Source organism: Benincasa hispida, chromosome 3 (assembly GCF_027475165.1).
Source record: "Benincasa hispida cultivar pf3 chromosome 3, pf3_genome.v1.1, whole genome shotgun sequence".
In the NCBI taxonomy this organism is placed as follows: Eukaryota; Viridiplantae; Streptophyta; class Magnoliopsida; order Cucurbitales; family Cucurbitaceae; genus Benincasa; species Benincasa hispida.
In genome coordinates this window covers 70,932,726-71,004,814 of record NC_143480.1, presented here as the reverse complement: position 1 = coordinate 71,004,814, position 72,089 = coordinate 70,932,726, and the positions used below count along the sequence as shown (strand labels likewise).

Here is a 72,089-nt window from a genome sequence, read left to right as displayed (position 1 = left end):
TTGTTACAAATATAATCATTATTTTACTTTCTGGATTTTTTTGATTTGTTAGCGATGTGGGGCCCTTTTGTAGCTAACTATTTTCATTTTTACTTTATGCTTTTTGAAAATGAGTATGTTTAGTCCCAACATATTTATTTTTGGGAACACCAATTTTTCTTTCTTTCAAAAAGCAAAAATTTAGTCCCAATAACTAACTTATTTTTTGTGTTAAAAAAATTAAGACTATAGACATCGACTTTTATGTTTGAGGAGTGTTTTCAAAATTTATTTTTAAAATTCAAGTCAAATTTTAAAGACTACGATATTTAGGGTTAGTTGTCTATAGACACTACTTTTACCATCAAATTTCTTCCTTCGTTATTTACTTTTCATTAATGGTTTAAAAAAATCAACTCAAATTTTGAGAACTAAAAAAAGTAACTCTCAAAAGGTTGTTTTTGTTTTTGGAATTCAGCTGAGAATTCAACCATTGTAATTAAGAAAGATACAAATCATTGTAAGAAACGTGGATGATATTGACTTAATTTTTAAAAACAAAAACAAAAACCTAAATGATAACCAAACAAGGGCTAAGTCATTTGATTTTTTTTGTTTTTGATTTTTGGTTTTTAAATATGATATTTATTAGGTTTTTAAATATGATGTTTGTTTTCTTACAATTTCTTACCCGTGATTTTTATATTTTCTATGTAAACATTTGAATTTTTAATCAATTTTCAAGAAACAAAAAAAAAAATTTGAAAACTATTTTTTTAGTTTGTTAAGTAACCATTTTATTTTTTGTTTTTGGTTTTTACAAATTAAGCCGGTTTCCTATCAATTTCTTATAATAATTTGCATTTTTCTTAAGTTTAAGAATTAAATTCTTAGCCAAATTTCAGAAAATAAAAACAATTTCTAAAAATTACTATTTTTTTGTTTTCAAATTTTGGTTTAATTTAAGTAAAAATTAGATAAACGGTAAGAAATTTAGAAGTGGAATGAGTGCTAATATATTTAATTTTTAAAAAAACTAAAAACTAAAAATCAAATGATTATCGAACAGAACTTTAGTTTTCAAATTTTTGCTTTAATTCTGAAATCATTCCTAAATTATAGAAAACAAAACATAAAAAAACCAGTAAATAGAAATGGTATTTATTAGCTTAATTTTCAAAAACAATATAATTATTAAATGGGACCATTTTTTTTTTAATTTAGCTACAATTTACATGTATACATAGGAAAGAAAAAACTATGATTAAGACAATGTGAGAAAATAAACACAATTTTTAAAAATAAAAAATCAAGAACTAAATGTTATCATACGAGATCTTAGATACTTTGTTTTGATTTTTTTTTTTTCAAAAAATAAATTTATGAATAACTAATTCTCTAATTAAACTAATTCTTCAACTATTAAAATGAAAATAGTTATTAAAATTGACTTACTTTTAAAAATTCCAACAATGCTTTCTAAAACTACTTCCACTTTTTTAGTTACAATAGTTTAATATTCTTAATAATGAAATTAATTTGTGTTAGGGATAGATTTGGATCAAAGGGCATAATCGATCTTATGGCAAAACTACAAGAAAAGCACACCTTAGAGCCCAATTGAGCATGGGAAGAGGGAAGAGTGAGCGAAGGCCTATACTAACTTGTTCTCCCTTGGTCAAGGATGAGGTCAAGACCAACCCTCCACATTTGATGAATGGGGCATGTTGTAACCTAATTTTGGCCTCAAGAAGAAGAAAGTTTGGGTCAAAAACCCAAATGACCTCCTTGGCCTCGATCTTGGCCAAGGATGAGGCTGAGGCTGACTCTTCCATTTGAGGAACAGGGCATATTGAATGCATGACCTAGCTCATTTGGCTTGAGAATTAACCTAATATGATTGGAAAACCCTGATATGGATGCCTTAGGTTAGAATTTCACTATAAATACACAATTTTGGCTTTATAAGAAGTAAGTTCATTCTCATCCTTAAAACTCTTGCTACAACTAAAAGCCAGTTATTGATTTAGACATTAGAGGCATTGTGGCAAGTAATACACTGGTACCAAAATTCTTTTTTTTTTTTTTTTTTACAAGTCACGTCTTTCTTAAATTACAAATTCACCATTGTTGTCACTTGAAGGTTAGGTTCATTTTCCTTTTCTAGATTTTGGCATCAACAGTTGGCACCGACTATGAGGAAAACAAATTTAATAGAACTGTAAACAAGAGTCCAGAATGAGTAAGAGGATTGTTTTGAACCATCAATTGGAAGAGGATGAGAACCATCAAGATCATCATCCCAAAAGGATCGTGAATTGAGGCCAAGGTTCAACAATATTGATAGAACGTGAATATACGATAAAAGATTCATAGGAAGGCTGAATGAGGTTGACCCTAAACATACAAAGGTTAAATATTTTAACCATCCACATGCTAACGTCCAAGTATACTGTGCACTCTCTAGAAAAGGGTCGAGGCCAATGCTAAGCGGATGCCAAGACTTACCCTTGTTGATGAAAGGTGAATATATGGTCAAAGGTTCATAAGGGCTAGCCGAGGCCAACCCTAGGCACGGAAGAGTTAGGGATCTCTACCAACCTCATTAAAACTTAGGTGGTTTCAAACCTTGATTGGTTGAGGTCGAGGAGCACAACCAAAGCTAAAGGATTGTCTAAAGACTAAAGAGATGAAGATAGAGACCTACAAAGCTTAATAAATAATAATAAAAAAAAATAACCATCCAAAGTCGAGGTTGACATATCATGTACTAGGTTGACCCATCATAGGGTAATTTGTTTTTTATGCTTAGTTTTTTTTTTTTTTTTTTTTTTTTTTTTTTTTTTTTTTTTTTTTTTTTTTTTTTTTTTTTTTGCAAGATGGTTACTTTACAGCTACTTCCCTTTGAGTAAAGATAGTTTTTAGCTATCGTCATATTCAAACAAACATTTCATCTATAAAAAATGTTCCTTGAATAGGAAGCTACACAGGGGATATGCTTCCCTATAAACGAAAACAGATCTACAAAAGATATGTGATAGCAGCGAAAATGTGCTATCTCACTCCACTTAATTCGAGGTCATTACTGTGTTGAATATGTTTATTTAGTGTTTTTATAGGTTTCGAGCACCTATGAGGTAGAATTGACCATTATGGGTCGTTCGGGATTAAGTTGGAGCAATTAGGACCTAAATTAAGCATCCAAAATTCAAAGGAGGCAAAATGACCAAAATTTAGTCCCAATAATTAACTGATTTTTTGTTTTAAAAAAATTAAGACTATAGACACCGACTTTTATGTTTGAGGAGTGTTTTCAAATTTTTTTAAAAAATTCAGGTCAATTTTTAAAGACTATGATATTTAGGGTCTGTGGTTTATGGACACTATTTTTACCATCAAATTTCTTCTTCCGTTATCTACTTTACACTAATGGTTTAAAAAATCAATTTAAATTTTGAGAACTAAAAAAAGTAACTTTCAAAATGTTGTTTTTGTTTTTGGAATTCGGCTGAGAATTCAACCATTGTAATTAAGAAAGATGCAAAACATTGTAAGAAATGTGGATGATAAATACTTAATTTTAAAAAACAAAAACCAAATCTAAATGGCAACCAAACAAGGCCTATGCCATTTGATTTTTTCGTTTTTGATTTTTGGGTTTTAAATTTGGTATTTTTTAGGTTTTTAAATATGATATTTGTTTTATCACAATTTCTTACTCGTGATTTTTATATTTTCTATGTAAACATTTGAATTTTTAACCAATTTTCAAAAAACAAAAATAAATTTTTTTAAACTATTTTTTTAGTCAGTTCGTTAACCATTTCATTTTTTATTTTTGGTTTTTATAAATTAAGCATGTTAACTATCAATTTCTTACAATAATTTGCATTTTTCTTTAGTCTAAGAATTAAATTCTTAGCCAAATTTTAGAAAATAAAAACAATTTCTAAAAATTACTATTTTTTTTTTTTGTTTTCAAATTTTGGTTTAATTTAAGTAAAAATTAGATAAAAAGTAAGAAATTTAGAAGTGGAATGAGTGCTAATATATTTAATTTTTTAAAAAAAAACTAAGAACTAAAAACTAAATAATTATCAAACGAAACTTTAGTTTTCAAATTTTTGCTTTAATTTTGAAACCACTCTTAAATTGTAGAAAACAAAACATAAAAAAAAAAAAAAAAAAAAAAAAAAAAAAAAAAAAAAAAAACCAATAAACAGAAATGATGTTTATAAGCTTAATTTTCAAGAACAAAATAATTATTAAACGGAACCGTTGTTTTTTAATTTAGCTAAAATTTACATGTATACATAGGAAAGAAAAAACCATGATTAAGACAATGTGAGAAAATAAACACAATTTTTAAAAACAAAAAAATCAAGAACCAAATGTTATCATACGAGACCTTAGATACTTTGTTTTGATTTTTTTTTTTCAAAAAATAAATTTATGAATAACTAATTCTCTAACTAAACTAATTCTTCAACTATTAAAATGAAAATAGTTATTAAAATTGGCTTACTTTTAAAATTTCCAACAATGCTTTCTAAAACTACTTCCACTTTTTTAGTTACAATAGTTTAATATTCTTAATAATGAAATTAATTTGTGTTATGGATAGATTTGGATCAAAGGGCGTAATCAACCTTATGGCAAAACTAAAGCCAGAAAAGCATACCTAGTGCCTAATTGAGCATGGGAAGAGGGAAGACTAGGCCAAGGCCTATACTAACTTGCTCGCCCTTGGCCAATGATGAGGCCAAGACCGACCCTCCACATTTGATGAATGGAGCATGCTGTGACCTAATTTTAGCCTCAAGAAGAAGAAAATTTGGGTAAAAAACCCAAATGACCTCCTTGGCCTTGATCTTGGCCAAGGATGAGGCTGAGGATGACTCTTCCATTTGAGGAACAAGGCATGTTAAATGCATGACCTAGCCCATTTGGCTCGAGAATTAACCTACTATGATTGAAAAACCCTGATATGGATGTCTTAGGTTAGAATTTCACTATAAATACACCATTTTGACTTTATAAGAAGTAAGTTTATTCTCATCCTTAAAACTCATGCTACAACTAAAAACCTCTTATTGACGTAGACATTAGAGGCATTGTGGCAAGTAATACACTAGTACCAAATTTCTTCATTTTTTGCAGGTCACGTGTGTCTTAAATTACAAATTTACTGTTGTTGTCACTTGAAGGTCAGCTTCATTTCCCTTTTTTAGATTTTGGCATAAAAAATTGGCACCGTCTATGAGGAAAACAAATTTAATAGAACGGTAAATAAGAGTCTGGAATGAGTAAAAGGATTGCTTTGAACCATCAACTGGAAGAGGATGAGAACGATCAAGATCATCATCCCAGAAGGATCGTGAATCGAGGCCAAGGTTCAACAATATTGATAGAACATAAATATACGATAAAAGATTCATAGGAGGGTTGAACAAGGTCAACCCTAAACATATAAAGGTTAAATATTTTAACCATCTACATGCTAACGTCCAAGTATACTATGCACACTCTAAAAAAGGGTCGAGGCCAATGCTAAGCGGATGCCAAGACTCACCCTTATTGATGGAAGGTGAATATATGATCAAAGGTTCACAAGGGCTAGTCAAGGCCAACCCTAGGCACGGAAGAGTTAGAAATCTCTACCAACCTCACATTAACACTTAGGTGGTTTTCAAACCATGATTGGTTGAGGCCGAGGAGCACAACCAAAGCTAAAGGATCATCTAAAGACTAAAGACATGAGGAGACAGACCTGCAAAGCTTAATAAATAAATAAATAAATAAACCATCCAAAGCCGAGGTTGACCTATCATGGACTAGGTCGATCCCATCATAGAGTAATTTGTTTTTTTATGATTAGTTTTTTCTTTTTGCATGATGGTTACTTTACATGCTACTTCCCTTTAAGTAAAGATAGTTTTTAGCTATCGTCATATTCAAACAAACAGATTCTCTGTAAAAAAATGTTCCTTGAATAGGAAGCTATACATGGGATATTCTTCCCTATTAAACAAAAAACAGATCTACAAAAGATATGTGGTAGCACAAAAAATGTGCTATCTCACTCCACTTAATTCGAGGTCATTATTGTGTCGAATGTGTTTATTTAGTATTTTTATAGGTTTCAGGCACCTATGAGGTAGAATTGACCATTATGGGCCATTTAGGATTAATTTGGAGCAATTAGGAGGTAATTAAGCATCTGAAATTCAAAGGAGGAAAAATGACCAAAATCCTCTTGAGGAGAGCGTTGCAAAGCTCTGCATACGCTCAAAGCCAAAAAACGACGTTTTGGAGAAAATGAAGACAACATCGGAGCACTTCCTTGTGGTGTCGTGACGCTACATACTTTGACGGAAAGGGTAGAGGCGCAGGGGCAACTGAGCGTAAACTACACATTGTGACGCTAGAGGCCTACACCTCGACAAGGGCGTCGCAGCACTGCGTAGCTGATATAAATGACATTCTTTGATTTTAGATCAAGATATCATCTTTCCATTTAACACAATCAAATTTCTTCCACTTTCCTCTCTCGTATTTTTCTTCATTTCTCTCATGTAATTAATGGAACGATGCCGAAATTTGTCCTTTCCATCTGCATTGGAAGGTAAGTTCTAATTATTTTCCAGTTTAGGGGATTTTGAACAATGTAATTTTGGTAGTTTTGTTTGAATGTAATTCTTATATCTTGGCTATGGGTTTCTCTGTTTACTTTGCTTAATGGATTGCATTTTTCTTTGATTTTCGGATAAACTACTTGAGAATTTGTGATTGAATGTTTAGAATTATCTAGCAACATGTGACATGAAAATTGTTAGTGAGTCCATGAGAAGCAATAGGTTAGTGAGGGTTGCATTTTTGTTGTCTATAACGAAGTGTATTGCTCTATCAACCTAGAGAAAATCGTATTGTGATTAGTTAGATTGTGGAATTTAAATATTCATCCTAGCATAAGTCCCAGAGGTTGATGTGGTTGGTTAATCATGTTTATTATTGATCCATTTGAGCATGTTTAGCTAATTAGGTAATTAAAACCATTGGTTAGATTTCCAATCAATTAGGCTAGGCATAGTCAAGAACCTAAAATTACATTTAGGCAATTCGATGATCAAAATTGTTTCGACCTGGACTTGCCACTTATGCTACTGGTTAGTATAAGTAGTTAGTTCACGATATTATAAATGTTATTTGATTAGTTGAGGTTTTCTAGCGGCGGTAAATTTCTCTCTTCAAATTTGCATCATTGCCAGGGAAGTCATTTAGTTCTTCTTAGTTAATTTTTAGAATTTTTGTTTTGTTTTGATTTGTTTTCTTTTCTTTTTGTGTCAGTTTAAGCATGATAAGAATTCTGAATCGATCTTGGATGTCTAAAGACTGAGTAGCATGTTTTGGTGACGAGGTAAGTGGGCTTAGCCCCTAAGTTACCGAGTTAGCCTCCTTGGTTAGTCACATGATGGAACAGAGTTCACAACAAGCAGAGGTGTGCAGAGTTTCCTGCTCGAGGGACATCCTACGTAAGCATGCCCAAGGTTGCAGTGGATATTAGCATCACAAGGATTCTTCGAGGAAGGGTATTATGGTCATTTAGTCTCATCATCCTAGATAGGAGGAGTTCATTGATTATTGATGCCCAAGATGGCAGCTAAGCTTGGACAACCAAGATTTTACAACACTACACCTGTCATTCATGCTCAATCTTCAGGGTCAGGTAAGTCTCTAGAGGCTTTGGTTATGGGGCTTGCTGATAGTACCTTTGAGTTTCAACAAGACAATCTTTGTAGGCAGCAAGAGTTCGAATGCTTCCAACAGAAAAGCCTTAACCCTGAGGAAAAAGCTAGAACTGACTTGCAAAGTCTGAGTGACCTTGTTGCTCAACTTGCAAATTCAGTTAGGAGGCCGGACGAGCCGTTGCTAGACCATGCCCTAGGCTTATAGAGGCTCATAGGCATAAGGTAGTCCATGTCGATACCGTGGAGTAGGAGCCACTTCCTGGAGATTCGTGCCTAGGTATGACTTTGGAGTTCTTGATTTATAAACTTGATAATAGCTCTCTTTAATTAAGTATGACATTCAAGCTCAATTGCAAAACATGGTCAATCATGTCGCCTAGCTGATTTGTATCGTGCAGAGATTGGAAAGTGTGCCAAAGCAGCCCATCATCTATACCTCTAAGGTAGACTTTATGGCGAAGTGTTACTTCTCTAGTGATGAGGAGGATATCATGTCATGTTTCCAATTTGTGATGCTAAAGAGGGCCCCGCGCCTAAACACAACGATATCTAGGTGATAGAGTTGGAGGTTGAAAGAACCTCGCCCTGTTCTAACGCCTGGTATTTCATATCTTTTTAAATTTTTCTCCTTTAGTTCTCACGAGTCTATTGACTCTTTTCTTTCTTTAGACACTGTAGAGTCATTTGAGTCATTTGATTCTTTCTTTTTCCCATTTTTGCCTACTTTAGAAAACTACAAATTTGACTTCTTTGGTTCTCTTCAAAAGATGAGAAGCCTTATAGCCTTACAGGGTATATCGAATCATCCAAGAAGGGACTAGAGAAATACAAGAATTTCTTTGTGTCTTGACAAGGGATAGGTCACGTCAAGCAACAACGTTAAAAATTTATTCTTCCTAGAGGTAGCCAGGTTTCAAATTTTATTGCTTTCCTTTATTACTTTCGTAGCTTAGCTTCTTCTTTTTCTTTTGTAGGTTCTTTTCATTCCATAAAAGAAGAAGAAGCTTCATACACGCGTGAGCCCACTTACTTTATCCTAAAGACTACATGCTCGAAAACGTCATTCGGGGAGGTTTTTTATTCCCTTGACTCTTTTATTTTATTGGGCTTAGATTGAAGGTACATTGGGGACAATGCATCATTTTAAGTTAGGGGTGGGGTACGTTGTGATAGCTTGGGGGTCCTTAAGCGTTGTGCTCGGACTATGTTTGTGTGCTTGGTATGCTTACTTGCTCCTTTTCTTGATTTGTTATGATAGAGAGTTGATGATGCACTGTCTTAGTGATTAGACTTGTATGAAATGATGTTTAAAGATCGTAATCATGAATTTTAGCCCATTTTAAAAAAAAATTCGTATTTCTCATACATCTTTAGATCCTTTGTCTAACAAAATTAGGTCTTGCATGCTTAGAGTGGTATTATGTGGATTATATTTTTATTGTCACCCTGAAAAGCCTAGGTGATAGGTGTTAAGAAACTGAAAGCTTAACCTAGTAATGCATGCCTACGTTTTTTTGCCATACTCTTGTTTTGTATCGTGAAAGCCAAGTGTTAGAGTAAATAAAAGAAAGTCTATAAAAAGGCAAAACATGTTGTAGAGTAAAAGTAAGTTTGTCTGATATTTTTTAAAGGGATTAATCCTCTTTCTTGAAGTTATGATTAACCTGGTGCAACTATGAGACCTGTAGTTTCCATCTACGCTAAAGTACCCTTGAGGAATGAGTAAGCTTTGGCGCCTTGTTAGGAGACGTTATTCATCGTTGGATGTCTTTCACATAATCTGTGTGGGCAAGTCAAAATGAAGATGACATGTCTAGATAAGGTTTCTTCTTTTGTATAAAGTAAGAAAATTGAGAAAAAGATAGAAGTAGAATAAAAGTTTTCTTGTCTTAAGTATGTCATTGCATTGTTGAGTCTAGGAAGTTTAATTCTTGAGCCTTCGAGCCAGAGTAGAGAAAAAACAAATTGAGAGCCTTATAAATCCATTTTGGGTTGTGCGGATTTAATTAGTGGGGCTTTGGACTCATTCATGCATGAATAGATTTAGAATCACTCTTAAAATGTGCTTCATTGATTTATTGTAATTGGATTTCATTTTTTATTGCAAATCTTATCTTAGGAGACTGTTGAGACTAGAATAATGACCTTTATGATTGAGCAAGCATATTTTTATGTAAATATGTGATTCTACCTTGCTCGAGGATGATCGAGAATTAAATTGGGGTGTTTATAGAACAAAAAATGTGTTATCTCGCTCCACTTAATTTCAAGTCGTTACTGTGTTTAATGTGTTTATTTAGTGTTTTTATAAGTTTTGGGCACCTAAGAAGTAGATGTTAAGGTTGATGCCCTAAATCTCATAGGATCCTGTAGTTTTTAAACACTTGTATGAACAAACGCTTGTGATGTAATAATATGAGATATTTTCTTCATTGTTGTCTATGATACATGAGATATTTTAGTTGCATTTACCACAAATCAATAAACTAAAATCCCTTGTTATTGTTGTAACTTAAGCATATATGTGGAGACATACAAGTGGATAATGCCTTAAATGATAATCTAAATGGTTTGCAGTATATGGATAAAGGAGGGAAACCTTATCCTAGTGACACTACGAATACAACCCGCTTTGTAGATGTTACAAGTGTTGTAAAGTGCTACAGATGGTCTGATCCTGATCATTCACGTAGAGACATGCGAGTGTAGGTATCCTATACAAAGGAGTTCGTATAAGACTGAACCACAAAATGTTTAGTCTCGTTATATAACGCTGTTCATGACAGAGACTTTCATTTCACTAGGATGACCATAGGTAACATGATCTTAATCCTGAGTGAGTTGGTAACTCCTACCTATATGGGCAGTCCTTTGATTTGCATGGGTGCGAGTGGCCAGATTGCCGACTCAAACCTACCACTTTGGGGATTCGTTTGATTGAGGGGCTGAGAACTCAGCTACATAAGATGGAATTCACTCCTTCTCCGAAGCAGAGGTAAGTAGATAGATTGCTCCCTTAAGGGTTGATTCCAAGGCTTGAATAATATGGTGCCATACACTTTCTCATGGCTCGAGAGGTGTTCACTCATAGTAGGACTATGATGTATTGTTCATTAGAGGAATCAGTGGTACTTAAGGAGTTAGATGTAATTACAGGGGAAAATGGTAAATTGGCGACGAGCGATCTGTGGAGGGTTATCGTACTGTTGATTGGTTATATTCAATAGACACAGAAATATATCTGTAGTGAGAAGAGTGCAACTATCGGTTTTTAGTGGAGTGCCCAACAATTAACAGATGGTGGATTTCGTGAATAAAGAGTTCAATTAGTTATTCACATACCGTTGGAGCTTCAAGCTACAGGTTCATAAGCTCCCCTTGGTAGATCAATGGATTCAAGTTGAGAATCAATTTTTAGGTTAGTTTGAAGTGTTTAAATTAACAAGAGAGAATTTGATTATATATGATATAATTAAATTGGTTCAATTATATGTGATATAATTGATATGATGTATGAGATATATTGGAGGAATTGATATAAATATGATTTATATTAAATAAAGAAGAAAAGAACTATGGTTTAAATATTACATATGATGTGGTATTAAAACTATAGGTTATAAATATAATATGATAAGTTAGTTATTATATTTATTTATAATTAAAACAATTATGTGATAATTGTAGTTGGTTATTTTCTCCATTAACCATGAAGGTGGGAGGTTATTTTTCAGTTTTGAATAACTGAAGGATAAAATGAAAAGTGTTTTCATTTTGTAAAACACCAATTCATAAGTTGCATTACTAATTGTTTTGCTCATGAGAGATTACACGATAGCCTTCAAGCGAGAGACTAAACGATTGTGTAAAGTGACTTTTACTAAACGATTGTGTAAACGATCTAGCGATAGAGCGACACTTACTAAACAATCCACCTTTTTAAAATGAAGTAGGGTTAAGAAGATTCACCAATATTTCCTTCAGTAATGCATATGTAGGCGTTCATGTTTCAACTTTTTAAAATGAAACCACCTCTATCTCTATCTCTAGAATGCATGTTGAGTTGATTTCATGCAAAAGATCTCAACTTTATCTCTAAAACTAATTGTTTCCTTGTTTAAGGAAGTCTAAGTTACTTACTCTCTCGAGTAGTTGACTACATTATATCTAACCCTAGTTCTCATTGAATTAGACGTTGAAGTAAACATAGATTAGATAAGATCTACTTCTACATATGCATGCTTTTATATATGTTGGTTTTATCTCCTCAACCCATTGGAAATTTAGTTTCTCATGATGAAGGAAGTAAGGAACATGGGTGAGAGGAAATGAATGATATCCATATTCATTCTAAGAATGACAAAATTCTTAAACATATAATTCTTAATGTAGCTATGAAATAAAAAGGTAAAAGTAAATGTGACAGGAAGAAGTGTCAAGTCATTGGTTGCAATCTCTTACTTCCTTTAGATCTAATGCTATCTGTTTGAAGTGGTTGCTATAGGGATGGAGGATGAGCTCTCTTCACTTTCTAGATAAGAGACTAAGTTCTCACTTAGAATCTTCATAGTAAAGTCAAGAGGCTGAAGATGAACGAATTTTGACAAAGCTTTCACCAATCTCTTGTAAAAGTCTCATCCTTTTTTTTCTTGAGTTGTTGTGGCCCATTTATAGGTGTCAGAAAGAGTGTTCTAAGCACCTCAACAATGATGATCTAACACTTTTTCATTGAATTCCATGCCCTACTGTGTCGTCTAAACACGTCACAAATTTATTGGATCAGGCATGCTTGAGTTGAAATCGGCTACCAACTTGCCCTATGATTTGACAATTTTCCAGCCATGCTTGTTGTTTTATAATTCTCATCTCGTGCTTTAATTTCATCACATGATGCTTCTACGCGTTTAAGTTATATTGCCTTTCTTCCATTTCTGCAATCAAGGCTGCAGCTTCATTTCTTAGAATATTTGCTTCTTTCACCAAAATCTTGCTTTCGAAGATGTAAAATTTAAAAATTTCAGGGTATTGGCTTTTGTAAGAATGTGATCGCGTAGCTTAGATTATTCTCATAAATTCACCTCAAGTTAATGCAATTTATCCTCGTTCTCTTTAATTTTTCTAACTAAAAGCCTAATACTTCCTTTAAAGAAAAATAGGCAAGGTCATGCACATAAAATTTTAAAACATCTTAATTAGAAACATATCTGACAAGGATGAATGATCCCTAAATGATCATAAGGGACACATAACCTAGACTTACATCATAAGTTAGTCTATAGAACCTAAGACTTAGGCTCTGATACCAACTATAACGACCCAACCTTTTGAGATCTCTAACAAGGGTCGTTACCTTTCTATTTCAAATTTAAAACATTTTGACTATTAAAGCATAAAAATTATTGAAACAAGGATGACTATTTCAAATCAATTTATTTAGTCAATAAATAAAACATTTAATCGGGGTCCCCTAAAACATTTACAAAGCAGACATTCAAAATAATAAAATATTCTATCTGACATTAAATCCTAATTTCAAAACATTCAAATAACTAAAGACATAGATTGAGCATAAGTTATTTCTTTTGTCCCATATGGCTCTGTCACGGGTCTCGTCTATCACTCATCGGCCTGTACTTGTCATTACCTGAAAAACATAAAGTAAGAAAGGGTGGGTATAAAAAAGATACTCAGTAAGTAACTTCACTACCAGGGTCAGGCTTTGCATTTATATCCTATAAATGCAAACTGTAGGTGGGACACAATTACATAATAATTAACCATTCATATGTGCTCTTCTAGTGAACGGTTTAACTTGTCCTAACACAGATATGTAATATGGTGTGAATCCATCAGTCTACGAAGTTGTAAAATAATTGTGAACTTGTCAATTCAGGGAGCGGTAATGCCATTGTGAACTCGTCAGTTCACGAAGCTGTAATCTAGTTGTGAACTCTAGACTTTACAAAGTTGTAATGTAGTTATGAATCTGTCGATTTGAGGAGTTGTAATGTAGTTGTGAACTCATTAGTTCACAGAGTTGTAATGTAGTCGTGAACTCGTCAGTTCACTAAGCTATAATGTAGTTGTGAACCCATTGGTTCACAGAGCTATAATGTAGTTGTGAACCCATTGATTCACGGAGCTGTAATGCAATGGTGTGGGTAGCCAATTCTATCGTCTCATGGCATCTACCATAGCATTCGTAACAGTCACATCATAAAAAAATCATAGTACATGTCTTAGGGTCCCACACATAAACATATATGTGAATAATATCGTGCTCATAAACCGACTTTGTTTATATCATGCTTATCAATGTTAACAGACAAATCAAACAATATCATGCTCATAGGACAGTTGTAATTATGTCATGCTTCTAAATTCCATCCAAACAATTCAAATAAAATGTTATGGTCTAGGTCGCCTGGTGTGAGGGCGGTTCTAGTAGTAAGATCACTTGCCTCAGATTTTGAGCTAAAATATTTATCTAAGCAACTGAACTCCCTTCTAGTTTCCACAAACTTTGTATTAAATCCTAGGTCCTGAATTAAAATTAAATTTAACCTTTATGCCCAATTCCAAACGTATAGTCATGCTAAAATCAGAGTAATAACTCGATTAAAAAAACACCCTCAACCTCCCCCAATCAACACGTTCCTAAATCAACGCGAAAATATAGATGTAAAACCCAATTTACAACAACCTTAAGCGTTCCAAATAGCCATGAAACCATAAATACTTACTAAAAATCCTATCGAAACTACCTTAATTTCATTGGCAGCACACTAATAGCCTCCTTGAAACTCAAATCTATGATCAAATATTATGGGTAACTTAAATTCATGCCCAACACCTAATGGGTATTCAAGATAAAACGAAGAAACTTCAAAATTCAAACATGACACCCACATCCAAGAATCCGACCCAAGAACCAGTGGCTCACAACGGTGGTGCGACCTTGATGCCGACTAGAAGTAGTGCCTTTCCGCTGTCAGTGGAAACAAGTTAGAGAGAGAGAGCTGCGTGAAAGAGAGAGGAAATACCCATAGCTAAGTGACCGTCGTCAAAGGCTTAAGACGTGCGATGGACAGAGGCAAGTCTTTGAATAATGAAAGAACACTCGATAACTAGGAGGAAAACTTTCTCATTTCATTCTCAACATTTCAACAAGAATACAAGAAGAAATTTATATCATCTGCTCAAAGAAAGGGGAAAACCTTCTATAACAGACTTTGTTTTATCAGAAACAATAAAAACCAAATATATAACCTCTTTTAATGGACCTCACTCACACGTGCAAAGTAGGGGTGTTCAAAAAATCCGATAACCCAAAAAAATCAACCCAACATTCAGGTTGGGTTGGATTATCAACTCATTTGGGTTGGGTTGGGTTCAAATAAATGAATTTTTTGTGAGTTGGGTTGGTTCATGAGTTCACTTAAAATGACCCAAACCAACCTGAACCAACCCGAATTTATTATTAATTTTACAATGTATATTTTTTACTTATGATACAATCATATATACATATATTTATTTAAGTTTTATCATTTTTTTTTGGGTAATTTATTCTCCAACAACTTCTACAAATATTTTTTTTAGCACTTTGGAAAGAAAATATTCATTATATAAATTAAAATTGAGTTGTTAATCTTAATTCAATATATGAAAATAATTAAATCAAATTTCTACATATTAACAACTTACTTTCTTTTAGAACAAAAATAATCCGATCAACCCGAACCAACCCAACCCAAATGTTTCATGGTTGGGTTCGGTTAGGTTCATCCTAGTGTAAAGCATGTGAGCTTAACATGTCTAATGTGCTATCTTTACCCCTCCCCCTTCCCCATGACAATAAAGATTGCACATTGAGCTTGGATATGAGATGAGAGAAGCTAGTAGCAGATAGCGGGGGGGAGAACTGTTGGATCAACACCAGCACGCAGCAGAAGAAATCAGGATCCATAAGCATTCTAATTCATTAATTTTAGTTGAAAAGAAACATGCTAAAATAGAGTATAATGGGTTTCAAGAACATACCTTGGTCGAACCATCAAAATCTCCATTTTTCAGCTGCAAAATCCTCCAAATCCTTGTGTAGACCACCACAAGATCTTCCCTACTATCCTCTTGGTGCTCTAGATTGAGTTGTGGAACTCAAAATAAGTTGGAATCAAAGAAAATATGGAGAAAGCTCACTGAACCAACCTATTGAAGAAAACCTTCTTCATCCGAATTTTTCAGCAAAAATTCAATCAGTTCATCATCTTTTTCTTTACTCCAATCTCTTCAATATATTGCAGACTATCATGGAAAGAGATGTGCTGTATGGGATGCGGCTCATGCTTGGAGTAAACCAAAGAAGAGGTGGTGGGTTCCTAGTGAGCAAGTTGAAGATGAACTTGAAAAACCCATTTTTCAAGTTTGTGTGATTTTTCAATTTCCAAAATCTATTTTGATTTTAAAATTATATTTTATTTCTAAAATCAAAATTTATTAATTTTACAAATTAATTTTATAATTAATAAATAATTATTTAAACAATTTAAATAATTCTAATTAATTTAATATCAATATTAAATTAATTTTTACACAAATTCATCTTCATATATTTAAATCATATTTAAATATATTTTCTCCAATTTTGTTTGATTCTAATTTAACGTTTCAAATTAACTTATCACACTACTCTAGAGCTAATCCATTTCCGAGCTAATAGGGGGACCTCATGGACCTATAAATCATAGACTCCAACGATCCGAGATTAATTGGCTAAACTCATTAGACCGATCTAACCTCCATTCGTTAACTAATGGGTCACTCCACTAAAACTCATAGTTGAACTTCCCTCACTATAGATATATTATGTCCACTCGATATAACCATGATTAATAAGTTAGCCCTTCACAGATTGTTTGTAAGGTCAAATCTCTATTTTACCCCCGAAATTACCTCTTGTTCTTTAAGTCCCCATTGATCCCCTAATGAACAATTGTTTTGTGATCCAATCACAAAACGGAGTCCCTCTCATGCCAAATGAGAGGGCAGGATCCATTGTTCAAGCCCTAGAATCAACACTTAAGGGGACAACCTCTCTACTATCCCTAAAGCGGGTAGGAGTAAATTCCCTCTTGCAGCCTATGTCCCCAGCTATCTATCCAGTCTTACCCTGAAATGACTGTCATATTGAGTTGGCGCTGTTGAGCCAACCCTCACCTATGCAAATCTAAGGGCAATCCCAGATAAACAGGAGTTCATAGTTAGCTCAGGATTAAGGTCAAGTTACCTAGGTCATCGCTTTGAAATAGTCAGTCTTAAACAGTAAACAGCATTATAAAGTAAGAGTGACTCATTTTGTGGTATAATCTTGTACAAACTCTTTTGCACAAGGACACCCTCACCCCTCATGTCCAACATGAACGAATTAGGATCACTTCGTTTATAGTAATTTATAACTTTGTGTAACAACTATAGAGCAGGCCACATCCAATAATGTTACCAGAATAAGGTACCCAACCTTATCCATGTACTATAGATCATTTTGACTATTTACTTGAACCTGATCCACCTTTATGTTCTACATAAAGTTCAAGTACTCATTCAATAGTCAAGGGATTTTTAGCTTTATTGGATTTCTATTCAAGCAATAGATCTATTCAATAACACTTATTAAATTTTCAGAATAAGCTTCATTGTTTACATACCACGAGTTTTAGGACATAAACCCAACTAGAACAAGATCTCTTACAAAATATATGTCTAACTCGACATGTTTGGTTTTTAAATGTAAGATAGGATTTATACTGAGATGTACAACACTCAAATTATCACACCAGAGGATCGATTTATGTGGCAAGGAGATTCTCATATAAAAAAAATGTGACCATACCAATTCAGTAGTAGCTATAGCTAACATTTGTACTCGATTGAGAGATGATTGTTTATTTCTTTGATCCCCAAGTTATCACGTTTCCTCCAAGGAAGAAACAATAACTTGAGGTAGGTTTGGGTCAAGACCAGAGGCCCAATCAAAGTCTTCATATCCATGTAATGAAAGAGTGGAAGGGACTGAAAGAAGTAAACCATCATTGATTGTCCCTTTCAAGTACCTCAGGATCCGCTTTACCAATTGCCAATGTATCATGGTTGGAGAATGCATGAACTGACATGCCTTATTTACACTAAGAGAGATTTCTGATCTAGTGAATGTTGCATATTGTAAGGCACCCACCACACTTCGATATAGTCTAACGTCAGACATTTTCTCTCCTTGATGAGCTGAAAGTAGTAGTCCACTGACCATAGGAGTGGAGATTCCTTTTGCATCAAACATATTTGTCTTCTCTAATAGATCAAGTTTGTATTTAGATTGTGAAAGAAAAATACCTCCACTAGATGGATATGAAACTTCAATCCTAAGAAAGTAGTTGAGTAAAGCGAGGTCCTTCAAGTAAACTGGCCATTCAATGTATGTATCAATTCAGTGATGATCTATTGTGAGCTGCCCATAATGATAATATCATCTACCTATAGATTAGAATATAACAAGATTCATCATGACTGTGTCGAAATAGTAAAGATGAGTCAACTCTTGAAGATGAAAAGCCCAATGAATGAAGAAATGAACTCAATCTTTCAACTCACGCATAAAGAGCCTGCTTCAAACCATATAAGAGCTTTTCGGAGTTTACACACCAAAAGAACATATTTCCTTGAACAAAACCAATAGGTTGCTCCATATAAACAATTTTAGATAGAGAGCCACGTAGAAAAGCATTATTTATGTCTATTTGACATATAAACCAGCCATGAGCAAGAGCTAAAGTTAATAGAACTCGTATGGTTATAGGCTTAATGACCGAACTATATGTTTCAGTATAATCAATGTATGCTGTTTGATGAAATCCTTTAGTCACTAGATGCACTTTGTATCTGGAAATAGATCCATCTGAGTTCCTTTTGTTCTTGAAAACCCATTTGCAGCCTATGATTTTCTAATTTGTAGGTAGAGTAACCAAATCCCATGTGCAATTTTTCATCAACACATTATATTTTTCTTGCATTGCCCTTTTCCATTGAGGGTGTTTCATGGCTTCATAGTTTACTGTAAGAGCTTTGAGTTTGAAATTCCATGTTTAGCTCCTGTAATCATAGGATGCTAATTACTAGCATTAACATGTATTTTTGGAGCATACAATTGAGTGATGGTTGTTGTGTCATGCTGACTAGCATTAGTAATTTCAGTTGGTGCTTGTAAACTTACTTCATTAATTGTCCCAACTCTAGTTTCAGTAGTCTCAACAATCCCATCGACATCAGTATTATCATGACCAACAATTGTGTCTGCGGTATTATTGTTATTCAACTGTAGCACATGTTCTGAATTGACATTTCAATTATTTACAAATATCTTTTAAATTAATTATCTTTTCTTCTAAATTAAATTTTTAATCCTAAATTTTAAAAAAAACGCTCAAATATTTCAAGATAGTTTAATGAAAATTACGGAAAAAATTCGAAATGTTACAAGCCATGTAACTGAGATCATATTTGGTTGACAGATGCCATATCGGGCTTAATCCTTTGCGTTTACATGTTTGAGCTGAAGCTAGGGACCTAATTTTCTAGGTGATGGGACTCATAACATATAATAAAATATTTTATTAAAAGAAAAACAAGGAACTATTTTACCTCATTGAAAAAAAAAACTATTTTTAGAAATGATTTTCAAAAAGTCCTAATTTTTTTTTATTTATAGAAAAGATAGTTTAAATATAAGTTAGAGTAGTCAAAGGAATTTGAAATGTGGTTTAGGGTTTGGTTTAGAATGGTAGGTGGAAGGTCATGTCCCCAATTATTTTCTTTCCATTAATAATATCACTTAGGATTCTTTTCCATAGCTTTATCATAACATAATTTGAAAGTAATAAAAACAAAATTCAAACATCGCTTTTTTTATTTTTCAAGCTAGCCTTTGGCCTTTTAAAATTTTTTGTTTCAGCCTTTTGAAAATTATTGATAGAAAATTTGAAAGTTTTATTTTCGCATGTGGAATAAAAAGCATGTGTAATATTAATACATTTGTATTTATATTTTTAAAATATTATTTCAATAATATTTACGTTATTACCATTATTAATAATAATCATTATTTCAACATATATCTGAAGATAGAAATTTAAATCTTTGACTCTTTTTAATTCGTCAAACTGTACTTAAGTTTGCACATTAATACAATTTAAGAAGAAAAAAAGAGAAAAAATTGAAACATAATATTTATTGTGCTATATATAAAATAATATTTAGCCGTACAAGTTGACATTTTACATGACCTTTGCTGTTTTCTTTGTGTCCCACCACCTCTCTATTCCTATGCTTTGTTGATAAAAGATAATATATAAAATGTTTTGTTAAAAAATAATTTTCTTTATTACTTAATCGCTTATAAAAGTTTGTTTTAATCTTACTAAAGTTAGTATTAAAATTTGAGGCTATGTAACAACCAAAAAGAAGAAAGGAAAATAAACAAATAAATAAATTAGTTATTTTCAAATATAGCAAAATGAACAAATATATTTACAAAATATCACTATTGATATACTACTATCATTTATTATTGATAGACATCTTTAAATATCTATCATGTATATCATTGATAGACTATAATATTTTCAAATTTTGATATATTTGAAAATATTTTCAATAATTATGTCATTTAAAACAATTTTTCTAAACAAATTAGTTCCTTTCATTTGCTATTTGAGATATAAATTTCGCTTATTTAACTTTTTTTTTTTTCATAATGATTTAGTTTTTGTTTTTAAAATTTAAATTTATTTTCTCTTAATTTTACTTTTATGATATTTGCCTATCTTAAAATAAATATGGATTAATAATGAAGGGACAAAAAAGAAAAAGAAAAATTTTCTCCCTATAGCTTATTTTATATATTAGTATAAACTAGTAATGAATACATATGATGCACGTTGGTTATCGAAGTTTTAATTGATCACATGAAAAAATCATTTTTTTTTAATATGCATACACAAGGTGATTTTTTTTGTATTCTTTATACATGCACTATCATCTCATCTATATATAAAATTAAAGGATGGAACGATTCGATGTATTAACTAATTCCACTCGAATAGTTATATCTCGTTGATATCAATTACATCTATTTAAACTCATTAGACATATACTTGAAGAATATATAGAACCACATCCCATCGCAAATAGGAACTAAGATATTAATGAGAGATACATGTAAATTAGACATATCGTTTTTATAATTGCAATCTAATAATGTTTGCTTTATTTCCAGTTACCATAAATTATCTAATCAGAATTAAATTTAAATATGTTATTAAGATAATATACATAAAACCAAAACATAAGAAATGGTAAAACACTGTAATTATACTTTAATTTTTTAAATCATAATTATTTTCAAATATAATACATTTAAGCCACATTTACTGCAGGGGAAATGAAATAAATTAATAGTAATATAAAAAGTGGATCATATTTGATTATGTTTGATGTTTTTCACTTGTATTTTGTATCTATACTGACATTTGAGGCTCACTCACGATATGATTTAGGAGCAGAGGGGGATCAATCTGTTTGGAAATTATTTTATCGTTATAGTTATTATTATTGTTAGCATTACTATTACAGTACGAGAAGTATGAATCTGTCACATTTACTATTACTATTATCATTTGACCCTAAACGGTAACGATAACAATAACGATAATAGTAAATATGATAGATTCATCATTCTAGGTAAACACGATAAAAAATATATAATCCATTACGATTGATCTATCAATAAAATCCTACTATAATTCATCCGTTTTCGTTAACAATAGGTAAATGTGACGTTACATTATTACAAAATTCACTCATTTCTAACACATTTGATAAAATCTCACAAAGAGAGAAAAATAAATAAATAAAAGGCTTCTCATCAAGCAATTTTGACTTAACATCAATAAATAAATCGTTGAAGTTGGCGACCAAGAATGAACAACTATGATGAAAACCTTAAGGAAGAAAAAAAGGGTAGGAAGGTAATTTGATTGTAAGTTAAAAAAAAGTTTAAACCTTATTTTGGTCCCAAAAATTTTGAACAATGTTCTATATTGATCCCTAAACTTTAAAAAATGTCTGTTTTAGTTCCTGAATTTTGTATAATATTTGTTTGGTCCCTAAACTTTTAAAATTGTTCGTTTTGGTCCCTGAACATATAAAAAAGTGCTTATTTTGGTTCATACTATATTAAGATTTTGTTAACTCTTTAACAAAATGGCAAGATGATTTGTGTTTTTTGATGACTAGACTATCAAATAAGTTAGCTACACTAAAAAATCTATAGTTTTAATTTTGAATAAGGTGACAAAGTGGGAGAATTTAAAAGATATTTTTAGTTCAAAATTTTGGTCATTTAGTATTTTGGTGTGTTAGTTATTTTTTTTTTATTTTTACCTTTATCTTGCTCAATATATATAGAGAATAGTCATAAAAAAAAACAAGCTCTCCCAAATTTCTATTAAATAGTTAACATAATTTATTTTTTTTTAATTTAAGGACCAGAATAGAATAATATTAAAAATTCAGAGACTAAAATAGAATTTAAACAAAAAAAAATATGCATACCCATATTAAAAAAAAAATCATAAAACAAAAACAATGGAAGATTAAGAAATAAAAACAAAAAGGAAAAAAGGAAACTCTTGTAAGTTGATTGTAAGGTTAAAAAAATTATAAAAAAAAAACTTTATTTATCAAAATTTTTTTTTAAAAAAAAAAAAGGTAGAAATTTAAGGTAGAAAAATATGTTATTTTCAAATAAAGAAAAATGAGTCAATTTGTATGCAAATATAACAAAATATCAATATCTGTCAGTGACAGACAACAATAGACATTTATTAATGTCAATGATAGATATCTATCACAATCTATCATTGACTATGAAGCACAGATATATCATGTGAGACAAAGAATCACTATCAGATATGTATCGATCGGATACCGATACTTTCAAATACTTTCTAGATACATATCTGATACGCGATTTGATATATTTATTTCTACGCGTATTTTTTTAAAAGAAAAAATGCAAGTAACTCATCTAATTTTTTCCAATCTAAAACTAGGCAACCTATTTAAAAAGATCACTACTCGAGTCCAAAACTAAAAGAAGAAGAAAAAAAAAAACCAAACCCTAGACTAGAATCATCTAATCTCCATATTCACATTTGAGTTTTCACAAAGTCCACCAAAATATAAATCATTTGGATATCTTCAGCAATTCAATGAAGAAGTTATTCGTTTATCTTCATAATTCTCCCTCTAATCTTCTTCTTCTTTGCAATATGAGTCACTTTTCTATTGCATTTTATTAGCTATTGTACTTCAACATCTTAGATGTTTTTTTTATTGTATTTCAGTGTCTGTATTTTATTTTGTGCTATTATTATTAACTTGTATGCTAAATTTATCTATATCCTATAATTTTTTAAAGAAAATGAAAATGTATATCAGTATCCTTGTTTTTTAGAAATATATATTAAAAGAATATATTAAAAAATGACGCATCTTTAGACGTATCCGTATCTTAGTTTTTTAAAAATTAACGAATCATCGTATCTGATCGTATCCGTATCGTGTAGCCATATCTATATTTTTGCTTCATAGATCATTGATAAACAATAATATTTTGTCATATTTAAAAATATTTTCGATAATTTTAATATTTAAAACAATCCCCTGAGAAGAAAAAAAAAAGGAAATTGAAGGGTGTAAGTTTAATTTACGGAAGGAAATCGAGTTGGGCAGTGATCGAGTAGGGGAAGAGTGGAGAAAGAGAGATTTAATTACAATTATAATTTTTTAAAAGCCAAGTCAACCCCTCGATTAATTTTGATGAATTTCATTAGTACAAAATCTAAAGTACCACATTTCTTAAATCTAACGGCTAAAGCTTTATTTGTTGATCATTTTATTTTATTATTTTATTTTTAAAAATTAAATCTATAAACATCCATAAATTTCGTACTTTTTATCTACTTTTTATTAATGTTTTAAAAAACCAAGTCATGTTTTAAAAATTAAAAAATAATTTTTAAAAATTGGTTAAGAATTCAACTTTTCATTGTAAGAAATTGAGAGAAAATAAACTTAGTTTTCAAAAGAAAAAAAAAAAACTAAAACCAAATAGTTACTAAACAAAGCCTAACAATTTTAAACAAACTTTAAATCTCAACCACTAAAAGTGTAGGTTGATAACCATTTGATTTTTTATTTTTTGTTTTTGAAAATTAAGCATATTTCCTCTTAATTTTTTACTATGATTTGCATTTTTCTCAAGTAGAATGATTGAATTATTTGCCAAATTCCAAAAAAGAAAGTTTTTAAAAAGTGCTTTGTTTAGTTTCAAAATTTAGCTTGGTCTTTTAAGCCATCGGTAAAAAGTAGATAATAAAGAAAGAAATTTGGAAGTGGAAATGTCTATATGCTTAATTTTGAAAAATAAAAACAAAAAATCAAATGGTTACTAAATGGAACCGTAATTTTTCTATTATTCTCCTTTTGGATTTAACAAAGACAAGAGTAAATTTGGTACATATTAGACATATATGTTTGAATTACTATACTAAAAAAAAGTACATTAAGAATAAATTTGAGATGAAAGACAGATAAATTATCATTAATTATTTTCAGTACAAAAAATTGGGATACGAGATTCGAACCACTAATTTTATGATCAATAATATATGTCTAATACCTGTCCAAGAAATTTTGGTTACATAATATATATTTGAAAATGGAAATTAATAGAAATCCACCTCAAGGAGCCAAAGGAAAGAACAAGTCACTAATAATTACATCTAAAATCTAATTTGAAAAGATGAAAACTCATTTGTGTCCGAAATCTTCTAAATTGAAAGGTTTAAATGAATAAAATTATTAAAGAAACCAAACAATATAAAGTGAATAGTCTCATTATAAATATGAGGATAAAACGAGATGGAGACAGGACATAATCTACTCACTAAGGTTGAAATTTCTTATAGTGCATCCTTGACCTCAGTGTAATGGACCGATCGATTTTTAATTTTATTATATATAGAGAGAGAGTGAAATATAATTTCTTTTTTCGCACTTCTTTCCCTTTGAAACAAACGCCATGCAGGAAGAAAGAAGGCCAATGTTTCAACTTTTTGGCATTTATTGGCTAAAACTATACCCGTGATTCAAATCAACTATTATATTATTATATTATATGAATCCTTTTCTAACTTTTTTTTTCTTTAATTCTTAATTCTTCCCAAGTCAATTTCTTTCCCCAAGAAACGTTTCTCGAGAAAATTGGCTCAAAGTAAAAGGCTGAAGACTTTTTCCAACAAATTTCTCACTCCCGTTTCTTCTTTCGTTTCATTATATATATAAAAATTGGAGTACTGAAGTACAGAGCTCACTCTCACTCCCTGCCATGGCTTCCCACTTCAAACCTCCATTGTTGCTCTCTTTGGCCTTCGCTTTCTTCATTTTGGGTTCTTCTTCATCTGAGGAATCGACCCTTTTGGCCTTCAAAGCCTTCATTAAAGATTCAACAAACTCTCTCTCGAATTGGGTTTCTTCTTCTCAGACCCATTTCTGTAATTGGACTGGAATTTCTTGTGCCAACTCTTCTTCTTCTTTGCTTTCAGTTTCCGCCATTTATCTTCAGGGTTTGAACCTTTCTGGTGAAATTTCATCTTCCATTTGTGAGCTCCCTCGTTTGACCCATCTTAATCTTGCGGATAATCGGTTTAATCAGCCGATTCCTCTTCATCTCTCGCAGTGCAGCTCGTTGGAGACTTTGAATCTGAGTAATAATCTTATTTGGGGAACGATCCCAGATCAGATTTCTCTGTTTAGTTCCTTGCGAGTGCTTGATTTTGGGAAGAATCACATTGAAGGGAAGATTCCTGAGGGCATTGGAGCTTTGAAGAATCTTCAGATTCTCAATCTCAGAAGCAACTTGATTTCTGGTACAGTGCCTTCTGTTGTCTTTCATAATCTGACTGATCTTCTTATTGTTGATTTGTCTGAAAATTCTTATCTGTTGAGTGATATTCCCAGTGAGATTGGGAAGCTTGAGAAACTTGAGGTGTTATTGCTTCACAGCTCTGGTTTCTATGGTGAAATCCCTTCTTCTTTGCTGGGTTTGAAAAGTTTGAGTGTTTTGGATCTTTCTCAAAACAACCTCACTGGGAAACTCCCTGAAATGTTGGGTTCTTCTTTGAAGAATTTGGTGCATTTTGATGTTTCTGACAATAAGCTTATAGGGTCTTTCCCAAATGGATTTTGTAGTGGAAAAGGCCTTGTGAGTCTTAGTGTTCATACCAATTTTTTAACTGGGAGTTTGCCTAATTCCTTGAACCAGTGCTTAAACCTTGAGAGGTTTCAAGTTCAGAACAATGGGTTTTCTGGGGATTTTCCTAAAGCTTTGTGGTCATTGCCTAAGATCAAGCTCATCAGAGCTGAAAACAATGGTTTCTCTGGTGAAATCCCAGAGTCTATATCAATGGCTGATCAGCTTGAGCAAGTTCAGCTTGATAACAACAGCTTTTCGAGCAGAGTACCTCGGGGTCTCGGGTCGATTCGAAGCTTATACCGATTCTCTGTGTCACTCAATCACTTTTATGGTGAACTGCCACCAAACTTCTGTGATTCTCCATTAATGAGTATAATTAATCTGTCCCACAATTCTCTTTCTGGTCGAATTCCCGAGCTGAAAAATTGCAAGAAACTGGTCTCTTTGTCCTTAGCAGGCAATAGTCTTACTGGAGGAATTCCTTCTTCCCTTGTAAATCTACCTGTTTTAACTTATCTTGATCTTTCTGATAACAATCTCACTGGTTCGATTCCTCAAGGACTCGAAAACTTAAAGCTTGCGCTCTTTAATGTTTCGTTCAATCAACTATCGGGCTCTGTTCCATTCTCTTTGATTTCGGGGCTACCCGCTTCATTTCTGCAAGGAAATCCTGATCTTTGTGGCCCTGGTTTGCAAACTCCTTGTTCTCAAGGCCATCCAACAAACCATATGTATGGACTTAACAAAATGACATGTGCCCTCATCTCTATAGCTTGTGTTTTAGGAGTTCTGAGTTTAGCTGCTGGGTTCATTCTGTATTATCGATCCTACAGACCAAAATCCCGAGTCGATAACTGGCATTCGGTCTACTTCTATCCTCTAAGAATCAGTGAGCATGAGCTGATCATGGGGATGAATGAGAAGACTGCACAAGGATGTGGAGGAGCTTTTGGCCAAGTGTTCACTTTAAGCTTACCGAGCCGTGAACTGATCGCCGTAAAAAAACTTGTTAATTTTGGGAGTCGTTCATGGAAGTCGTTGAAAGCCGAGGTCAAGACATTGGCCAAGATCAGGCACAAAAACATCATCAAAATTCTGGGGTTTTGCCATTCTGATGATGCCATTTTTCTGATTTATGAATTCCTACACAAAGGAAGCTTGGCTGACTTGATATGCAGAAATGATTCTTGTCTAAATTGGAATGTAAGACTGAGAATTGCCATTGAGGTTGCCCAAGGACTAGCTTACATTCACAAGGACTATATCCCACATTTACTTCATCGAAACGTCAAATCGTCGAACATTCTATTGGATGCGGACTTTGTCCCAAAGCTCACGGATTTTGCTCTTCACCATATTGTTGGAGAGTCTGCATTTCACTCAACAGTAGCTTCGGAATCTTCTCATTCCTGCTATATTGCACCAGGTACACAAAACTTTATGATCAACATTGAATAAGATTACTAGTGAACTAGGGTGTTTGAAAACCTTGATATTCCAAAAAATAGATCAATCTGATTGAATCCGTTTTGATCGAGTTGGGTTATATAGGATTCTTTTGATAACTAAGGCGGTTAGGTAACCGTTTGGTTTTTGGTTTTTAGCTTTTGAAAGTTAAACCTATAAACACTAATTTTACCTTTAAATTTCTACATTCTACCAACGTTTTAAAAAATCAAGTTATGTTTTGAAAACTAAAGAAAAGTAATCTTAGGTCCTGTTTGGTAGCCATTTAGTTTTTGGTTTTTGAAAATTATGCTCGTTTTCCTCTCAATATCTTACGATGGTTTTCTTCTATCTTAAGTAAAAGAGTTGACTTCTAAGCCAATTCCAAAAACAAAAACTACTTTTTTTAGTCCCAAAACATGGTTCTCTTTTTTAAATCAATTGGTAGGAAGTAGAATTTAAAGCTGAAATTGGTGTTTATAAGCTGAATTCTTAAAAACTAAAAACCAAAAACTAAATGATTACCAAACGTGGCCTTAAAAACTTATTTTTGTTTTTGGAATTTGGCTTAGAATTCAAATCTTTTTCTTAAGATGGATAAAAACCATTGTAAGAAACTGAGAAAAAATAGATTTAATTTTCAAAAACGAAAAATGAAAAACAAATGGTTATTAAATGGGATCTAAATTCACGAGTTATTGAACCAAACTTGATTTTCTACTGAGATCCATAAGACATTGATCAAAACATGTTACTAATATAGAATTCAAGGATTAGTGAAGTGATATCTAAAGAGTCTTATTTCATCTATCATGTAGAATATAAATACACCAAAAAGGCAACAGAGCAAATGGATGTGTACAGCTTTGGTGTAGTGTTGCTAGAACTGTTGACTGGTAGACAAGCTGAGCGATTGGAATCAACGGAGGACTCTCTCGACGTCGTCCAGTGGGTGAGAAGGAAGGTGAACATAGCCAATGGAGCTTCCCAAGTCTTGGACCCGAGCATCTCGGAGCATTCTCAAGGACAGATGCTGGAAGCTCTAGACATAGCACTCCAATGCAGTTCTATGATGCCTGAAAAACGACCATCGATGCTCGAAGTCACCAAGGCCCTTCAACTGATCGGCTCGACAACGAACCTTCACGATGCAACCTTCTCGGCTGCAGAGGATAGTTCGGTTTCAAGCTGAAATCCTCCTCTTGCTCCATGACTTGTTTCTGTATATCCAAATCCATATATCTTTCTAGGAGACTTTTTGATTGATGTTTGGAGCATGGTATTTCTGAATGTGCTCAACAATCAGTGGTAAATACAGGATTTGTTCAAGTTTCCTATTTTATTTTATTTTACTTCATTTTGATTTTCAAGTGAAGATGCTTTAAGTTTTGGTGTAATGTAATTGCTTTGGAGTTTTGAGAGGAAGAAGCGTATGATAAGTTTTTGAAGTTTTAATTTATTTGTACAACATTTGGCGTACCAGAAATATGTATTTTTATAAAAAAAAATTTGTGCGAATATCAATTTATACTCTTAAATTTTAGAGTTGTATCAGTTCAGATTCTGAACTAATAATTATATCAATTTAGACATTGAATTTTCAAGTGTAACAATTTGCATATTTTTTCTTTCAAATTTTGATCCACTAATATTATGTAAAATCTATAACTATTAGTTTAGGGTGGTTTAGTTTGACATAATTAATAATTCATGATTTAAATTGATATAACATCTGAACTTTAGGAGTATAAATTGATATTTTCTAAATATTTTATATAAATTAGATAGAGAGATGCTACTTCAAGTTTGTATAAGATATTCAATAATAATACTACACATCTCTTATCATGAATAAACATATCATAAATATATTATAAATTCATAATCCATGAGTAGGAAGGTATTTGTTGCAAAGGTCAATAGTTCAAATCTCTCTCCAAATTGTTGAACTATAAAATTAAAATAAATAATGTAACATAATTTATTTCCCATCTTTTAGTTCTTATAGAAAATTATACTAACAATCATAGATGAACAAATATCAACTTTGCAACATTTTTAATCCCTAGTCATTAATTTCTATGAATTGATTATAAGGTAAAAGTTTTCGATTTCTATTCAAGGAATCATTAGAGGATGAAGAGTAAATAAATGTAAGGGTTACTTGTTTTTTTTTCCCCTCTCAAACACACTTGACAACTATTTAATTTTTTGTTTTTGAAAATTATGTTTATTTCCTCGTAATTGCTTGGGTTGATTTTTATCTTTCTTGAGTAAAAGAGTTTAATTCTTTGAAACAATTTTTTTTAGTTTTCAAAACTTAATTTGGATTTTGAAAATATGATTAGAAAGTATAGAACTAATCTAAAAAATTAAGAGATAGAAAAGATTTTTGTAAGTTTGATTTTCAAAAATTGAAAACAAAAAATAGACCTTGTTTGGTAGTCATTTCGTTTTTTGTTTTTGGTTTTTGAAAATTAAGTCTATTTCCTCCCATTTCTTATAATGATTTGCATATTTCTTAAGTATAATGGTTGAATTCTTAGTCAAATTCTAAAAACAAAAACAACTTTTTTAATATTCAAATTTTGGCTTAGTTTTTTTAAACCATTGGTAAAAAGTAGATAACAAATGAAGAAAGTTGGAAGAAGTAGTATCAATAGGCTTAAGTTTTAAAAATAAAAACCCAAACGAGACCTAAGACTTTGTTTAGTAACCATTTTATTTTTTATTTTTTGTTTTTGAAAATTAAGTCTATAGACACTACTAGTCAACTTCCACCTCCAAATTCTTCTTTACTTTGTACTTTTAACTAATGGTTTGACTTTTGTCTCACTTGTAAATCTAAACCTTATTTACCGGTAATTGACATTATTGTAATTAAGTATGTTAAAAAACTGGCTTGAAATGATAAATCGAGCGGAACCAACTTTTTAAATTAAATATCTTCTCCATTTTCTCTTTGCTGAAACAAGTTGGAATTAGAAATGTCCAAAAAATCCATAGAGTCAGGGTCCTACAGGGACCCACCCCGAACAAGGCGGGGAATCCTTGATACACGGGGAATGGGGGAGGGAGTGGAGAATTTTTTTTCCCATTTGCAGTTCAGGGTCGGGGTTAGGGTGAAGGAACTCTATGAGGAGAGAACCTTGAGCAAAGTAAGATCGTCCAAAATCCATTTTTCATTGAAAGTAAGTTTTACAGTAAATCAAGAACAAGATATACATTTACATACATTATAGCATGCATTAATAACGAAAAATTTAGGGTTTATGAAAACTCTTACCTTTGAAGACTATTCTTCAAGAACTCTATCGAACAAAGTCACGAATGGATCTCCTTCTCCAAAACGGACATTACCAAAGGGAGCCTTCTGTATTCTCCTTAGGGATTGAGTATGGTAGGAGGTGTGGGATTTGCCTTAGAGTTTTGAAAGAGGGAAGGAGATAGAGAGGAGGAGAGGGAGGAGAAGAACTTTTCTTCTCTTTTCGTTTTTCCATAATTGATATTTGGATCATATCCAGATATTTAATTCCTCTTAAGTTATTTATGGTATTAATTATATGAATCTCATTCATATAATTAGTATTTGAATCATATTCAAATTCTTCTCATATTACCTCATATTATAATGTATCGAATACATTATATTAATTATATCACATATATAATTAATTTAATTAATTATATCTTGTATAATTAATTCCCTCGGTCAATTTGAACAATTCAAATTAATCTAAAAATAATTCTCAATTAAATCCCTGTTGAGCTACAGAAGGGACCTTACGGATCTGTAGACTAAAGCTCTAACAGTACTTAGATAATTAATTAAACTATTTAATTAAATAACTCGATGTCCATTAATTGCCGATCATTCCACTAAAAACCGACAGCTACATTCTTCGCACTACATATAAATTTTTGTGTCCATTGGATATAACCAATCAACAGTGTGATGACCCTTCACAAGTTACTTATAAGTATAGTTGGGCCAAAATTACCATTTTATCCCTATAGTTACATATAACTCCTTAAATATCATTGATCCTTCGAATGAACAATAATTCATAGTCCAACTATGACCAAGTCTCTCTTGGGCCAGGAGAGGGTGTGACCACTATGTTCAAGCCTTAGAGTCAGCTCTTAAGAGAGCAATTTATCTACTTGCCCCTGCATCGAGGAAGGAGTGAATTCTGTCTCGTGTAGCTGTGTTCCCAGCTCCCCAATCAGACGAATCCCTAAAATGATAGGCTTATTGAGTTGGCAATCTGGCCACTCTCACCCATATAAATCAAAGGACTGCCTTCATGAGTAGGAGTTCACAACTCACTCAGGATTCAAGTTTTGTCACCTATGGTCATCCTAGTGAAACGTAAGTCTCTATTACTAACGATGTTATATAAAGAGACTAATCATTTCGTGGTTCGGTCTTATACAAACTCGTTGTATAAGATACTCCTCTCACATGTCTCTATATGAATGATCAGGATCAGATCATTTGTAGCATTTTACAGCAATTGTAACACCTACAAAGCGGGTCATATCCATAATGTCACCAGGATAAGGTACCCAGCCTTATCCATCTATTACAGATCGTTTAGGTTACTATTTAAACAAGATCTACTTGTATGTCTCTACATACTTGTTTAAATTACATAAAATAACCTAGGATCTTAGTTTATTAGATTGAATATATGCTTATAAAACGATACTTATTTTATTAACAACAATATGTTTATACAAAGTTTACAAACTACGAGATTACAAGGAGATTTGAGATACCAAACCCAACACGGGGAATATATTCTCCGACCCCGAGCGCATCCCGTGTCCCTGCTCCACCCTGACTTTTGTATATAAATTATAAATTGATAATATATATATATATATATATATATATTAATATTGTAGACTTTGTTAGGATAATTGTGGAGGTTTTAATTATTTAAGTTTAAAACATTATTACTTTAATTTCTTAGATGTTGTTATATTTAAGATAGGATGTTCTAATTGTTGAATTCTAATTTATAAAAATTATGAGAATTTAGCATTTTAATTATATCTTTTTAAATTGAATGTGTATTATTGTTTTTATTATAAAAATTGATAATTGTTGGATCGGCACCAGTACGCAGTGGAAGAGTTCAGGAACCATAAGTACTCTAATTCATTAATCTTAGCTGAAAAAAAAATGCTAAAATAGAGTTTAATGGGTTTCAAGAACATACCTTGGTCGAACCATTAAAATCTCTATTTCAGCTGCAAAATTCTCCAAATCCTTGTGTAGACTACCACAAAATCTTTCCTACTATCCTCTTGGTGCTCTAGATTGAGTTGTGGGACTCAAAATAAGCTGAAATCAAAGGAAATTTGGAGATAACTCACTGCAACAACCCAAAATGAAGAACATCTTCTTCATTCGACTTTTTCAGAAAAATTCATTCAGTTGCATCACCTTCACTTCACTCCAATCTCTTCAATATATTGCAGACTATCATGCAAAGAGATTTGTTGCATGAGATGCAGTTCATGTTTGGAGTTTAATGAAGGAAGAGGTGAGTTTCTTTGTGAGCTAATTTGAAGATGAACATGAAAAGCTTATTTTTCAATTTTGTGTAATTTTAAATTTCCAAAATCTATTTTTATTTTAAAATCATATTTTATTTCTAAATCAAAATTTATTAATTTTATAAATTAATTTTCTAATAAAATTAATAAATAATTATTTATACAATTTCCAATATTAAATTAATTTTTACACAAATTCATCTTCATATATTTAAATCATATTTAAATATATTTTCTCCAATTCCGTTTGTTTCTAATTTGAACGTTTCAAATTAACTTATCATGCTACTCTAGAGCTAATCCATTTTCGAGCTAGTAGGGGGACTTAATGGACCTACAGATCATGGGCTCCAACGATCCGAGATTAATCGGCTAAACTCATTAACTAATGGGTCACTCCATTAAAGTCCATAGTTGAACTTCCGTCACTGTAGATATATTATGTCCACTCGATATAACAATGATTAGTTGATTAATAAGTCAACTCTTCACAGGTTGTTCGTAATAACGGCTAGGTCAAATATCTATTTTCCCCCGAAATTACCTCTTGTTTCTAAGTTCCTACTGATCCCCTAATGAACAATGCTTTTATGATCCAATCACAAAACTGAGTCCCTCTCATATCAAATGAGAGGGCGGGATCCCTTGTTTAAGCCCCAGAATCAACACTTAAGGGAACAACTTCTCTATTATCTTTAAAAGCGGGTAGGAGTAAATTTCCTCTTGCACCATATGTCCCCAGCTATCTATCTAGTCTTACCCTTGAAATGGGAGTCTTATTGAGCCGGTGTTGTTGAACAAACCCTCACATATACAAATCTAAGGGTAATCCCGAATAAACAAGAGTTCATAGTTAGCTCAGGATTAAGGTCAAGTTACCTAGGTCATCACTTTGAAATAGTCAGTCTTAAATAGTAAACAGTGTTATAAAGTAAGAGTGATTCATTTTGTGGTCCGATCTTGTACAAACTCTTTTACACAAGGACACCCCTACTCCTCATGTCCAATATGAACGAATTAGAATCACTCCGTTTGTAACACTTTACAACTCCTTGTAACAATTACAGAGCAGACCGCATCCAATAGTGTTACTAGAATAAGGTACCCAACCTTATCCATATACTTTAGATCATTTTGACTATTAACTCGAACCTGATCCACCTTTATGTCTCCACATAAAGTTCAAGTACTCATCCGATAGTCATGGGACTTTTAAGTTTATTGGATTTCTATTCAAGCAATAGATCTATTCAATAACACCTTTATTGAATTTTCAGAATAAGTTCCATCATTTACATACCACGAGTTTTAGGACATAAAACCCAACAAACTCACACTTCGACTAAAACTCCAGTGGTAACTTATATATCCGATATATAAGACCAAGTTTCTGAGTTTTATAGAGAAATATAATAAATTAAGGCATCTCATACCCATCTTTTACCATTGTTTTGTGATCCAATCAACAAAACCGAGTCCCTCTCATGCCAAATGAGAGAGCGGGATCCCTTGTTCAAGCCCCAGAATCAGAACTTAAGGGAACAACCTCTCTACTATCTCTAAAAGCGGGTAGGAATGAATTCCCTCTTGCACCCTATGTCCCCAGCTATCTATCTAGTCTTACCCCTGAAATGGGAGTCTTATTGAGACGGCGTTGTTGAGCCAACCCTTACCTATGCAAATCTAAGGGTAATCCCGAATAAATAGGAGTTCATAGTTACCTCAGGATTAAGGTCAATTTACCTAAGTCATCGCTTTGAAATTGTCAGTCTTAAACAATAAACAACGTTATAAAGTAAGAATGACTCATTTCGTGGTCGGTCTTGTACAAACTCTTTTGCACAAGGACACCTCACTCCTCATGTCCAACATGAACGAATTAGGATCACTTCGTTTGTAGCACTTTATAACTTCTTGTAACAATTATAGAGCAGGCCGCATCCAATAGTGTTACCAGAATAAGAAACCCAACCTTATCCATATACTATAGATCATTTTGACTATTTACTCGAACCTGATTCATCTTTATGTCTCCACATAAAATCAAGTACTCATCCGATAGTCAAGAGACTTTTGGGTTTATTGGATTTCTATTCAAGCAATAGATATATTCAATAACATCTTTATTAAATTTTCAAAATAAGTTTCATCGTTTACGTACCACGAGTTTTAGAACATAAAATCCAACAATAATATTTTATTTAATTGAAAGTTGTATTGGGTATGTTTAAGAAATTATTAAAAATATATATTTAATTGAAATAAAAAATTGTTAGAAAAAAGATGATGGCGGAGAAATTTTTTCTCGCGGGAATCTGATCCTCACAAAATCCCCACGGGAATCCCCACCCCGTTCCCAGAAAATTTGTGGGGATGGGGAATGGAATAGGGGTGGGGAGGGCTTTCCCCTCTCTGTCTTGTCCCGTAGACATCTCTCGTTGGAATGAAATATTTGTTGAAAATAATATTACAAAACAAATAATACTTGAAAAAAAAAAAGGATAAATTGGAGTTTGTTTTTTTTTTTTTTTTTTTAAATAATTTTTTTTTTTTATATAACGACTTTGAAAACCTTTAAAAAAGGCCACGTTTAATTGACCCATTCTAATCCGCCATTAAAATCTGAATTTCAAGCTTTTTTTCCCTCTCCCTCTCTCTCTCTCCATACAGATTCACAATTTTCCAACCAATCTCCGGTTTCAATCCTTCCTCTCAATCGTGCAAGAATTTCTCTGAAGAAGAAGAAGAAGAAGAAGAAGAAGAAGAAGAAGAAGAAGGTTTCCTTTGGCTCGAGGAAAATGGACGTGGTATTCATCTGTAAATGCATCTTTAATTTTCAATTGCTTCCTCGAATTTCATGTTTTATCGATGAAGAATTATCTTTGTGTTGCAGGGGTCTGCGAATGTGGATCTTCCTACGACGGACAAAGAAATCATACCGGAGAAGATTGAGGATGAAGAGATCAAAGAGCCTTTGATTCATTGCGAGCTTTGCGATGCGGAAATTATTCATAAACTTGCTCAGGTTCTCCTTCCTGGATTATCCACCGCATGTGTCGATAATACGAGTGGCGATATTTTTCGAACCCCTGGTTCAGTGGCTGCCGATATGAGGAAAGAAATGGTGGATTATCTTACCATGAGGAGCGAAACTTGTGTGGCTGAATCTGTAATTTTAGAGAATGCGCCGGATGCTGAGGTATCTGATCATCCTTATGATATCATCTCTGATTTCGTTGATGATTTTGCTGCTACGAAGAGAAATTTGTTTAGTAGAGTTTCAGGATGGGTTCTAAGTGAGAAAAGAGAGGATAAGATAGATGATTTTGTTCAAGAAATGGACATTAATGGCTTTTGGCCACTTGATAGGAGAGAAGCAATTGCTCAGGTTTTGCTTAAGAATGTAGATTTTAAGAGTGAATTTCATTGTGATAAGAAATTTCACTCTGCAGAAGAACTAGCTGAGCATGTCGAAAACTGTGGGTTTAGGTCCTTAACTTGCACAAATGAAGGCTGCACTGCAAGATTTTGTGCAAGCCACGCAGAACAGCATGATTCCATCTGCCCCTTCAAGATAATTTCATGTGAACAGAAGTGTTCTGCCTTTATTATGAGACGTGAAATGGACCGCCATTGCATAACTGTTTGTCCAATGAAGCTTGTGAACTGCCCCTTCCATAATTTGGGTTGTCAATCCCCTGTTCCTTACTGTATGATAGCGCAGCATTGTTCAGAGAGTTTTGATTCTCATTTACTGCACATTCTTCACTCTATACACAAGGAAGCCAATGAAGAGACTCTTATACATAGACGGCAACAGCTTGAAGAGGTTAGGTGTTGCATAGTTACTTGAATTCATTTATAATTTTCAAATGGGAATTTACTTTGTTGAATCAATGATAGAGTTATCAGACATTAAAATCCTTTTGCTGTGTCTGACCAAACTGAGAAAAACATTCATATATCAAAGTGTGATCTGATATGAAATGTGTTCATTTTGATTTATGCTTCGACTGTGATAAAGCATATTGATTTTCCATAGGCATTAGTCTTATAACGATTTTGTATGCTTTGATGGTATGAGTTTTCGATTCCCATTGAACATGAATATCAGAACTACACTTCATCTTGAACATAGACGGGATCTGGAGTTAAATTTGCTCTTTGGGTAGATGTGAATTTTAACGTTAATGACCTTGATTGACTCTCACGATATTTGGATGATAATAAACTGTATGTTAGTTATTGTTGTTTTTGGTTGCTACTTTTGTAATTAATAGTTTCAACTTGCGTGTGTGTATATATATGTCTTTGAGTTATTGATTTATTCTTGTAACCATAAGATGCTGCCCTCATTGGAAAACCTTGGGTGGAGATGTTATATGCTATAATTTCTCTCTTAATCTATAAATGATTGGAGGTTCATTCACTTTATTTTATGTTGCTTTCAATCTTTTTAATACCTGTTTTTTTAAATACTCATACAGTCGAAGCATAAATCATATGCTTATCACACACATCCTGACACAATAAAATCCAAGGGCCTGGATGAATAGGAAGGAGGTATAAAGGGCGTTCTCTTTCTTTTGTGGAAAATCATACTAGTTGAGAACTTGGATTCAACCTTTGGTAGATACTTCGAATCAATTGAACTTTGCTAATTGAGTCATCGCTAATCAATTGAACATCAGATTATAATGTATTGATGCTACCAGTACATTATAATCTCGAGTCTCTCTTCCACTGTGTTTCATATAAAACAATAATCGTACTCCGAACCTGCATTTTCATCAATTACTTGTGTCTTTGTACTCATTCTAATTACAATTCTAATGGTTCTTCCAGGCATCATCACTTGACCACCTTAGAGGGCTTCAAAACTTGAGATTGTTAACCTCAAAAATCAAAGAAATGGAATCGAGGCTAGGACCGTTAGTAGTCATCTGCAAGGTTGAGGACACGGAAGAAGCAAAGGATAGCTCTGACGGAAGTGACGAAGAGAAGGAGGCGTCTAATGCAACTGAAGATGCCAAGGATGGCTCTAATGCAACCAAAGAAAAGGACATGTCTAATGGAAATGAAGAAACAAAGGATGCCTCTATTGCAACTGAAGAAAGGAAGGATGCGTCTACTGCAATTGAAGAAAGGGAAGTCATGTCTAGTGCAATTGAAGAAATGAAGGACGCTTCTAACGAAAAAGAAGAAGATAGTGATGTTTCTAATGAAAAAGAAGAGATGAAGGACACTTCTAACAAGAAAGAAGAAGACCGCGATGATTCTAATGAAAAAGAAGAAGCGAAAGATGCTTCTTCTAATGAAAAAGAAACAAAAGAAGAAAAAGAAGAAACGAAAGATGCTTCTAATGAAAAAGAAGAAACGAAAAATGCTTCTAATGAAAAAGAAGAAACGAGAGATGCGTCGAATTCAACTGAAGAAACGAAGGATGCTTCTAATGCAAAGGAAGAAATGAAGAATGGTTCTGATTCAGAGGAAGAAATGAAGAATGGTTCTGATTCAGAGGAAGAAATGAAGAATGATTCTGATATAAAGGAAGAAAAGAAGGATGATTCTGATGTAAAGGAAGAAAAGAAGGATGATTCTGATTCAGAGGAAGAAAAAAAGGATGGTTCTGATGCAGCAGAGGAAGAAGTGAAGAAAGAAATTGAAGAAAGGAAGGAGGAAGAAAGGAAGGATGCTTCAAATGTAGTAAGAAATGATCCAGATGAAGCTGAAAGATAAAAAATAAAAAGAAAAAAAAGTTGACACACCATTTGAGAAATCTCTTACATTTACAGAAACCCTTAGCTTTGGTGAAGAAAATCCAACTACAGAATGCTTCCTTTCCATCATATCATGGTTAGTTTCCCTTTCTTCAACCAAAGCAAAGGGGTCCCTCATTTTTTTCTACTTTTTATTCATTCTTATACATTATGATTCATTTCCCAAATGCAAAATTGTAAACTACTTTCATTCTACATCATATAAACCATATGATGTTCTTCTGAATCTGCTTTCAATTTTGACTCTTTTGAGTGGGATACAAATTCACCGACATGAATATAGCTCAAATGATTAAGACGTTGAAGACATTCGAGAAAAGGTCAGCATTTGTTATTAATTACAAAACAACTATCAATGAAACTGATTGTTCTTTTTTTTTCCTTTGTAACTTTCCAACAGTAGCACATAACTCATGTTCGTGTTGGCTAACTTTTTCGTTTTAATTGCATATTTCGGTTCCTGAATTTTATGTTTGCTTAGTTTAAGTAGAGAGCAAATACATAATTATTTAGCAAAAAAGGACATGAAAATTAAGTAAAAATGTAGTCATGAATGTTGCAAGATTTGCAATTGTGCAAAGTATTAGTATTACTATTATCATGACTACCCGTAGTAGTAGAATCACAACGAAAATTTCTTGCAAATAAACCCCCAGAAGAATGTGTAATTACAATCCTAGAACCCCACAAAAATTCAAGAATTTCACCTTGAGTCGTCATTGAGTGGCAATGGCTTTCTACAGAGAGGGCAAGAATTATTCTTCCTAAGCCACTTGAAGACGCATGATTCATGATACACATGCCCACACGGAATCCTTATCACCTCCCTCTTTTCACAACTCAATTCTTCCAAACAGATGCAACAATCTCCCAATTCCTCTTGCGATTTCAACTCCCTCACTCTCTCCACCGCCACCTTCTCCACTCCTCTCCTCGGCGGCGGAGCTTCATCGAACACCACCGTCTCCTCCGCCATTGCATCACCGCCATAGATTGAGTGTTCTTCCATCCAGATAACTCGACTGAAATCGACCTCGGCGATGATACGGAAATTACTCTCTCTGTTTTCGTTAATCATCCGATCGATATAGGAAGCGATTTGGCGAGCCATGATTTCGCAAGCGGCGGGACAGATGTTGAGTGAAGAGAGAAATTGCGAGATGTAGAACAATGGATTTTGGAGTTGGTGTAAAGAGAGATAGAACAGTGCATTGTGGAATGGAATCCGTGGAGTTTCATGGAGGATTCGCGGCGGACGTCCGGTGACCGGAGAAACAGAGATCATACGTTCGAAATAGCTTGTTTGAACTTCTAATACTCCATTGCCTGTGCCGGAGCCGGTGCCGTAGAGACGGTATTGAATTGGAGTAGAAGCAGCAGAAGACATGGTTAATTGGATTGTAGTTGGTGATTCAACAGAAATTTTGATTTATAAGTCGGAACAGAGTTCGATTTTGAAAAGATCTTCAGAATCAGACCGTTAGGTAATTACCGATATAGAAAATTTTTCATCTCCTAATTTGATCTATCTTCGAACTGGAGTTCTAATTTCTTCTGATTATGGAAAAATATTTGATATAATTTAGTTTAAAGACTAATTAATAACGGCTATTCTTTGTTTTTTCCTTTTTTATTTCGCTAGAAACATTCTCAACTCCGTCGTGGATCCGCTACATTTCTCCTCTCTCCAGGTATTTATTTATGGTTTATTATTTTCTTTTTTTTTTCTCCTTTGTATTATTATTATTTTCTTTATCTTGAAATTAAAATAATATTAATAATAATTCACTTCCCCCTCTCGTTTGTTTATCAACATGGAATACAATTTAATTTAAGCACTTTTTGTCGAGAAGGAGATTTAGTTAAATTGTCTTTTGTGTGTTCCACTTTCACTTCTAGAAAATTTTTAGTACTACGATAGTATGAAAAAATTTCTATATTAACTCTATTTATTACTTACTACAATTCTAATATTTAAGAATGATGTGAAGATCACGAAATAATTAATAATAAATTAGTAAATCATTTAATGACGTGTCAAATTATGAATGGAAGAAGTTGGTATTACGGTAGTATTAGATTTTTTTTCCTTCTACTTCCCCTCCAAATTCGAATAACTATTGACCAACTAATCGAACCTCTTGATTGTTTGTTCTTGCTCCTCGTTCAATTCTCAAGGATTTTTCGTCGTCGTCTCTTTCTCTCTCATATGTAGACACAATAAACTCACTAGTAATGAGTAAAGGCTGTGAAATTGGAGAACAAAAAAATGGAGGGAACGAGAGGAAGAAGACAATGGATGAATCACTTCTAGAATCAAGGAGTGGGAGTGAGAGTGAGATTCGAGGAGCAAAGCCCATAACACGTACATCTTAAGTTGGTTTGGTAAATTCACTTAGCGATAATGTGATTAGGAGGTAAAAAAACTTGAGTTTTCAGAACTTGGGTCAAATCTCATTTGGGCCTCCAAAAAAGGTCATACTCCTTTAGATATTGACTATAAGTCTCCTAAACTTTTAATTCTATCAAACAAGTTTGTGAACATAAGAAATATGTAAAAAGTCACTCTTGATTTTGAAGTTTAGAAGCCGTTGAACTTTTAATTCTATATGTTCTTTGTTCTCTATTCAAAAGCTTTTTAAAGCTTACGAAATTAGGGTCATGAAATTGAAAGTTTAACCATCTATTAGACAATTCAATTTGATGTATGATAGATTTATTATCTTTAAAATATTGAAATGTCAAATACCTATTAGACACAATTGAAAATTTAGAGTCCCATTAAATTCTTTTTAATGTTAAAGAACCAAACTTGTAATTTAACCATAATATTTTCCACAAGAATATTTTGCATCTTACATTTTTTTTCTCAAAAAAAATCTTCAAATGGAAAATTATTTTAATGATTATACTAACTTTTCTTTGTTTACTCAATATTTTGAAGACTTTTTAATTAATGGTTGAAAAGTGATTTTTTTATAACTTGTCTCTACAAAGTTTATGCAAAAATGTCTTTAAATTAATTCAAGTTTATTATTAAACTATTACTAGCCCACTTTAAATTACTAATTACTTTTTAAATAGTTACTTAGTGAAAATTTAATTTTGATTAAGAAAGGGTTATTCCAAACACAAATATATATATATATATATAGGGTAAATTATTTGAAATTTTATTTTGATTAAAAAAAGGTTATTCCAAACACACTATAATATATATGGTAAATTATTTGAGATTTGTGTCAAATTAGTCCATGTCTTTCCATGTTGTATACAATCACTTAATGGTTTTACTGCTTCAAAAAAAATTATTATTATTATTATTTTGAGTACTTGGGCACTTATACTACCATAACCATAACAATGTTTTCCTTTTTTTTCATAATTTAAATAGTGAACCAGTAAAAATTAATTTCATAATTCAAAAAAAAAAAAAAAAAAAAAAACAACAACAACAACAATAGTGAACCAGTAAAAAAATTAAAAAAAAAAAAAAAAAAATCCAATACAACTATGTTCTTGTTTCACAATATAAATTTTACTGGTTTATTAACCGTTTTCTCTGTATGTCTCTTATTTTATTTTATTTTTTAAAAAAAAAAACTATAAAAATGATGAGGAATTAGATTAATCTACCAAAAATTGGAGTAAAAAAGCTTGGAACATGATTTTTTTTTTATTTTTTATTTTTGGCACACTTGGGAGTAGAGGGATTTGAACTAAACTTTTTGGTCTTTAACACACTTGTATACCAATTGAGTTATATGCTCGATTTGGTAACTTATCACATGTTTTTTTTTCCTATATGCCCAATTTTCTAATAGTAGCATGAATTAAGGATCTACCAAGATTTTGATTTAAGATCTGTTTAAATCAATTAGAGAAAAAAATATGTTTTTAAAAGTAATCATTTTTATTTAAATTCTTTTAATAAAATCTAGTTAAAATGCACTTTAAAATAATTTTTGAGTGTTAATACTCTAATTTCTTTTAAAATAACTTATTTCTAAAATTAATCACTTAAAAAAGTTAATCCCACTCTTACAAAGGAAGGGAAAAGTGTTTTCTCGACTATTGTTTATTGGTTTTCCTCAATATTTTATATTCTTTGTTGAATTAGAGATTTTATAAGATTGGTCACAAAATCATATCCAATACAAATAAATAAAATAATTGAATGAAATAAAATTAGGGAAATTGCAAATATGTGACAATTTAAAAATGGAATTTTGCAAGCATGTCTTTCATATTTGAAATTATGGAAAAATCTTGAATTTTGAAAATTTGTTGCTTCTTTATTCTAAAATTGCCCCGATAACAAATCAACGTTTTATTCTCACACCGAAGCTGCTGCAACACAAAATCATACTTTCTTGTTCCAATTTAGACATTTGTAATTTTGGGGATATCAACATTTTCTGTACTTGATTATGATCCATTGGGGAAAAAAATTAATTATAAGATTTAATTAAAAATGCTTACCCACTATAATGCCCCCAACTTTCTATTATGCTTCTAGGACGCTACTATATGCATGTATAGGCTTGACATGACAATATATTTCGCAAAGAAAAATTAAATAAAAGAAATAAAAATTTTATTTCAATAAATAAAGCTCTAAAATGATTAATTCACACGCCCAAGTACCCCTGGGCTCTAACTTAGAATAAATTAAGAAAATTAAAAAAAAAACATTAATCAGTTGAATAAATGAATTAACCAATAGCTTTAAATGTTAGGCTCCTAAACCAAATCATGTTTATTTGAAAAAAAGGATTGAGTGTGGAAGCAATGACAAGTCCCAACGATAGGGTCACAGATTCTTTCTATCATTCCCCATCTAGTCTTTTCCCTTACCTAAAAACATGAAAAGAAAAGAATGAGTATTAATATATTCAATAAAGAATGAGTATTAATATACTCAATAAGTGACCCAGTCCTGAAAGTGTGGCTTGGTGCATGACCAAATTCTTAAAAAAAAAAATTTACCACAATTGACTCCAACCACGCTGGACAGCAATATAAATTCCTCCAAGAACTCCCGAACATCCTTTCCATGCCAAGAACGATGAGACATTAAACTAAAAACTTGTTGAGAAAACAAGAACCGAACCAAAGTGAACCTAAAAAGAGCAACAACTTACCAGAAACTGAGATTCCAACGAAGAAAGGGCTGTCAGACGATGCTATTGACCAGCTCGATAGCTGATTTGGTGGAGCACGTGTACGGCGCGGCTGGATGGCAAGAATCAACAATGACCGAGCAATTGGCGGCGGCTTGATGGAGGGAGAACGAGCGGAAGCGACTGGCTAGGCAAAGCCCACGAGTGGCGGCTTCCTGTCCACGGCCGGTGAGTGTAGCAAACGGAAGCAATGGTTGGGCTTCTAACAGTGGTGCGACGAGCGTGGTCGACAGCTGGCACCCTATCATGTGAACGGAAAGGGGGCACTCGATCCAGTGAACGGATGAGGGGGGTCTGCCAACGAAGAGGAGAACAAGGAAAATATTTTTCTTTTAATTTTGTTTTTTCTTTTTGCATGCATACCGAGCTACTTTAACCCTAATTTATAACCAATTTCCTTTTCCAAAACCCTAAATCCCAATATATATATATATATATATATATAATAATTCCTTTCCCTCAATATATATGTATATTTATTTTTCACCCTTCCTTTCAATCACTTCAAACCCAAACAAATACTATTCCAAAAAGAAATTAAATCTCAACCCTTAATCCAATTAAAACCATCTTAACCCAACTACTCAATTCTAAATAAGAATCCACCAATTGACTTAAATCTAATTAAAATCCACCCCTTCCAAAACCAATATTAAATTCACTTCCCATGGATTGAATTAAATCCATATCTTTTACCAAGTTTAATTTAAATTGATTTATCTTCTCACAATAAACAAATTTTAAATCTCAAAAAATCTGAAATACAATTCCTAATAATTCAAGACAATTGAATACAATTTCCTGAAATTTTGGGTTGTCATATTCTACCTTCCTTAAGGAACTTTCGTCTTTGAAAGTTCTAATCTTGAGAGAGCCCTGGATACTGAGCTCTCATCACATCCTCTCATTCCCATGTTTCCTAATCGAGCTGATGATTCTGTCATAAAATCTTCACCAGCGTTATCTCCCTGTTGCGCCAAACTTTCACTTCCCTTGCAAGAATTTGTATAGGCTTCTATTCATAACTTAAGTTCTTGTCCAATTGCTAGGGCTTGAAGTCCACCACATGAGACGGATCTGTTATGTACTTCCTCAACATTGAGACACATCTAACTTAAGTTCTTAAATCATAGATAAATTCAAGATACACATCTAATATGTTAATTACAACCCAAAATAAAAAGAAAAACTAACCTAAAAATACTAAATTCTGAAGGAAAAGGAAGAAGAATTAAGGTTAATTTCGACCTCCATCAATTCAGTCCCCAAAATTAAGTTAACAATAATAGCTCTTTTTAAGAGCTATCAACCATTATTTATTTTATTTTAGCAATAGAATAGGAAAAAACTCATCGCATACTTAACAAAACAACTCGCGTAAAGATCGAAACAATAATTGATAACGCATCGATAGAACACAATCCTTGAGTTCGACCATGGACTCACCTGGATTCTAGTTTGATTTATACTTAGGTCTAACTAGGTAAAACTATGTGTATAAGGTATTACATAGTAATTAATTCATCGCATAACGAAAACACATCAAGTACCAACTTTCTTGATGGTTGAATCGAAAGCAAAAATCCCCCTTAAGGATTCATCACTATGTTGCTTCATAAGCTCTTAAAGATGATTGCTCAAGGGTGACTGCAAAAATAAATAAATCGATCAATTATCCACTAAAGAGAAGAATAAAAAATATATACATAGAGAAGGTATACAAACAAGGGGTATAGCAATGCTAGGACCTACCAAAGCACTTGGAACTCCTTAAAAAAAAAGTCATCATTAGATATCTTTTCCTTCTTTGAGGATCTTTTCTAATGATGATCACTTGTCATACTATGATTCTCTTCTCTGTGAGCTAGTGGGAGCTGAGGCTTCAATTAAGTGGATCTATTTACCACCTAAATTACTCCCTTTGTTCTTGGCTAGCTTAGGTTGCAATGGAGTAGGAATAACACTACTTACTAAATGATGTCTATTGTCCTCAAATTAAGTCACATGCTTCGTTAGCCACCAATTTTTGTATCGTGATGTAACATGGTTGCATGGCTTCAATGTACGAGCTGGCAGGAATACTTGAGATAATGTCTTGCGTCTCGTGCATAGTCTCCGATGATATAACACATTTTTTGGTGTGATGGCAGTTGGTATTCCCCTTATATCATTAGGAATGTCTTGGTAAAAGACGAATTGTCAGCCAAAATGATAAGAACTATGTGATTCTATAGTCTAAATATTCTCACATTAGGATGATACGTAGTATGATTGGAAGAAATAGCAAGACTTTAGAAATGACAAATCTCGGCCATCAATCATGCGCTCATGCCTACTCTTGTTCTGAATATTCACGTGTCATTGAATATTTGCACCTTTATGGATCAATTCTCGCGTCTCATACTCTCCAAAGTAGATTGATCCATAGAGTATGAGTTCCCAACTCACTCAAGATTAAGGTCATGTTACCTATGGTCATCCTCATGAAGTGAAGTATCTGTCATGAACGACATTTATATAACGAGACTAAAAACTTCGTGGTCTGATCTTATACAAACTCCTTTGTATAGGACACCCCCGCTCGCATATCTCCACATGAATGATCAGGATCAGACCATCTATAGTACGTCACAACACTTATAACTATCTACAAAGCGGGTCTCATCCATAGTGTCATCAGGATAAGGTTTCCCTCCTACATCCATATACTACAGACCATTTTGGTTATCACTTAAGGCATGATCCATTTGTATGTCTCCACATACATGTTTAAGTTACAACAACAACCAGGGATCTTAGTTTATTGGGTTGTGGTAAATGCAAATAAAACATCTCATGTTTCATAGACAACAGTGAAGACAATATCTCATATTATTACATCACAAGCGTTTGTTCAAAGTCACAAGCGTTTCATAAACAACAGTGAAATGGCACTCAAGGTTAGAACGGGATACACCATTTCAACTCGTTCAGTGGGAGCTATTAAGCTGTTTTTCGAAAGTAAATTTTTGTTTCTAGAAAATTTATACATTGTTCCAAAAATGAGGAGGAACCTTGTTTCTATTTCCTGTTTAATTGAGCAATCGTATTGTGTTTCTTTTTCTTTTATTGAAGCGTTCATTATGAAAAATGGTATGACTATTTATACACTAAACTAGAAGACAACTTATATGTGTTAAGACCAACTAAATCAAAAGCACTTTTAAATCATGAGATGTTTAAAACTACAAAAACTCAAATAAAAAGGCGAATAATTTTCCAAGTGACAATGATACGTATCTTTGGCATTTGAGATTAGGTTAAATAAATCTCGATAGGATTGGGAGATTGCTAAATAATATACTTCTAAGCAAGTTAGAAGATGAATCATTACCTCCATATGAATCCTGTCTCGAAGAAAAAATGACTAAAAGACCTTTTAATGGAAAACGTTATAGAGCCAAAGAGCTCTTAAAGCTTATACATTCGGATCTTTGTGGTCCAATGAATGTAAAGGCTAGAGGAAGGTACAAATACTTCATTTCTTCGAGGTATGGTTACTTATACCTAATGGAATATAAGTCTGAAGCCTTTGAAAATTTCAAAGAGTATAAGGCTGAAGTTGAAAACCTATTAGGTAAAACAATTAAAACACCTCAATTCGATCGAGGTAGAGAATTCCAAGACTATTTGATAGAACATGGAATTCAATCCCAACTTTTAGTACCTGATACACCTCAGCAGAACAATGTATCAGAGAGGAGAAATAGATACTTATTAGATATGGTTCGTTTTGTGATGAGCTATGCTCAATTTTCTAACTCGTTTTGAGGGTATTCAGTAGAGACTGCAGTTCACATCTTGAACAATGTTCCCTTGAAGAGTGTTTCTGAAACACCTTTCGAGTTATGAAGGGGGCGTAAACCGAGTTTACATTACTTCAGAATCTAAGGTTGTCCTGCACATGTGTTAGTGACAAATCCTAAAAAGTTGGAACCTCGTTCAAAATTATGCCAATTTGTTGGTTATCTTAAGGAAACGAGAGGTGGTTTGTTTTATGACCCTCAAGAAAATAAGGTGTTTGTATCGACAAATACTAAATTTTTAGAGGAAGATCACATGAGAGATCATAAACTACGAAGCAAAACAGTATTAAGTGAAGCTACTGAAGAATTAACAAGGGTTGTTGATGTAGCTGGTCCTTCATCAATAGTTAATGAAGAAGCTAGTACTTCAGGTCAGTCTCGTCCTTCTTAATCGTTTAGAGTACCTCGACGCAATGGGAGGGTTGTGATACAACCTGACCGTTACTTGGGTTTAACTGAAACTCAGATTATCATACCAGATGATAGTGTTGAGGATCCATTGTCCTATAAACAGGCAATGAATGACATAGACAAGAACCAATGGGTCAAAGCCATGGACCTTGAAATAGAGTATATGTACTCCAATTCAGTATGGGAACTTGTAGATCCATCTAAAGGGGTCAAACCCGTAAGGTGTAAATGAATCTATAAAAGAAAGAGACGTGTAGTTGGAAATGTATAGACTTTCAAAGTAGACTTGTAGCAAAGGGTTATACCAAGAGGGAAGTGGTTGATTATGAGGAAACTTTTTCCTCTATTGCTATGCTTAAGTCTATAAGAATTCTCTTGTCCATAACCACATGTTTGACTAGGATATGGAAAATGGATGTCAAGATTGCTTTTCTAAATGGCAATCTTGAAGAGAATTATCTTTATGTCTCAACCTGAGGGGTTCATAGCCCGAGGTTAGAAGCAAAAAATTTGCAAGTTGAATCGATCCATTTATGGGTCAAAACAGGCATACAGAGATCTTGGAACATTAGATTTGATATAGCAGTCAAATCCTCTGGTTTTGATCAAAATATTGATGAACCTTGTATATACAAGAAAATCATTAACAAAGTAGCTTTCTTAGTACTTTATGTGGACAACATCCTTCCTACTTGTTACGAAATCGACAATTAAAGAACACAAAAAGAGAACGTGGAGATAGAGAAGATTGACACACAGATATACATGGTTCACTAACGGTGTGTTAGACAGTATTATTAGGGAGAATGTTTTCGGAAAAATACATCGAATGGTGCCTCTAGGATTAGAGAGTTTATATAGCGCACTACTCTAAACCCTAGGGTCATAATCGTAAATAACTACAAATAAATAAATATGCTAAATACGAATTCTGAATAGGTTTTGGGGGCGTTGCCCCCGAACCCCCACCAGGGCGCACCGCCATAAACCCCGGCTCTCTGACCAGTCATCGAGACCCCCGTACTTGGTTATTCAAAGCGCCTACAAACAAATTCAAGACATTCCAACACTACTCATTGGGAATGATGTAGGGTACCTTACTAGCATTAAGGAATGGCTAGCAGCCCAATTCTAAATGAAAGATTTGGGAGAGACACGGTATATATTTGGGATCCAAATTATTATGGATCACAAGAACAGAACGTTGGCTCTGTCTCAAGCAACCTATATCGACAAAATGCTGACTCAGTATTCGATGTAGAACTCTAAGAAGGGTTTATTACCTTTCAAGCACGCACTTATCTAAAGGAACAGTGTCCTACCTTAAGAAGTTGAGGATATGCGACGTATTCCCTATGCCTCAGCTGTGGGCAACTTAGTGTATGTTATGCTTTGCACTAGACCAGAAATTTGTTATGTCATAGAAATAGTCAGTAGGTACCAGTCCAATTCAGGGTTAAACAACTGGACTGCGGTTAAGAACATCCTCAAGTATCGTAAGAGAAGGAGGGACTACACGCTTGTATATGAAGCTAAGGATTTGATCCTTATAGGATACACAGACTCTAATTTTCAAACTGATAAGGATTCTAAGAAATCCACGTCAGGATTAGTGTTTACCCTGAACGAGAGAGTTATAGTATGGCGTAATATTAAGCAAGGATGCATTGCAGATTCCACTATGGAAGCTGAGTATATAGCTGCTTGTGAAGCAACAAAGGAAGCAGTTTGGCTAAGGAAGTTCCTAAGTGATTTGAAAGTGGTTGCAAATATGGACTTACACATCACTTTATACTGTGACAACAGTAGGCAGTAACCAACTCTAAAGAACCTCGCAGTCACAAACGAGGAAAGCATATTGAGAGGAAGTATTACCTGATACGGTAGATTGTGCAACAACCATGTGATCGTCACAAAGATTTCCTCAAAGCACAACATTGTTGATCCATTTACGAAGGCTCTCTCGGCTAAAGTGTTCAAAGGTAATTTTGAGAATATAGATCTATGAGACATGTACATTGTATAGTCTAGAGCAAGTGAGAGATGTGTAATGGGTATATGGATGCCCTAGTTTATTGTATTTGTTTACCATAACCCTGCCTTTTGGATTCTGATATCATGTACAACCCACTGATTAAAGTTTTAGTTTCAGTGGGAGTTTGATGGGTTTAATGTCCTAAAACTCGTAAATAGTAAATGCTATTAATTGAATGTCATCAATAAAGAGTTATATATGTTAATTCAATAAATGTTATTGTGTTGTTTTCTATAACCCTAAATCTAATAAACTAACATCTAAGGCTACCTTATGAGTCTTGAACTGTATGTGGAGATATACACAGATCAATGTTCAAGATACAGCCGAAAGGGTCTATAGTTTAGGGATAAGGCTGGGCACCTAATCCTAGTGATACTATGGATACGACTCACTTTGTATTTGATACAAACGTAATGATTCATCGTTTTGTGACATGCGAGTGAGGGTATCATATGAATGAGTTTGCATAAGACCGAACCGCAAAATAGTAACCACTAGATGTATCACCGTTAACTAGTTAGGTTCCTATTTCAATAGGATGACCTAGGTAACTTAGTCTTAATCCTAAATATATTATGAACTCTCGTTCACGAGGGATTGTTCTTTTATTTGTATTGGTAAGGGTGGTCAGTTTTGCAACTCACCATGCCTACCATTTTGGAGACAAGATCGAGTGGGGAGCTAGGAACTTAATAATACAAAATGAAATTCACTCCTTCCCGTCTTTAGGTAAGAAGATGAATGTTCCCTTAAGTGGTGTTTCCGGGACTTGGACAAAGGGCCCTACCCTCTCATTGACCCGAGAAGAGTTTCTATTTATTGGTTGAACCATAAACATGTTGTTCATTAGAGGATCACTGGTACTTAAGGAGTCAGAGGTAACCCAAGGGTAAAATGATAATTTGACCCAGTTGGAGTTACGAACACTCGTGAAGGACTAACTTGTTGTTATTGATCTATATCTATGGACACAGAAGTATATCTGTAGTGAAAAGATTTCAGCTGTGGGTCTTTTGTGGAGCATACCCATAATTAACGAATATTTATTAACTTAGTTAATGAGTTTAGCCCATTAATCTCATATCGTTGGAGCTTCTGATCTACAGATTCACCAAGTTCCCTTGTTAGCTCACTAAAGGATATTAAAGGGGGATGATTTGAATTGTTCAATCAATTTGAGGAAATTCTATATTAATATGATTAATATGTAAGTGATTATGGATGTGATCTATAATTCAAGTTAAGTTGGAAAGAAACATTTGAATAAGATTCAAATAATTAATTCAAGTAAGAGAATTAATTAATTAATAGAGAGGTGTTGCATATATACATATGATGTTTATGATAATTATATATATATATATATATATATATATATATACATACATACATTAAATATTAGATTTAATATATAAATAGTTATTTAATTAATGTGCTAATTAATTAAATAAACGTTATTTAATTAATTGTGCTAATTAATCAAATAAATTTTATTTAATTAATTGTGTACAAGAAAAAATTGGAAAAAGACAAGGAGTAAGGGTTTACCCTTCTCTATATAAAGTCTTCCTTATGACACTTTTGGGGACACATAAGATACACATAACACAAATAGAATTCCAAGCATTCATTGTGCAATTTTTCTCTAAGCAAGAAATCCTCTCTACTCTCCCAAAAAGTTTTCTTCCTTGCCTTCTTCCAATAGTTGAATATCATCTATCCTTCTATTGGAATCCTTGAGAATAACAAGGTTACTCTTGTGGTCGTGTTCGAGTTTGTTCAAGGAAATGTTCGTGTTCAAGATCGTTGGAGGAGTCATTCGTTGGAATATCGAGAGTATCGTTCTAGGAGCTTGGGAATCTACAAAGGTAAGAATGGTTCCATCCCTTCCCTACAACATGTTATTTACATGTTTGTTCTACGTATATTATGTTTTAGTTTACTGTTTTTCTTTATGTAAAAATCGATTTGTGGGATGCAAGGCATTCAAAACGCTTCCACTGCAGGATTCAATCCCATCACTAATTTCAAAAGCTTTAAATAATCTTATGATCTTTAGTATTTAGATCTTCAATAAAGCAAAAGATGATCTTTGGAGCTTGAAAACTTCAGAGCTTCAGTCTTTAGAGTTCGAGAGTTTGAGAGCTTAAGTCTTCAAAACTTGAGAGCTTCAGAGCTTTGGTCTTCAGAACTTGAGAGCTTCAAAGCATCGGTGTTCAAATCTTCAAAGCTCCAGAGCTTCGGCCTTAATTCTTTCAACCCTGTCAAATGAAGGGTAAGACCTCTATTTATCAAGCTTCCATGGGATTGGGCTCAATTCCTCTTGAGCCCAAAAATTGGGCTTGGGTGGTACCAGATAATTTCTTTAGCCCAAATTTCCACCATGGGTTTGAATTGGGTTAGATTTTGAACTTGAGTGACTTTAAAGACTTGATCTCATCTAATTTATAATTTCAAGCTCAATCGGGTTACTAGCAAAATTAATTGATCGTTGTCTAAGCTTGATCATCATTGAATTTGATAAGTCTATTGTTGTAATCAAATGGCTAGGGAAGGAGACATGTGACATTTTTTAGTTTTTCATTTGTTTACCTCAAAATTTTAGTTTAGAGATAATAATTCTAAATTTGTCCTAAATTCAATCAAATAGGTTTTTGTTGTGATGACATGACAACTTGTGGTTAGCTGAAAACTTATCATTCAAGAGGTACTAATGCAACTTTTAAAGTTCAACAATATTTTTAAAATGAGGTACTAACAATTTTCATTCATATATTAACAGTAAGGGTATCTATAATTTTTTTTTTTTTTTTTTTTTTTGTTTATGAGTATTTATGAAACTTGTTTGAAAATTGAGGAGTATTATTGACACAAAGAATTCATATAATTTAAAGAACTAATTTAAAACTTAGGAATTAAATTGAAATCAAACATATAATTTAAAGATTAAAAATGTAACATTTTGAAATATATAAATTAAATTAAAACTAAATTTAAAATCTATGTATGAAGAATGTATTAGGTTTATGTATTTGAGCATTAATTAATAAAATTTAAAAATAATTTGACTGGCTTAATCATCACCTATCACGATCAGACAAAGTTTAAACCATTACCGACAAGTTTGAAAATTTTGAATTAGAAAATGTAAACAAAACAAAACGATCTCATTATGATTCTCCACGGATTCCACCAGACCACCGCCACTTTTTTAATCTATTTTCTTAGGGTTTTTTTAATGTATATTTATATTTTAAATAAACCAACTTTCTATCTAACATTTATGGAAACAAAACACATATACTTTTTTTCTAATTTGAAAATTGGACGCATGTCCTTAGGCTTTACTTCTTTGCAAACATATCAATTTTTGCTTGAAAATTTGATTATTATCTGATTGTGATTGTTATATGATTGCTATCTGATTTTTATGTAATTGTTATGTGATTGTTACACCTGCAATTACAAAAATGTTGAAGTTATGACTTTGGTTTCTTAAAATATATTTGTCATACAATGTAATTTTTCTATTATAATTTTATCTTTTAAAATATGAATTTTGTTTCAATTTGGTTTTCAGGTTTCAAGTTTTAAATTTTTAACCTCAAATTTTCATTAAATATTCGTTTTCACACACTAATTTAAAAGGATTAAGAAAATTGTTTTTTTTTTTTTATAAGCTAAATAAGAAACGTTCAATCTCTCCTAATCCACATCTTTGTTGAAAGAATTTCTAATAATTAATTAAGTTGTACTACTTTTCTCATTGTTAAAATTAATTTTAAAATTTTACTTCATGATTATTTAAATTAATTAATATACATTAACGACAAAGATTGGAGTGAGTACACTACTGAAAAATCGAAGTTTGAAGGATAAATCTTGAAATTTAGGAATCAAATTGAAACATAAATTAAAATTTTAAGACTAAAAATGTAATATTTTGAAACATATGAGCTAAATTGAAATCATACTAGAAAATTTAAGAATAAAATGAAATTAAACAAAAAATCTAGGAAACTTTATATTAATCGATTAATTTTATTATTAATTACTCAATTTTTAAATATTTATAATTAAAATTATTATTGATTCTTAATTAATTAATTTTTTTTAATGATATTTATTATTTAATTAATTAATCTATTAAAATTATATAAGATTTTCATACATAATTTCATAAATTAAATACAAACATAATTTTTATTCATAAAATTCTGATAACATTTCTCATGTACAATTAAACACAATCATATTTGATTCACAAACATCCTATTTTCAGATATCTTATTCTCAAATATCTTATTTTCAAACATCTTTTATTTCTAAACATTTATATAATCTTAAACCAAATAGTCCCTGACCCCCACCAAAAAAAAAAAAAAACAACTATGGTTCTTTTTATTTAAAATATACTAGTTTTCTATTATAATTCTTAAGTAAAACTATACCGTAATTATTTTTAGGATAATTATTTTAAATGATAAAACTACTAAAAATATTTTTAAATATAGTAAAATATCATTAATAATAGACCGCGATATATATCTGTTAATAGGAGATAGACCACGATATATATTTTTGGTCTCTAGATTTTGGGTTTAATTTCTATTTGGATCCTAGGTTTCAAAATGTTAAGCTATTAGTTCTTAAATTTTGAGTTTGATTTCAATTTAGTTCTTAAGTTTCAAAATATTTCAATTTTACCCTTTGACCTTTGAGTTTTATTTCAAATTAGCCCTTAAATTTCTAAATTCTTACTTCCAACTTTTAATTTTTCACTAGATACACATTTTTTACATTAATATTTATTAATTAATTTAAAATAATCCTAAACAAAAATTTTAGATTTAGTTTCAACATTGATGACAAATATTGAAACTTAATTAATTATATTTCTTATAATTCTTTTCACTTAATTAATAGACACTAACACTAAAGACATAAATTGAGTATTTATCGAACATTTCATGTTAAAAGTGTAATTCTTGTAATTTAAGAACCAAATTGAAGCAAAATTTAAATTTCAAAAGTAAAATTATAGAGATTTTTACATTAACAAATAATCTTTGGATCATATATTTCATAAATGTTTTTGAATTTGAATTTTTTCAAATAAGGCTTTTAGTGTTAATTTTGGACAATTTTACCCTTTTTCCATTTCTTTATATTTGTTTTTCATATCTTTTTTCCATATTTATGAAGCTCTTTTGATGTTGGAAAGAAAATATGCATTTAATATGATTTTTCTATTTTCAATTGGAGAGAGAAAATGCATTTAATATGATGTTTTCCAATTTCAATTGGAGAGAGAAAATAACATTTAATATGATTTTATTTTTCATTTCGTTTATCATGTTTATTTTTTATATCATGTGATATATTTCATTGTTTTTTTTTAGTATTATGTGATATATCACTTGTGTCTATAATATATTCCATTATTTATTTGGAAATGTTATAACAAATATATGAAATACACTAGTAAATATATTTGATATATACTTAAATACAATTGGTTTCACGACAATTTGTTGGTTTTTCTTGTGGATTCATGGTTATTTTTAAATATACTTTATGACATTGTATTAGATGCTTGTAAATATTCTAATCAATATATGAAATATAAATGCACTCAAATAGATTATTGTAGTTTTGATATATTCGTATCCATATGACAGTACAATATAAATCACACTATATATCATAAATTTCATTTATATCAAAGTATACATCATAATTCAAAGTAGTTGGAAAATAAACAAAAATATCTATCACAATATATAAATCACATATGAACTTAATGTTCTACCTAGAACATATATGTATAAGCGTGTATATCATAAAATAAGAAATCTAAATAATAAAACATTCTCATTTATATAAACGGTTATATATGTACATTTATTCCTTGGTTTGTGTGCACAAGGACCTTCCACATCTTCATCTTCTCTTCTTCTCATCTTCATCTTCATCTCGTCCAGAACTCGTGCCATCAACCGAATCTGCTCGCCCCGTGCTATTGATTCACCCCAAGTCGTCTGTCTCTCGTCACCAACCGCCTACAACTCATACCGCTAGGAAGGAGAAAAAGAGAAGGAGAAGGAAGAAAGGGTTCAATTAGAAGGAGAAAGAATAAGGATTCCAACGGTTTTTTTTTTCATTTTTAAAAAAGAACGTCCATAGGCGCAAAACCTTAAGACTGTGGGGAGAGAATCAAAACCTAGTTTTTTTTTTTATATATATATATATAAAACATGGATGAGGATTTAATGGTAAATAGACACTAATATTAATGAAAATTTGTATTCTATTGATCTATTTCTGAAATAAATTAAGTGTAGAAAACAATAGTGTAATATGTATCTATAATTAAAGCTATATATATAGAAAAGTTCAAAATTATATTATTCTAAAATATAGATACTAAATTGAAATGGAGTTGAAAATCAAAGAAGTATAAATATAATTTTTAAAATTTTATAAATCAAATAGAAATTAGATTTAAAATTTATTATTAAATAAGATATTAAAAAGAAGAAAAAAAAAAGTAAAAGAAAGTGAGGTGGTGCGTCGGGATCGTAGGCCTACATTTTAGCCACAAGAATAAGAATTAGAAAATGGTCCCCACCATAACTTGCTTCTCTGTCAACTTCATCATTGAGTCCCCTCCTTTTCAGTTTTCACTCGACATTTTCTCCGCTATTAAATATTTTTATTTTTCTAAAAAAATAAATTTTAAATTTTTCTGTATATCCTCACAACAAATACAAATACATAAGGAATTAGGTTAAAAATCATTTCAGTCCCAAAATTTTTATTAAATCCACGCATTTTCAAAATTTATTGACCATGTAATTGAATATACGTATGCTCGATATATATATATATATATATATTTTACTCAATTTATGATTTAATCTTATTCATTTTAATGTTGTATATTTATCCCAATGTCCTTGAAAATTGGTGCAATTGATATATATTATTTCAACTACCATAAATCAATGTCATGTATATGATGCACCCTAATAACATAAATGAGAAGGTGAGTATAGTAGTTGATAATGATTTGGGACCCATTCCAAAATGTTTTTTCTTTTTAATTTTATTAATATTTTTCATTCATTGGTAAATTAATTTTTAAAATGTTTTGGAAATTTTAGAATTTTAAGAAATAAAAATATCATAACATAAATTTAAATTAATTATCTCGCATTATTAAATTTTATTTATTTTTTAATTTTGACTTTTGAAGTCAAAATTGAGATAATTTTATAAAATAATTGATTTATTTAGATTTGATTTAGTTAAATATTTGGTATGTATGGAATTTGAAGAGGAAACCTACGGTTAAGATTATTAAATACTACATTTACAGTAGAAAGTGCATTTATAAGTATTAATTATTTTTTCTTCAAAAACAAGTATTAACGAATTTAATTTCCTCCAAAAAAAAAATAATTATTATAAATATTATGATAATAAATACCCATTAGAGGCTTATGCTTAATATCCATTGACTATGTGTATGCTCTCATTTCCCAGACTGTTGTCTATGTATCTCAACATTACGCATTATTAGTGTTCATGTAATCCACTTCTACTTGCCAATTTGCCTATAAATAGTTTTTGTGGATTTTGGAACAAACACATGGGGCAAAATCCATGAAAATTAGAAAAAATGAAGATTTTAGAGAAATCCCTTATTACATGTTTTGTTGATTTATTTTATTTTATTTTATTATTATATTATATTATGTTTTATTTAGTATTATAATTTATTGGTATCCGTGTTCTCGTTATGCTCCGTTGTGCTCCTCAAATTTACAATAAGTTATCAGCACAAGCTCTTATCGTTTTTCTCACTAAAGGTAGGTCCTAAAAGTATGTCGGTTTTTCTCCCTTCATTATAATTAATAAATTAAATGTAGTTTTACATATTTGATAGGTATTAAATTTCTAATATAAATATAATATTTTGTAATAATCTTACTATGAAAATATTATAAAATTAGACTTTGTAGCATTTGATATTAATGGTAATAATTATTTGTCATCAGTGCTTGATGCCAAAATACACATGGATGCCATAAGAATGTGATCATCAGAAAACAATTTTTCTTCCTAAAGCTCGTTGTAAATGGATGCACTTGAGACTCCAGAATTTTAAATCAGTATGTTAAAGAAGACATTTTTCTACATTTCAGATATGCTCCTGCAATAGCAATATCGAGAGAAAAATTTTAAACAGTATTCTAAACTAATTTCATGTCTTCTCGTGGCCAAACAAAATAACGAGTTATTGATAAAAAATCATGAATCTCGACCAACTGGAACAACACCATTCCTTGAAGTAAATGTTGTGAATGTTAATAATCATGGTCGAGGTCGTGGTTGCGGTTGAGGTCATGAATGTGGCAGAGGAATAAGTTATTTCCGTGATGGTCATTCTAATCATTCAAATTTCAAAAGAACCATACAAAATGATCACAAAGGAAAAGTTCCACAAGATAAGAGTTCAAAAAGTGTTGAAAATAAATGTTTTCGATGCGGAATGATTGAGCATTGATCATGTACTTATCGTATGTCAAAACACTTAGTTGATCTCTATCAAGCCTCCCTAAAGGAGAAAAGGGGGAAAATGTACGATACAAATTTTGCATACCAGGATAATGAGATGTAAATTTTAATGTGTAGTATATGTTCTAATTGCTCCACCACAATGTACTAAGATGAGTCCTCAAAGGAGGTTAGGAATATATATTGGATATGATTTCCCATCAATTATTAAATATCTCGAACCCCTGACGGGTGATGTATTTACTGCACGATTTCTTGATTGTCATCTTAATGAGACAAATTTTCCAACATTAAGGGGAGGAATTAAGAAGTTGGAAAAAGAAATTACATGAAATGCATCGTTATTGTATCATTTAGATCTCTGTACAGATCAATGTGAACTTGAAGTTTAGAAGATAACTAAATTGTAAATATAGCAAATCAATTATCAGATGCATTTATAAATGCTAAGAAAGTGACCAAGTCATATATACAAGTTACAAATGTTCCAATAAATACAGTAAGTTGTCATTAATGAATCTGGGACACGCCAGAAGCGTGATAAATCATTTGATTCCAAAGATAAAAATCCTCGAAAAAGAAATAGTCAATATATACCAAATATTTCTTCTAAAACATCCATACTCGATGTGAAAAGAATATATCATCTGATCTCAAAAAGATGATGAAGAATGTTAGGTCCAAAAAAACTACAAATTTTGAGAAATAAGTGAACTTGTATAACTTGACTAGTTTATACACTGTACTTTGTAGTATTTTTCAGTAATTTTGTTACATATATATGATATTCCTCCAAAAGGAGGATATTGGAGTAGAGTTAAATATATGGTACGTTTTATTTGATAATTAGTTTATATAGATTTATTTTATTCTAATAAATCTAAGTATGATCTAGTTGGTTGTGAAGATGCAGGTTAGTTATCTAACCCATACATGCTAGATCTTAAGCAAATTACTTAATACATGGAGAAGAATTTTTATATCATGACGATTAATGAAACAGGCCATAACAGCTCCTTCCTCAAATCATGTTAAAATTCTTGTAATTCACGAGGTTAGTTGAGAATGTGTATGGCTAAGATCAATGACTCAACACATTCGTAGAACATGTGGTTTGTCTTCTAATAAAATTCTTCCAACAATATTATACGAAGATAACATAACATGTATATCCCAAGTCTACCAGGTCCGGGACTTAGAAGGGTTTCTGTTTATTGGTTGGACCATAAACAAGTTGTTCATTAGAGGAGCACTGATACTTAAGGAGTCAGAGTTAACCAAGGGTAAAATGGTAATTTGACTTAATTGGAGTTACAAACGCTCATGAAAGACTAACTTATTGGTATTGGTCTATATTTGTGGACACAGAAATATATCTGTAGTGAGAAGAGTGCAACTGTGGGTCTTTAATGGAATGTAACCACAGTTAACAAATATTGATTAATTTTGTTAATGAGTTTAACCAATTAATCTCATATTATTGGAGCTTTTAATCTATAGGTCTACCAGGTCCCCTCATTAGCTCATTAGAGGATACTTAAGAGGGATAATTTGAATTGTTCAAATTAAGTTGAAGAAACTATATATTAATGTGATTAATATATAATTAATAATGGATATGATCTATAATTAAATTGGAAAGTAATATTTGAATAAAATTCAAATTAATTTATTCAAGTGAATTAGATTCTCAAAGAATTAATTAATAGAGAGGTTTCCCACATATATATGAGATGTATATGATAATTAAATATATACATTAAATTAGGTTTAGTGTATAATTGCTATTTAACTATTGTGCAAATTAAAATTAAATAAATGTTATTTAATTTGTCTATTTAATTAAATAAGTATTATTTAATTAAATGAGATAATTAATAAAATAAGTGGTATTTAATTAATTATAGAAAAGAAAAATATTAGGAAAAAGACTTGACCCTTCTCTACATAAAGGTCTCCTTATGGCCATTTGAGAATAGACTGAAACACATAGAATACAATACATAACACTACAGTGTTATTATGCAGAATTTTCTCTAGCCATAAAGAAAATTCTTTCTACTCTCCAAAACCTTTTTTCTCATCTCTCTCTCCCAATAATTGGATACCACTATCCCTCTATTGGAACCTTAGAGAATAACGAGATTATTCTCGTGGTAGTTTTCGAGATTGTTCAAGAAATTATTCGTAATCAAGATCGTTGGAACTAGGAAATGATTGTTCTGGCACTTGAGAGTCTACAAATGCAAGAATCATTCTAATTTTTTTCTAAAAGCATGCTATTTTATATGTATATATTTTGTTTTGTATAATGATTTTGTTTAATGTAAAATCGATTTGCGGGATTTAAGACATTTTAACAAAACGCTTCCGCTGTGGGATTCAGTCCCTTCAATATGTATTCATCCCCATAGGCTTTTAATCTTGGAAAAATACATTGTAACTGATTCTTGTTATTGTTTCAGAATAGATATTCCATGCTTCAACTGAAAAGTACGCGGTCCATTCCTTTTCTGAAATTTATCTTATAGGTCCAGCTAGATTTCATGAGCCGAATTGGTGAAGAGAATGCTTAATGAAATTCCTTTAGATACCAAATTTAAAATCCAAGTAATTAAAACATTGTTATTACGAATCCATAAAGGAAGTAAGTCACCTGTAGGCTGAGTGATTGATTCGTCAATGAATCCTAGCTTGTTATGAATCAACAGTGCAAGAATCATTGAGCGGCTCTAGGCTACATAGTTATCATCCGTAAGACGTTCGGTCATAAGAACAAGATTTGAAGTGTCACTATGGTGAACAATGTAGGGATTACTGTGAGAAGTTGCATATGGTTTTTGGTGAGAATTTGAAGAATCAGTAGATTGAGTAGAAGAAGTTGGAATTACGGGAGGAAAATTAGTCGAAAAATTAGTCCGAGGTGGAGGTGGCAGTGATGGAGGAGGATTGTTAAAGGGAAGGTTGGGATTCATTGTTTTGGGCACGCGAGGGAAGAAGGTTTAAAAATCAATCTGATACTATATTAGAATTGAAGAATTGACATGGGAGAAGATAAACTTCAGTATCTCTTTATTTTTAATACTATATACAACTTTTAATAATGTAAAATACCAATAAAGGACATAATCGAAAAGTTAATTAACAGAAAATGTAACTAACATCTTTTTATCTAATAATCACTACTTGCAGGCAATTGAAGTATGTTTCGACGACAACGAAAGGCGTCCTCTGTCAACAAGTACGAATGGAGCATATTTGAAACATAATCTAGAAAGTAGCCCACAAATAGAACTCCAATAGAGGTGACGCGAATAAAGCTCCACAGATATGATGGCATGACGACAAGCTTTCCAAGACAGATTTGATTGGCCAACTCTCACTTCAAATCTACTCGAGGTTTATTTTGGAGTTTGCATACTATATATTATGTAATACATATACTATGGGAATGTAGTACGTAGTATATATACGGAGTTACTTCTACCTTTTGTTTTCAATTTCCAATTTGTATGACTTCATTTTAAATAATCTAAGGATGTCATCTATGTTAATTTATGCCCCAATTTATCATATGTTAGCATTATTATTATTATATAATATGAGGTATATATTTATCAAAAAAAAAGAAGAAAGAAACTAAATATACATATAAATACATACATACATATATATATATATATATTACAAAGTATGTAGAATATTATATATCTTAATATGGGGTATGTATGACGCAACTAACCTAAAATCTGTACTTGTTTTAAATATATTTGATATAAACATCGTATATGTTTGAAATAATCTTGTATATTTTAAAATAAGTCTCGTATATATAAAAGCAAAATAAAGATAAAAATGAAAAAAGAAAAATTGAAATGAAAATTTGGATGGTCTATGTTGAACAAAATTCAAAATAGTGATTGAGAAAAGGGAACCAAAGAAACTAATTAAGAAAAAAAAACTCCTAAAATGGGAAAAAAATTAAAAAGAATAATTATGCATTAAAGGAAAAAATTTAAAAGAAGATTATGCATTAAACGAATATAGAACACAAATAAAATCTCCTAAACTCAAGAGAATGTAATTACGAAAAACTTGAATTAAATGAATGTAAATAGAAGTTTATAAATATTGTTTTATAAACTAAAAAATAATGAAATATGTAAATAAAGAAGCAAATCAACATTACAAATTTTCTCAAATTAAAATGAAAAAGTTAATTTGGTTCAAAACTATAGCTAAAAGCTCTTATTTGAAACAATTAAATTTTAGAACATTTATAAAATTTATGGGGTAGAAATTTTTTTTTCCTATAAAAATCTCTTTTAAGCTAAATTATAAATTTCGTCCATACCTCCGGCCTCCTATAATTAGACTTTGTTTGAATTTAGCCTTATAAAATTTCAGCGTGGCCCACATTATTCAATCAAACATGACAAATTGTCGTTTCCATTACAATATTGAATATGTGATACTTTTTTTATACAACGATAAACAAATATTTTATCGACTATGTCGATGATTATGTTAAAATATTTAATAGAGATAAAAAACCTAAAAAGAAGTGGTGCTTGAATGAAATTTTAAAATGACTTGTAAGTTTTATTTTAACCACAAAGATCAGATTGAAAATTTTAATCTATGTCGACCATCTTTAATTTCAAGTAAAAAGACTATCATAGATTAATTTGTTAAAATATATATTTCATTCAATTAGGATTGATAAAATTCTGATCCCGTCCCGATCGGGACGAAAAATCCTTAGTTTGATCGAGGATGGGGTCAAATTGGGAAAAATTTTCGGGACTCCATCCCTGACCCCGACTCCGATTAATCCTTGACTCCGATTTGATATATTTATATTTTTTAAATATATATTTATAATATATAAAATAATTTATTTATATATATGTTTATAATGTATAGTGTTGGATTAGAGTCCAATATTAAATATCCAATTTCTAACCCTAAGCCCAAGAAACCAAACCCAAATTTAATAAACTAAAAAAAAGGGCCATAAATTGAATATGACAGGAGATTCGTGTAGGGAACTAATAGGGGAATCTCTGTGGGAAACGGGGAATGGGGCCCCGCGAGGCGTGAGGACCCCGTTCCCTGACAGGGAATCCCTGCCTTGGGGTGAATTTCCCCCACAGGGCCAGGGACGGGGGGACGTCCCCCATCCTGACCCGGTCCCGTTGCCAACCCTACATTGAATCTCTATAAGAGAAGTCCCAGTCCACTTAGAATAATCATTTTATTTTTTTTAAAAAAACCTAAAACAAAAAAAAACTAAAAGGTTAATGGACCTGAAAAGCTCAAATTGAATAGACCCATTAATCATTTGGGGCATTATGCTTGTGTTAAATATGATAAATAACGGCACACCAAACAACATTCCACACCTTACGTCAAATCCAAATAAGTTCTATATTCCGATGCAAAATCACGTGGAAAAAACATATGTCAATAGAGCTATTCTCACCCCTTTATAAAAAAATCTATTACGTTAGATTTTTTTTTTATTAAAAAGTTCTTTTAGTTATATATATATATATATTGGTTATGAAAATGACAATTTCGTAAATACGACAAGAAGCTATGGCGAATGCTTGTGATATACCCATAAATTCCTCCCAACTACGCGTAGAACAACCGGCAACTTCCGGTGACTTCCGATCACCGACAAATCCAAAAAAAAAAAAAAAAAAACTCACTCATTAGAACGACAACAATGGCAGTGGTAACCATTTTAAAACCTTCCATTGCTTCTCTCATCATCATCACTCACTCCCACATGCGTCGAAGAAACGCTTCAATCTTCAGATTTCGAGCTTGCTGCACCTCCATGAACAATCCCGAGATGAATGTTTCCTTCTCTCTTCTTCCTTCTTTCATTCTCGGAATCCCCGCTTCTTCCTGCTCCTGATTCTTTGGTCACTTCACTCTCACTTCCTTCCTTGTTGATGCCATTCCTCCTGATTCTCTGTTTCATTTTTCTCGCTTTTCTGTGTTTCCCTTTTTGACTCAGGCCATTGCAAGGGAACTCAGATGCTGTGCTGCTTCGTCTCTCAACTACAGTTGCGATTCGGCTTTTGTTTTGGTGCTTAGATCTCATTACCTTCTTTTGCTTTTCTTCTTTCTTTTGTAGCTTTATTCCTCTTTTCTCTTTTTCTTTGTGTTTATCTTTTACTTCTCTAGATTTGGTTTTTCAACTTCTAGTTTGTTTCTAATGAGCTTCCAGTTCGCTTTGGGAGTGTGGGTGCTTTCTTTCTTTTAACTTTTTTATTAGTTCCGTTTGATGAATCGAGCGTTTCTGTAATGCAATGTGAGATGGTTTTTTTTTCTTTGTTGAAATATTTGGAAATCTCTTTTTCTTTTCAAGTCTGTTTTGTTGTTTAGTTCTTGTCGGTGTGGCGAGAGACCAGGTTTGGGAGTCGTTAGATCGTTGTAATTATGTTTTCTAATGAGCTTAAGGATATAGAATATGAGATTCCTTCCATAATTGCTGTAATATTCTGAATTTCTTGTTCTTTTTGAATTAAATTGAAGTTGATTTCGCTGGAACAGGATGGGGATTGAATGTTTGATTGCTTTAACCCTGGATTGATGTCGGTTGCTACTATTTCTGACTTTGAGATTACGATGGATTTAGTACATTACGATGAGTAATGATTTTGGTTAAGTAATAAACTTTGCCGAGTCAGAGATTAGCCATTGTGTTTTGATTCGATCTTTTCCAGTTCTATATTTTTCCTTTACGCATTTCAAGATTCATAAATCTAAAGGTGACCTTGTAGTTTGGCGTTTCTTTCTGCAGTTTCAAAAGAGGGATTTTTTTTTTGGGGGTAAATTTTAAATTATACTGTTTGATATGTATGCGGAACCATAGTTCAATCTTGATGATTCCATCGTGTTGCTCATGGCTTCACTTTGCATTTCTTTATCCCTGTGGCTGCTTCAGTGTTGTTGCTCATTATTATTTTTGTTATTGCAGGGTTTAAGATGGTTTGATACCGAGAATCACAGTGGTGAAGTTTACACCCTGTTAAATCTGATTTATCTCCTGAAGGGTTGTTGGAACCACATATTGAAGCATCTACAATACGTTTGATCTTTGATAACTTTTCAGCGATCCCTGTTGATAGTCTTCCTTTTTGTCATTGTTGGAAGTTTGAATCCATTAAAAATGAAAGAGATCGACAAGAGGAGAACTCCTGTTAAGAACCAGAGTAAACGAACTCCTAGAGCAGAGAGGAAAGAACGCAGACCACATCAAGAGAATAATAGCAAAACTGGGGATGCTAAAGAAACTGTACCTAAGGCATTGGATATGAAGCCGGACAATTTAGTAAGCGAGTCAAACACAAACACGAAACCCTCTGAGGTTAATCATGTTGCTGATGCCAACAAGTTTGAGGAGACACATCAGGATTCTAAAGCCAATGTGATTGCTGACGGAGGGAATGAGAATGGTATTGTAGATGATAAATGTACTGCATTGGAGAAATATGTAAGTCACAGGAAGGAAGAAATTTCAGATTCAGAAACCATGACAGATTCAGTTTCGTCAAAAAGTGATTCGTTGACAACGAAGGAAGAGAAAGTAGAAAGAGCATCAAATTTTCCTGAAGATATTTTAGAAGATAACAGTTCAGATTGCTCTCTTCAGAATTCTAGTGAACAATTTGATAATGGTATAAATAAATCACCGTCCAAGAAATCATCTTGTACTCCAAAAATAACAACAAATTCAGATAGAGACCCACCCAGAGTAAAAAACAAGAAGTCTTCCAAAAGCAATTCTAGGAGTGCAAAAATTGTGCCTAAACCTTCATCAGAATCTTCTGAAGGAACTGATTACCAGATTGTTGATGAGGTAAAGGATATTGAAGTCTTGGATGAGGCATTAAATGGTATTCACAGCATTAGAAATGGTTCGGATATGAATGGTGACCATGACGATCAAGCTACTTGTGCGCAAAAAATTGAAGAAATGGAACAAAGAATTGATAAACTTGAAGAGGAGTTGAGAGTTGTTGCAGCTCTTGAAATGTCTCTTTATTCAGTAGTACCAGAGCATGGGAGTTCGGCACATAAAGTGCATACACCTGCTCGACGCCTGTCTAGAATTTACATTTATGCTTGCAAACATTGGTCTCAAGACAAGCGAGCCACAGTTGCGAAGAACATTGTATCAGGGCTAGTTTTAATTGCTAAATCATGTGGGAGCGATGTTTCGAGGTATATTTACTATTATATCATCACAGTTAATTGTTATTAAGTGCTGTTGAGTGGTGGAAATTAACAAATAATTTTTCCTTGGCTCTCTTAGGTTAACCTTCTGGCTATCAAATACTATTGTGATGAGGGAGATAACATCTCAAACATTTAGCAGCATCCGTAGCTCAAATCCAATGAAAAATTTTGTTGATTCCAACAACAGTAGTCAGAGAAATGGAGGGAAGCCAACAACTGTTCAATGGAGGAATAGTTATGGCAATAAACTAGTAAATAAACACATGCAGTGTGTAGAGGATTGGCAAGAGACAGGAACTTTTATGGCCGCATTAGAAAAAGTTGAATTCTGGATCTTTTCTCGGATAGTCGAGTCTGTTTGGTGGCAGGTATTGTTACTCCTTTCTAGTTTATTTAGTATAAACATGGTAATATTAGACTTGATAGTTAATATCTTAATTTCTTTTCCCTTAGCGTGATCGAATGTCTATTTTACAAATATCTTTATGCTTATCTCTTTGATCCTCATACTATATTTTCAGTCGTTAACTCCAAATATGCAACCTCGAGTCGCATCCAATAACAAAATCAGGGAACAGTTTATGGGACCTCCCCTGGGTGATCAGCAGCAAGGGAACTTTTCAGTTAGCCTTTGGAGAAGTACTTTCCAGGATGCTTTTCAACGTCTCTGTCCTGTCCGAGCAGGCGGTCATGAGTGTGGTTGTCTTCCTGTTCTTGCAAGAATGGTAAGGTTTATTCAATAAAGAAAAGTAGAACAATATTACTTAGCAGCTGTCCTTTCATGGGGGACTTCAGAATATGATTCCACTTTAAAATTGTATTTCAATTCCAACCACTAAAGTTAGAAGATTAATTCATGTCCAATCTTGGATCAGGTTATGGAACAGTGTGTTTCCAGGCTAGATGTGGCAATGTTTAATGCTATTCTTCGTGAGTCAGCCCATGAGATTCCAACTGATCCTGTCTCAGATCCTATTGTTGATGCCAAGGTTCTTCCTATACCTGCTGGAGATTTGAGCTTCGGATCTGGTGCACAACTAAAAAATTCTGTATGTACCATTCTCCCCACGACATCTTATAATTTAGATATTTAGGATTATATTATGTGATGGATCTGCAAACAATCAAGTTCAGTCTTCAAGCATCAAGTATCCAAATGCTGGGCATTTCAGTATTAAATTTATGATCGAAACGTTTAGGGGGTGTCTGGGCCCTCAACTTGCCTTGGTTGAGTGAGCTATTATACCTTTGGGCCTCCCATTATAGTAGTTGAAATTCTCAATTATTATCACCCACTTATAACTATAGTAAAGCTGTTTGGAAACACTCGTTGTCTCTAGTGTTTATGATTTTGTAACTATCCTTTCTTCTCATTTGTAACCTAGACTAAAATAGTCTGCATCCCAAACATAGATTATTGTAATCCACATATTATAATAACTAACTCAGCTCCCCAAACAACCCCTTAATTACTTATTTCCAACAAAACTAATGAGATACTTTGACAGTTTGGATTTCTGCTCAAGAAGCCTAAGGGATTAATTTTTTGAGAATGGCTAAACAATAATCTTGAAATAAGTGGTGACTAGCAGATGCTAAATTGAGGTTGGCTGCACTTGATGCAGGTTGGAAATTGGTCTAGATGGTTAACCGACATGGTCGGCATTGATGCCGAAGACTCCTCTGTAGATCAACCTGGCAGCGACGATGACATTAAACCTGATGGGGATGGAAGGCCTCAATCATTTCCTCTACTTAATTCATTGAGTGATCTCTTGATGCTTCCAAAAGACATGCTTACAGATCGTTCAATCAGAGAAGAGGTCTTTTTCAACCTCAAACGCCTACCCTTTTTTCAACTGAATGCACTCTATTAGTTTGTATGACATTATTAATTTACTTAACCATTTATTTTGTGATCTGTAGGTCTGCCCTTTGATTAGTCTTCCGCTGATTACAAGAATACTTTGTAATTTCACTCCTGACGAGTTCTGTCCTGATCCCGTTCCGGGAACTGTCTTGGAGTCCCTTAATGCTGAGGTAAGATGAACTTCTCTTGTTCCAAAACTTAACGCCAGGATGTCTCAATTCAACCAAAGAACTCCTAGATAGCTTTGAGCTGTTGGGTTTTGATGTCTTCTTATCATTATTATGAACTCATCTTCATGCTTTTTGGCCGAACAGAGTATTGTCGAACAGAGAGTTTCGGGTTACTCAGGGAGGAACTTTCCGTACATGGCTGCTCCAGTTTTCTATATTTCTCCTTCAACATCTGATGTGGCAGAAAAAGTTGCAGAGGCTGGGGGAAAATCACACTTGGAAAGGAACGTCTCTACTATTCAGAGGAAGGGATATACGAGCGATGAAGAACTCGAGGAACTGGATTCTCCTCTCTTGTCAATTGTCGATAAATCGACTTCGTCTCCGACATACAATGCTCATGGTAATGGCCGACATGAAGATGGTATGACATTCAACATGAGGTACAAACTCCTACAAGAAGTATGGTCCATATGACAATATTCAAACGAGTCGTGTATGTATTTTATTTACAGCATATATACGTTGTTTCTTTATGAAGGACTGTTGAATTTGAACGTGAAAAATAGAAATAAAATAGGGGAAAGTGTAAGTCAATTTAGATTTATAGATGGTTTCGGGTTATCTCAGCCGAATTTTCTTGTATATGGAATTTGAGTTTTTGTTCTTATATATAAATCATGAACACATTTATAAAAATAGTTTAATTAAAATGTTTGTATATTTGGGTACATTTTCTTAAGTGTGATTTTGGTCACAAATTAATTGTACTATATGTAAAAGTATTTCTATGTATTAAATTGCCATAAGGTTATTCTAAAGTGGTTTTTGGTCAATCAATTTTTGGATAGTTAACTTTATAGTGATTCTTTAGAAAAATGGTTCAAATCAGTTTGATTATTCAAAAATGATTTTTGTTTGATATCAAACAGTTTAAATTTTAAGACAAGTACTTTTGGCCATAAAAAATCACTTAGAAAATTACCAAACTTATTTTTTGTTCTGAGAGTGACAATTTCTAGTCGAGATTAAGTCAATTTCTTTCCCTATTACGTTCATTAATAAAATTCAGTGGTAGCATTTGAGATTGAATTGTTTAAAATTTTGTCCTTTATTAAAAAATTTAAAAGGTTACCATTTTATTCCTTTCAACATTTAATTTCTATTCTTATCGTCGTACATTTTTGCTCTTCCATCTATTTTAAAATTATACATTTTACTATAAAAAGTATATTTTGTAGCGTTCATCGAAATTAACTTAGTTTAGTGATAATTGACATGTATGTCCTTTTGAGATTAAATTTTTAATATTTTATTTCTTTAATTGTTATAAATTATTGTTGCAAAAATTTTTTGAGGTATTTTTTTTTATTTAAACTAAGAAAAAAAAGCTAAAGTTTTATTCATCAACTTTTAAAGTATTTTTATTCAAATGCTTGATTCCTGCAAACAAATATAAAAATACGTCAAAGATCACAATTAACGTAAGAAAACCTACAAAATCCTAAATCAAAGAAATCACTTTTTGTGTGCTTTTCACCATCCAAAATTTAGAATCTTTCTAGTATCGAACAAAAATAAAATAAAACAGAAAAAATTCTAAACATGCATGTTATTGACTCAAACATTAATGCCTAAAATAAACATGTTTGCTCCATAAGCCAAAATTGTTCAAGCACATCTATTGTAAAGAAATTTCAGGGCTAAATCTTTTCATCCCTCATGTTTGTGTGGTGCAACCCTTTTCATTTACTCCTTACTAGTTTAGCATACTATCAATAAAATTTCATGTAGTTTTCCCTCGTTAAGGGAAACTAGTAAGCATCTATCTAGACCATTCACACAACAAAAAGACACTATGTTACTTTTCTTTTTCACTTTTTTCAATAAAAGAACTCTCTCAAGATAAATGGACTTCGTGGGTTAAATGAAAGACATCCAACTACGTGCAGAGTGTCTATTAAGGTACCTAAGCTTACTCACTTCCATAGGCACATTTTTTTATTTTTTCGTTTTTTTTTTTTAGTGGAAAGAGGAGCAATCTTCTTCAAAAATTTGTTTTGTTTTCTTTTCATATATTTCTTTTATCAACTACACAATAACTAGAAGTAAACTCAACTAGGATTGAGACCTTTCGAGGTGACAAATGATTCCATTTTGTGATACATACTAATCTAACAAGGTTTTAAATGAAATGACTGTGTTCAAATATGTAAGAGACTCCAAGAGAAACTTAAATATACCTTAGCCTAGGACTATGCTATCATATTTTCATAGCAGACTATTTAGCATACAAATACAGAACAAATCACAAACAATAACATCCATAAGATACTCATAGAAGTTTTCATCATTAAAGCATACATCATATAATATATTCTTTTAAAAAAAATTGTCCAAAATTTGGGCATTAAAATTTTCTAACTATATTAACGTGAATAAATCATTTTTTTCCTTTAACTTACATGCATAGCAAGATAAACAAACAAACAAACAAACAAAAAGTACACTATACTTCCTCCACCTCAAACTTAAAATCATGTATCCCAAATGTTGGGGTCTATGCTTTAAATCTCATAGTTTGTAATACATATACAAATTATTTATTTAATAAATTAAAGAGTTATTTTATTTGAAATTTAGACTTGCTTAACTCAATCCAATAACTAAGATCTAAGATTATTTCATGTAACTTGAATAGTATATGTTTGATATACTGGTGGATTATGTTCAAGTGATAAACTAACACCACAAGAAATATCACTTGTGATAATATTAAAAAAAACTTTGTTGTAGACTTCCCATAACGTTTTCGGAACACGGTCCTAGCCCATGTTAT

At 32.2% G+C, this 72,089-nt stretch overlaps 4 protein-coding genes and 1 long non-coding RNA gene across 5 annotated transcripts; 3 read left to right on the top strand and 2 right to left on the bottom strand.

Moving 5' to 3' along the window:
* The first annotated feature begins 24,993 nt into the window (after positions 1–24,993).
* Positions 24,994–29,094, top strand: LOC120072551 (Leucine-rich repeat receptor-like protein kinase family protein). Its single transcript, XM_039024940.2, has 2 exons — positions 24,994–27,523; positions 28,362–29,094. Exons 1-2 carry the CDS (start codon positions 25,231–25,233, stop codon positions 28,733–28,735), a joined length of 2,667 nt encoding a protein of 888 aa, XP_038880868.1. The 5' UTR covers positions 24,994–25,230; the 3' UTR covers positions 28,736–29,094.
* Positions 29,095–35,697: 6,603 nt separating this feature from the next.
* Positions 35,698–40,763, top strand: LOC120074497 (TRAF-like superfamily protein). Its single transcript, XM_039027645.2, has 4 exons — positions 35,698–35,918; positions 36,005–36,940; positions 37,957–40,375; positions 40,534–40,763. Exons 1-3 carry the CDS (start codon positions 35,910–35,912, stop codon positions 38,848–38,850), a joined length of 1,839 nt encoding a protein of 612 aa, XP_038883573.1. The 5' UTR covers positions 35,698–35,909; the 3' UTR covers positions 38,851–40,375; positions 40,534–40,763.
* On the bottom strand, positions 39,446–40,373 carry LOC120074498 (uncharacterized). The gene has a single exon (XM_039027646.2). It carries the CDS (start codon positions 40,276–40,278, stop codon positions 39,595–39,597), a length of 684 nt encoding a protein of 227 aa, XP_038883574.1. The 5' UTR covers positions 40,279–40,373; the 3' UTR covers positions 39,446–39,594.
* Positions 40,764–43,471: 2,708 nt separating the features above from the next.
* LOC150037507 (uncharacterized) lies at positions 43,472–44,502 on the bottom strand. Its single transcript, XR_016528144.1, has 3 exons — positions 44,036–44,502; positions 43,881–43,941; positions 43,472–43,748 (listed from the first exon to the last, which is right to left on the bottom strand). It is a non-coding gene; the product is annotated as an uncharacterized LOC150037507 (long non-coding RNA).
* Positions 44,503–64,527: 20,025 nt separating this feature from the next.
* On the top strand, positions 64,528–69,963 carry LOC120073178 (uncharacterized). Its single transcript, XM_039025845.2, has 8 exons — positions 64,528–65,054; positions 65,949–67,195; positions 67,287–67,578; positions 67,732–67,935; positions 68,086–68,259; positions 68,836–69,033; positions 69,137–69,250; positions 69,395–69,963. The coding sequence occupies exons 2-8, from the start codon at positions 66,141–66,143 to the stop codon at positions 69,725–69,727; spliced, it is 2,370 nt and encodes a 789-aa protein (XP_038881773.1). The 5' UTR covers positions 64,528–65,054; positions 65,949–66,140; the 3' UTR covers positions 69,728–69,963.
* The last annotated feature ends 2,126 nt before the right edge of the window (positions 69,964–72,089 follow it).

What these genes read in the sequence shown, in the direction of transcription:
- LOC120072551 (XM_039024940.2), top strand. Translation starts at nt 25,231, where the DNA reads ATGGCTTCCCACTTCAAACCTCCATTGTTGCTCTCTTTGGCCTTCGCT. An exon ending in TTCCTGCTATATTGCACCAG is followed by an intron (nt 27,524 to 28,361) that starts GTACACAAAACT and finishes TCTATCATGTAG; the next exon opens with AATATAAATACACCAAAAAG.
- LOC120074498 (XM_039027646.2), bottom strand. Translation starts at nt 40,278, where the DNA reads ATGTCTTCTGCTGCTTCTACTCCAATTCAATACCGTCTCTACGGCACC.
- LOC120074497 (XM_039027645.2), top strand. An exon ending in GACGGCAACAGCTTGAAGAG is followed by an intron (nt 36,941 to 37,956) that starts GTTAGGTGTTGC and finishes TGGTTCTTCCAG; the next exon opens with GCATCATCACTTGACCACCT.
- LOC120073178 (XM_039025845.2), top strand. Translation starts at nt 66,141, where the DNA reads ATGAAAGAGATCGACAAGAGGAGAACTCCTGTTAAGAACCAGAGTAAA. An exon ending in GTGCACAACTAAAAAATTCT is followed by an intron (nt 68,260 to 68,835) that starts GTATGTACCATT and finishes CACTTGATGCAG; the next exon opens with GTTGGAAATTGGTCTAGATG. An exon ending in TGGAGTCCCTTAATGCTGAG is followed by an intron (nt 69,251 to 69,394) that starts GTAAGATGAACT and finishes TTGGCCGAACAG; the next exon opens with AGTATTGTCGAACAGAGAGT.